This window comes from Lepus europaeus, chromosome 7 (assembly GCF_033115175.1).
Source record: "Lepus europaeus isolate LE1 chromosome 7, mLepTim1.pri, whole genome shotgun sequence".
In the NCBI taxonomy this organism is placed as follows: domain Eukaryota; kingdom Metazoa; phylum Chordata; class Mammalia; order Lagomorpha; family Leporidae; genus Lepus; species Lepus europaeus.
Genome location: NC_084833.1, coordinates 9635833 through 9696780, shown reverse-complemented (window position 1 = coordinate 9696780; position 60948 = coordinate 9635833). Strand labels below are relative to the sequence as shown.

The 60948-nt window shown below is 49.8% G+C and overlaps 2 protein-coding genes across 5 annotated transcripts in view; both read left to right on the top strand.

The window, feature by feature from the left end:
- Nucleotides 1-753: 753 nt before the first annotated feature.
- INCENP (inner centromere protein) lies at nt 754-30788 on the top strand. 4 transcript variants are annotated; one of them, XM_062196010.1, is made up of 19 exons: nt 754-893; nt 4142-4292; nt 4589-4702; nt 5433-6193; nt 12366-12417; nt 13196-13250; nt 13339-13477; nt 14508-14559; nt 14908-15025; nt 15095-15229; nt 15689-15700; nt 20357-20466; nt 20541-20661; nt 21013-21135; nt 21996-22150; nt 23658-23736; nt 23884-23991; nt 26353-26503; nt 27967-30788. In XM_062196010.1, the coding sequence occupies exons 2-19, from the start codon at nt 4153-4155 to the stop codon at nt 28179-28181; spliced, it is 2640 nt and encodes an 879-aa protein (XP_062051994.1). In that variant the 5' UTR covers nt 754-893; nt 4142-4152; the 3' UTR covers nt 28182-30788. The 4 variants fall into 4 exon arrangements, with proteins under 4 accessions (XP_062051994.1, XP_062051996.1, XP_062051995.1 ...); XM_062196012.1 differs by having other exon boundaries at nt 13360-13477; nt 27967-30787; XM_062196011.1 differs by lacking the exon at nt 15689-15700 and having other exon boundaries at nt 27967-30787.
- Nucleotides 30789-60421: 29633 nt separating this feature from the next.
- The window catches only part of LOC133764157 (secretoglobin family 1D member 1-like), a 2869-nt gene continuing 2342 nt past the window's right edge, over nt 60422-60948 (top strand). Inside the window, exon 1 of the mRNA XM_062197835.1 lies at nt 60422-60476. Within this exon, the coding sequence (XP_062053819.1) occupies nt 60422-60476 (55 nt within the window). The remainder of the gene's footprint in view (nt 60477-60948) is intronic.

The window sequence follows — 60948 nt, the reverse complement described above, 5'->3', positions numbered from 1 at the left end:
GCTATGGTGAATAGAGCTGCAAAAAACCAACTGTGCAACTCTCCCCCAGGTTTAACTGCCTTATTTCCCAAGGGCCGGCAACGCTGACGCACAGAGGAAAGGGGTCGTCTAAATCGGGGTTTCCGGACGGCAGACGGTCCCCTGGCGTTTGGGGCCCCACAGCCAGCCCTTCGCTCTGCTCGCAGAGGCCTCCCTGGCCTCCGCCCCTGGTGCACAAGCTGTGTGCGTGCGCGCAAGCCCGCCTTTGGAGGCCAGCCCGGGGGACGCCGGTGACTGTCCCCCAGAGGCGACAGGAGGCGCCATCTAGCCTCAAGCCCCGGGAGGCTTTACAAAGCGAGTGACAGACGTCGCGAGGCTGCCATCACGCACCGGGAACAACTTTGGACGCAAAGCCAGCACAGCGCTGCGCCCAGCCTCCGGATTCCCCCTCCACCCCCCTTCTCCCACGCCGCCCGGCGCCTTCGCAGTGCACGCTGGGGCTTGTAGTTCCGAGCCTGCGAGGCTGCGCCCGTTCGGCGGACCCAGAGCTACCGGCTCAGTCCGACGCCAGCCGGCTCCCGGAAGTGGAGGAGGCTTAAAGCGTCTACGCTTCCTTTCCCCGCCTCTTAGTCCCGGAGATTGCCAACTCAGAGAGCCAATAGAAAGCCCGAGTGGTAATTCTTGCTACCTGATTGGCTTAGATTTTTGCAACCGCCCGGATAAACTTGTCGACGATTGGCTGAGCCTTCAGTTTTGAAAATCGTAGATTTCGCCCGCGCTGCACGGCTCGGTTGCTTCTCTGGTGCGGCGAGCCCCGAAGACCGGGAGCTGGGTGGGTCTGGGCGGGCGGCTTCCCGGCTAGGAAGACCGCCGGACGTGGACAGCAGCAGCCTTCGGAGTCGCGGTGCAGTCGGGTGAGTGCGCGCGGCCGCCGCCGGCGCCGGGGGGGTTGGCATTGGTTCCCAGCCTCTCGGGCGCCTCACTGCCCGCTCCGGGTCAGGGGCGTGACGCCCGATCCCAAGTGGCCTGGGCATGCAGGGGTCATCTCTTCCGAGCGGCGAGGTGGCCTGCGTGGGCCCGGCGGTCCGAGATGCCGCCGCCCGCTTCCACTTCCTCCCGGGGCCCCCGGGGCCCCCTCCCCCACCGGGTGCCCAGGACCTCGTTGCTCGCCTCGGAGGCTCTGTGTGGACTCAGGGCCGCAGGAAGCCCGAAGCCGACCGGCCTGCTGGGCGGGTGCACGCCACACGGCGAGTTATCGCCGTCAGACCCCTCTCCGCGCCCCGCGGGGCAGCATTTTACACTGCCCGTGCGGCCCCTGGCTCGTCCCTTGCCCGGCGCGTTCCGTTCCATCCGGCCCCCGTGGGCTGTCCCCGGGGCGTCCAGAGCCGGCCTGGGCGCCGGCCTTCGGAAGCTGGTATCCGGGGGGTTGGTCTAGCAGGTGGTTAAGAGCGGAGTTTAAATCCGGGCTCTGCTCCTGATTTGCTGGGCGACTGTGACTTCGCTTCTCTTTGCACACGCGTGTGCTGCAGAGTGCGGTGGGCATCGCGAGAGGTGATGCCGGGGCTCAGGGAGCAGCTACCAGGACCACTGCGGTGGAGCCATGTCCACCGTCTGCAGCTCTAAATGGAGCTGGGGAGGAGGGCCCGGGAGGGCCTGTGGGGCGTGCAGGCTGGGTTTGGAGTGCAAGGGAGACTGTGGAGAGGCAGCGGGGCTCCCTTCTTCCTTGGGGGAATGTCGGTGCTGTGTGTCTGCACGGGTTGTTACCGGGGTTGAAGATGAGGTTTTTGCTGCTCTTCCCTGGGGTCTGATTCTTTGTATGCAGGTCCCGCTCACCTTTCTCGGGGACACGCACCGGTGTTCTTACATGTGGGGACCTCCTTTAAACGGCCCAGTATACACTTCCCCGCGGAAGAAGTTCAAATGCTGCTTTGGACTTTGTCAGAGAAGTTCTCACCCAGCTTGCCAATTTGCACAAATACTTAGAAAAGTCAGCCAGTTCTTGCTCTCTGTAGTGCCTCTGCAAACTGTTGTCTCTCCCTTAAGCAGTTTTCTCTCAGCTGGCCTTGAACTGGGGTCTTGCACTTCGCCAGGGCTGTGGTCTGGGTGCGGGTGGGCTCCGGGGAGCGAGGCGGATGGCTGTGGAGAGGCCAGGCCCGTGCCTTGCTGGCTGCAGGGCAGAGGTCTGTGCCCAAGCCTGTGTGATTTCTGCCTGTTTGGCCCTGCCCAGGTTAGTGCTGCTCCTGGCAGCGGCAGGCCTGTCCCAGCCTGTGCAGAGTGAGTTCACTGGGTGTCCCTGTGTGTGGATGGATTAGTTCATGTGACAGGTATTGCCCCTCTGCTGACACCATGCAGGGCTCTGGGCTGTCAGCAGTGAGCACTGCGCATGTGGGCTTGACCTTGGGCAGAGAGCAGTCACCCAACTGTCAGGCTCAGCTGGAGGGCAGAGTTTATTCAGGGAGCAAAGACTGGGGTGCCCCCAAAATCCAGCCTGGGGAAGTTCCCTTACATAAGGGGTCAAAGGGTCAGCCGTGCGACCTCTCCTTCCAGGACCTTCCGTCCTCGACGGGAGACTGAGCTGGTTCTTCTTGGTTCTGGAGGTGTAGGTCAAGGTGATGGATCGCCACCATGGTCAAAGCATGGATCCTGTGTTTATTTGCTGTTTGATTCACCAGCAGTCCTGTGGTTGCTTCTTTGCTTGGGGCTTTTGAAATGATTTTGTTTATTTATTTATTTTATTTTTTGACAGGCAGAGTTAGACAGTGAGAGAGAGAGACAGAGAGAAAGGTCTTCCTTTTTCCGTTGGTTCACCCCCCAAATGGCCGCCATGGCCAGCGCACTGTGCAGATCCAAAGCCAGGAGCCAGGTGCTTCCTCCTGGTCTCCCATGCAGGTGCAGGGTCCAAGGACCTGGGCCATCCTCCACTGCCTTTCCGGGCCACAGCAGAGAGCTGGACTGGAAGAGGAGCAACTGGGACAGAATCCGGCGCCCCAACCGGGACTAGAACCTGGGGTGCTAGGTGGAGGATTAGCCTAGTGAGCCGTGGCGCTGGCCTTGAAATGATTTTATAAACAAATCATTTTTAAAAAGATTTATTTATATATTTGAAAGTCAGAGTTACACACCAAGAGAAGGAGGGAGAGAGAAAGAGAGACAGAGAGAGAAAGAGGTCTTCCGTCTGCAGGTTCACTCCCCAGATGGCCACAGTGGCCGGAGCTGTACCAATCAGGAGCCAGGACCCAGGAGCTTCTTCCAGGTCTCCCATGTGGGTGCAGGGGCCCAAGGACTTGGGCCATCTTCTGCTGCTTTCCTAGGCCATAGCAGAGAGCTGGAAGTGGAGCAGCCGGGACTTGAACTGGCCCCCACATGGGATGCCAGCACTGCAGGTAGTGGCTTTAACCTGCTATGCCACGACGCTGGCCCCAGTATAACCAAATCTTAAGGAGGACAGCACAGCTTCTGGTTATTTTGCAAAAAGTAACAAGCTGCTGTTGTGTTTTCCCTTGCCTGATATTGCAGCGTGTTTTCTTTTTAAAGCAAGGCCTTGCTGATTTTCAGCGCTCATGCTCTTTCATCTGTTTATAGGACATTTTAGCTCCGGGGAGAGAGGCGTGGAAGGGGAGAGCTTGTCTCTGGCCCCACCCTTGTCTGTGCTCGCCTATGGGAGGCAGAACCTCTTCTAGAGGCAGTTGCGTTCATATTCTCCATGTCTGGGGTCACCCAGTATACAGGGCAGAGTGCTTGTGTCTCAGCCCTGGCTTAGTCACCCACAGAAGAGGAGGAGCAGGCCTGTGTGTGGGCAAGGGTGGGAGAGGTGCTGGGGTGGCTGCTGTTTCTCCCTGGTCCAGGAAGGCAGGGGACAGTGTCTTGCATCGTAAGTCCCGAAGGGCCGATTTTAAGGAAGACCATTCAGGTCGGACGGCCATACTGTGTGTGTGGTGCAGGGGACGTGCGAGTAGCAGGGCCCTTCTCTCTGTGGGAATGCAGCCAGTGGATTGGCATTTGGAATTTTACATCCCTGGGGCATGGCTGTGAGCAGGGGGGACCCCTGGGCGGGGTGCTGGGTGTTTTGTGGTGATTTGGATGTGGGAGCTGCAGCCTGGCAGGCTCTCCCTGGAGAAGCCTTGGTCCCCAACCCTGAGCCCTTGTGCCTCTTGTCCACCAGCCAGAGCCACCATGGGGACCACAGCCCCGGGCCCCATTCACCTGCTGGAGCTCTGTGACCAGAAGCTCATGGACTTCGTGTGCAACATGGACAATAAGGACCTGGTGTGGCTCAGGGAGATCGAGGAGGAGGCCGAGCGCATGTTTACCAGGTGATGCCGGGCTGTGTGGCGCAGTGGGGAGCACAGGGCTTCCTGGGCTGCTGCCGTGGCATCGGGGACTTCCTTGCCTGCCATCCCTGTCCGGGCTGCCTCCCAAGTTCCGTTCCCTCTGGCTGCCGGGAGCCTACTTTGCCTGGCTCTGCACAGCTAGGCGGGCTCCAGCCCTTGGTTTGGAAAGCTTGCTTGGTGCTGGTCTCCGTAGCTTGATCTGTTGCTGCCGGCAAATGGGCAGAGGGGGCTGGCGTTTCCCAGGCAGCCCTGAGTGTCACCCTCCCTGTTCCAAATAGAGAGTTCAGCAAAGAGCCGGAGCTGATGCCCAAAACTCCTTCTCAGAAGAACAGACGGAAGAAGAGACGGATTTCCCATGTTCAGGATGAAAACAGAGACCCCATTAGGAAAAGGTAGGAGTGGCCGGGGAGGCCGGGCTGGGCTGGGCTGGTGGGTCCTGGGAGAGTTTGATTCTGAAGGTGTTCACGGGAGCAGCAGCCTGCAGGAGAAGCCGTGGGTGGATGCCGTGGGGAGTTGAAGCCTCAGCCCAGACTGTGGAGGTCAGCGTGGGGTGTGTCTGTGTGTGTTGAGCCTGGGGTGCAGAGTGTGGTCTGAGCTGGCGATGGGGAAGAAAGAGAAGCCGCTGCTTTTCCCGGGAGCGTGACCAAACCTGTTGCCACGCTTGTTGTAATTCCCCATAGGGAGGTCAGGCTGCAGGGTCTTGGGGTCGGGTGGTCCTGGCTGTGAACCCTAGCCTGTCCCTGGGCAGCTGTGTGTTCCTGGGTTAAGTGCGCACGTCTAAAGTGGGAATGCCCACGCCTGCCCGGCAGGGCTATTTTGTGGGTTGAGAGAGAGCCTGTGTGAAGAGCCAGACACCCTGTGCCTTCTCTGCAGACGGTCATGTGAATTTCCTCTTTTCTGCACTTCTGTGAGTTCTGTAGCTTTGTTCCCGGTTTCTCTTAGGGAGACTGAGGCTGGAAGAGGAGCAGTCCAGGGCCTCACGGCTGGAGGGAGCAGAGCCTGGCCTGGACCCTAGGTCTTTTGCCTCCAAGCTCTCTGATTCATACACCGGCCACCTGGCGAAGCTGGGCTGTCCGCTTCCCATGCTGAACAGCTCAGCCTCTGCTTTGCTGCCTCCTGCAGGTTGTCGCGCAGAAGGACACGGAGCAGCCTGCGGAGCTCCCGGCACCTGCGCAGCAAGGACAAGGTGGAGAAGCTGGCCGTGGCGGTCGGGGACAACTGCTCGCCCGTGCTGCGGCGGGTCACCCGCGCCGCCGCAGCCGCAGCTGCCGCCTCCACGGTGCCGTCCGCGGCCCCCTCGCCGCTCGCCGAGTCTCCCACAGAGCCCACCAGGAAGCCTGCTGTGCCCCTGGTGGAGATCAGCGCCAGCGAGCGCCACAGTGCCGAGCAGCACCTGCAGCAGGTCCAGGCCGCCCTGGCGCTGTCTGGGTCTCCGGCCAGGACACCGGCCTCCCAGGGCATCCTGACATCCGATGAGGAAGCCACACCCAAGAAGGCTGAGGCCGGGAGACTGGAGTTGGTCACAGTGAGCTCCCTCGTGGCCACCCCCCAGGACCCCAAGAGTCGAGGGGCCGGGGCAGGGCGGTCGGCCTCCAAGCTGAGGATCGCGCGGGCCTCCCCGGGCTCTCCGGACTCTCGGGACTCTCCGTGGCGGGAGCGGGTGCTGGCTCCCATCCTGCCCGATAACTGCTCCACGCCCACGGGCCCGCGTGCAGAGACTCGGCCGGTGCGGCGCAGCCTCATCGCCTCCACCTCCCCGCATGCCCGCGTTTCCCTGGCCCAAAAGTACTCCCTGGTGGCCAAACAGGAAAGCAACCCCCGCAGGTCAAGCAGGATCACCAAGAAGGCTGCCCAGGAGCCAGCTGCCTCCGCCCGCATCATCTGTGAGTCTGGGGGCGGGGATGAGGGAGGCGGGGGTGGTGGCTGACCCTGGCTGCTGAGCAGAATTTGAGAACCCGCCTCCAGGGGCTGGCACAGGACACGCCTGCAGTCCCTCTCCGGGCTGTCCTACCCCGTGACCACTAGCGACCCTGTCTGGCTGTGGAGCCCTTGGAACGTGGCTGGTCTGACAACTGAATCTTAGGTTTTATTACCTTTTGCTTAAACAGCCGCGTAGAGCCAGTGGCTACCATAGTGAAGGAAGCAGACCTAGTGCGGCCTTGTTGTGAAGCAAGTGAGAAAACTTGAGGCCCAGGGGCTTGGCCCCAGTGTGCCTTTTGGGTAACGGGCACCTGGGGGCTGCGACCTGAGCCCTTCTCCAGGGCCAGCCTGCTCCCTGCTCCCCCGTCGTGCAGGAGCTACGGTGGCATCACCGTGCTGGTACGTGCTGCCTCCTCTGAGCAAACCTGTTTTCCCTGGCATCTCAGCACAGCCGGCTCCTTGTGGGGAGCCCCTGGCTGAGTGTCGTGGCGAAGCCGGTGAGGGTGCAGCCAAGGTTCTTGAGCTGGGTGCCGGCCACCCACCTGCACCCTCGGGCCTTGCGAGTTCTTGCTCGTATCCCTCTGGGGCTGCTACTAGACTCCTTTGCCACGATGCTTGTGTGGTTTTCTGTGATTAGCCCACAGGGGTGTTTAGCACCACGCCTGGCACGTAGAATCGATGGGTAACATTCGCTGCTTTTGTCATCATCCGACCTCAGCCCAACATTGCCCTGGTGGGAGCAGGTGTTGTGAGCCCCGGAGCAGAGACAGGCACCTCAGAGCCAGGGTTGGCTGTGTGAGGAGGCGGAGCCCGAGATAGGAGGGCCTTGAAGGTGGGCTGGGCTTTTGCCAGGGGAAGGAAATTGGGTGTGGGCAGCCCTGGCAGGGGAGGCAGCTGGTGCAGCCTTCAGGTGAACGACAGGTGGGCTCATGCCCAGGAGCATGGACTGGATCCCACTGGAGTGGAAGTGGCCTGGTGACGGCTGTTACAGGATTCTGGCCAAGGGGAAAGGAGGGAGGGAGGGAAGGAGGGAGAGCAGGTGGAGGATGGGCTGGGTTTTAGATCAGTGTGCGTTACACAGCAGCTGGCGTCTTTAAGATTTATGAAAGAAAACATCATCTCATTTGGTCCTTGCCGCAGCACTGTTAGCTTGTGTAAATACTGGGCTACCCCCAAGGTGCGCTTCTGCGGGTGCCGTGTTCCCCTTCGGCCCCTCTCATACATGAAGGCTCATTTCTGACTTTCTCCCCAACAGAGAGAGGGCCAGATGGCAGGGGAGCACCTGTGTATGTGGAGCAGACGTCCTTGTCTGGCCTGCTTCTGATTCCAGACCTGTCTGACTCTAAGCCCAGTGCTCCCCCAGCAGAAGAAAGAGGGAGAGGAGGAGGCAGGGTCCAGCATCCGGAGTCCCGTGGGCTCTCACTGCCCTTTTGCTCATCCCTTCTTTCAACTCTGTTTTTCCATCCGTGAAATGGTAGCAGCACCTCTTACATGGGGTAAAGAGACCCACCTCAGTGCGTGGGTATGGTGCATGCTCAGTGTTTTGTAGGGGCTGTGCCCCTGAAGCTCATTGTAGGTTTGGCCAGGTGGGTCCTGAATGAGGAACTGCAAGGGAGTCTGGATGTGGGGTCCCTAGGGGATCGGCTCTGCTGTGCGGCTGGGAAGGCAAGTCAGAGGGGATGTTGGTTCAGTCCCCCTGCAAGCAGCCCCTGGGTACAACTTGTGAATTTTCGGGCAAAGGAAACACCTGGAGCAGGGGCGTGGGGAAGTCAGGCAGGGAAAGACTGCAGTAAAGGTGGGTGTGGGGACCTTGGGAGCCAGTGTGGGGAACTGGGGCGAGGACTGTTCCATGCATCAGCCAGAGAGGGCCACTGGGCTGCCCTTGACTGGCACCTGGGCTCTGAGGGGGTTGGGCAGAGGCCTGGGGCTGCTGCTGTAGGTTCCTGAAGGGCCAGGCTCCTGTTTGGGCTCCCCAGTGGCCTCTGCACTGGGCAACAGCCCCTCAGGCCTCAGGCTTTCGGCCGGGTGTGGGAACCGTTTTTCTAGCAAGGGCCATTGGATATTTATAACCTTAACCTGCTGTAGATTTATTGAATTTCGAATCCTGCCTGCATGAGGGCTTGGCAGGGCCAGACCACATGATTTCACTGGCCTAAGGGGCGGACATTCCCCACCCCTGCCTTGGGCCATTTCCCTGCCTCCAGACCTGCCCTGGAAGCCTGAGTATCGTGCAAGTGGCACTTAACATTCCAGAGAAGTCCTGGTGCAGGTGCAGAACTGTGCAGGAGCACTTGGGCTGTGTGGGGAGGGCTGGGGAGACCAGACAGCCACGGCTCTGGCCGCGTCCCAGTCTTACAGCTGCTCCCCCTGCTGGCTTCTACTCTGACACTGGAACGAAGGTCCCTGACCGTGGATGCCTCTCAGCCTTACCTTGTGAGACTCTTCTGACTCAGACGTTCTCGGAAAACAGCTGCTTCCTGTCTCGTGTGGCTTTTTTTTTTTTTTTTGTCTTCTTTTTTTGGTAAAGATTTGTTTATTTGAAAGTCAGAGTTCGAGAGAGAGAGAAAACACAATGGTTGGTGCTGCGCTGGGCCAAGGCTAGGAGCTTTTTATAGGTCTCCCATGTGGGTGCAGGGGCCCAAGCCCTTGGGCCATCCTCTGCTGCCTTCCTAGGCTGCCGGCATGGAGCTGGATCAGAAGTGGAGCAGCCTGGATAGGAACTGGTGCCCATGTGGCATGTCGGTGTTGCAGGTGGCAGCTTAACCCGCTGCATCGCAGCGCCAGGCCCATGCCTCATGGCTTTGCCAGATGCTTTTCTTTGTTTCTAGAATAATGGCTCTCATGTTTTGGTCTCAGCACCTGCTTCCTTTTATAAAAATAACCAAGGAGAGGCCGGCGCCGTGGCTTAACAGGCTAATCCTCCGCCTTGCGGCGCCGGCACACCGGGTTCGAGTCCTGGTTGGGGCGCCGGACTCTATCCCGGTTGCCCCTCTTCCAGGCCAGTTCTCTGCTATGGCCCGGGAAGGCAGTGGAGGATGGCCCAAGTGCTTGGGCCCTGCACCCGCATGGGAGACCAGGAGAAGCACCTGGCTCCTGGCTTCGGATCAGCGAGATGCGCCGTCTGCAGCGGCCATTGGAGGTTGAACCAACAGCAAAAAGGAAGACCTTCCTCTCTGTCTCTCTCTCTCACTATCCACTCTGCCTGTCCAAAAAAAAAAAAAAAAAAAAAAAACCAAGGAGATCGAAAAGCTTTTGATAATGAGTTTTTATATATGGATAGTTGCTGTATTAGAAATGAAAACTGAGGAATTAAAAGATTTAAAATACTATTATCTTTAAAGATTTATTTATTTATGTGAAAGTCAGAGTTACACAGAGAGAGGAGAGGCAGAGAGAGAGAGGGAGGTCTTCCATCCACTGGTTCACTCCCCAAATGGCCGCAACGGCTGGAGCTGCACCGATCTGAAGCTAGGAGCCAGGAGCTTCCTCTGGGTCTTCCCATGCGGGTGCAGGGGCCCAAGGGCTTGGGCCATCTTTTACTGGTTTTCCAGGCCATGCAGAAAGCTGGATGGGAAGTGGAACAGCTGGGACACGAACCGGCACCCATATAGGATGCTGGCACTGCAGGTGGTGGCTTTACCCGCTACGCCACAGCACCAGTCCTTTAAACATCATTTAAGACTTACTTGAGTATTAATTCTTTAGTATTAGAGGATTTAAAAACATGTTTACTATTTTAATCTGAAAAAGGAGAACACCTAGGGCCCCGGAGAATTGTGTAGAACATGTAACTGTTATGGACCATTGCTGGCCTTTGAGAAGCCCAGTTGTCTTTATCCCGGCTGGGTCATGTTTGCAGAGGGCAGGGAGGCTCTAGAAAAGACTCCTTGTGATCACCTTCGGCCACTGGCACCCCCATTCTGTGTGCTGATTACTGGGGAGATTGATGACGTCACGGTGGGTGCACAGGCGAGGCAGCTCTGCTGAGCGGGTCTGGGGGCTGAGCTGTGTTTCCTTGTTCAGAGCTCGGGCCCAGCTCTTCCTTTGCGCAGCCAACACTGCCGTGAGGTTCTCTGGTGGCCATCGTGCTGCAGAGGAGCGGTACCACGCCTGCTGCCTGCTAACGTCAGATTTCTCAGAAAAATGACTTTTCCAGAATAAAGATGTAGCGAGGAGCCTCTCGTTACTCTGCACTCCGTAACCCCTCTAGTGTGGCCTGGCGGAAGGCAGACAGGTCTGTGTTGCGACGTTGGGGTTAAAGTGGGGAAAACCTGACCCCTCACACAGGGGTGGCTGGGGAAACAGGAGCATGGTGGTAGCATTTTCAGGTAATTGCGTATTTGCTGTCACTACACCCACCAGCACAGGGATCCTTCTGCGAGGCTCAAGGCAGGGTGCACTCTGCTGGTCCCACACTGGTCCACCTCGCGCTTGCAATGTGTCTTTTAGCCATGTGTCATTTTATAGCCTTCAGTGTGGCCATTTGGAAAATATTATTTTACCAAGTTGTGCAACGTACTTCGTTGTATAATATAAAAAATAAAAAGCACATTTCTGATCTCATCAGAAAAGTCATTTGACATCAGGAGCTGTGAAGCCTCTGCTGGTGGATACACATCTCCCAACAGTCTGCCTTTGACTTTTTTTGGTTCAGTTTTTTTATTGCCAATAATAGCAACAATTTTAAAGCAAATACTTTTTTTTTTTTTTTTAAAGACTTATTTATTTGAAAGGCAGAGTTAATTACAGAGGGAGAGAGAGAGAAGCAAAGAGAGAGATAGATCTTTCATCTGCTGGTTAACTCCCCAAATGGCTTAAACAACCAGGGCTGGACCAGGCTGAAGTGCATCTGGGAACTCCATCTGGGTCTCCCACGTGGGTGGCAAGGGCCCAAGCACTTGGGCCATCTTGCTGCCTTTCCAGGAAAATATAGCAGGAAGCTGGATCAGAAGTGGAGCAGCTGGGACTTGAACTGGCGTCTGTATGGCATGCCAGCCTCTCAGGCAGCTTAACCCTCTGTGGCACAACAGTGGCCCCACAAATACTATTGTTTTAAGTGAGAACATCTCTCCATTCATTGTTAACCAAATGTGTGCTGATACCTAAGATGCCATCGCCAGGGCTTGTGGGTTCTCTCGATTAAGCACGAGGCCCATGAGGAAAAGTGGCTGGTTCAGTTGGCTACTCACACCGTGCCCTTGGCCAAGACTCAGATCTGTGACATAAAGGCATTTTTGCACACTGTCCACTTAATCTCTCAAAATATTAATGAGCCATGCACTTGAGTCTGGATTTGATAAATATTTTACTTCTTCGTCAAGGATATTCTCAGATGAAGCTGGGCAGTGCTTCGCTGTGAGCGTGAGACAGGTCAGCTGCTGTCTGTATCCATGCCTTAACCATGTCTGACACAGTGTTGGGTGCCTCGCCCTTGACTCACACCAGGGCATTTGCTCTTGTTGTCTGCAACGTGAAGGCTGGTGTCTTTGCAGTGAGAAGGAAAATAGCGTTTTAATATTGTGATGAAAGTAGTGTCTGTCTCCTGGATCTTGCAAAGGGTTGGAGAAGGCATTTTGGGAACTGCTGCCTCCTCCCGTCTTGTCTGTGGATTCCTGGACTGCGTGTCCGGTCCTCCGGGCTGACTCCCGCTGTCCTCTGCCCTTTTCTGTCACTGCACGTGTCACAGTGTGGTTTCTGGGACTGGCGCCGGCATAGGGACTGAAAGGCAGCCCTGACATCTTGCTCACCATTAGGTCCCTAGAGGCTGGGCCAGGGCCCAGTGCATGGTAGGCACTTGGTGAGGATTTCCTGAATGAACAGCTTGCTTTGTGTTGGGCCCTGTGCTGGGAGTTGGGGACCTGGAGCTGTAGCAGGCATTGGCCTTCTTCCCAAGAGATTTTCGTTTTTTTTTTTGTTTTGTTTTTGGATACTTTTGGACATTTCTGTCCTGAGAGGACCATGCTCCCAGTGAGGAGGCAGCAAGAGACCTACCTAGAGCCACTGGGGATGGTGCGTGAGTGATGAGGGTGAGCCCCAGGCCAGTGAAGGGAGCCATAGCCTAGCCACCGATTCCCCGTGGCTCTCGACCGTGTCTCTGTTTCTGATGCCTGTTCTGTTTCTTTGTTTTCCTCTTAGGCCATAGTTACTTGGAGAGGCTCCTGAACGTCGAGGTGCCCCAGAAAGTCAGGTGAGTTCCGTTCTAGGCCTTGGGGACCTTCCCAGGGTAGGCAGGGCACAGTGGGGGGCCAGGGAGTCCAGGGGAGCTCAGTGTGGAGGCACTTCCTGGCGCGGAGCCTTTGTCCAGCCTGGCAACCCGGCCTTCTGCCGTCTGCCTTCTGGACTGTCTGACCAGGCAGTGCTGTGGGTTTCAGATCTGCCTGCAGGGCTGGTCAGCTCTGGCTGGGCTTGGTCCTTTGGGCATGGGCGGGGGCGCTGCATGGGTTGTGGATGAGGAAGAGCAGCCGTGAGGAGCCACGTTCAGACGGGAGTGGGGCAGAAAGGGGGCTGCCCAGGGGTAGGGGGTGCTCCCTGCTTCTGGATTGCACCTGGTGCTGCTTAGGCAGGATTAGGACTCCTTTCCCCTGGGGCCATGTCCTGCCAGCACTAAGCTGGCCTCTCCCTCCTGGCTTTGGAGCAGTGGGTCAGCACCTGGCAGGGGAAATGGTGACTGGGCAGCCCTGGCTTTGCTGCGCCATGGGAAATAGAGAGCAGACCTCAAAAGAGACTCATCGGGGCCCAAAGGTTGAGGTAGAGTGGGGATGGTGTTTCCATCCTGAATCAGAGCTCTGATGGGGGTGACAGGGAGCCAGCTGTGGAAGCCCAGGGAGCCCCTGGCTGCAGCTTCCATCCTGCCTCCTGCCTGGGGCTGAGGGTCTGTGGCTCAGGCCGGGGCCTCTCATGTCGCCCCTGTGGAGAGGGCTGGAGCTTTCTAGCCAGTCCCCAGAGTGCCCCCGTTCTGTTTTCAGCCCCACACAGGAGCCCAGCAAGGAGGCCGACCCTCTGGAGGCAGCTGAGCCGGAGGTAAGGTGGGCAGGCCTAGGGTGGGATGACTCTGGGCCCTATTGTGCCCCATGGCCGTCCTGAGCTCAGGTTCTGGGTGGGGACCCAGATACCTTGGATCTTCCCGCAGGTCCCCAGCAATGCAGGGAATACCTCGTGGCCACACAGTGCCACCAAGATCACCGTTAGTACACCAGGCTTGAAGCCTGCAGCTGGTGGCCAGGACACGCCCTCTGAAGGGCAGCGAGGTGAGTCTCCTGACCTGTTGTGTGCAGACCCAGAGCTGCAGCTGGCCTCGGCCTGGCTTTCTCCCTGGGCAGGAGTAGACCCCTTCCCTGGGCTGATGTGAGGCCAAAGGTGCAGGAACTGCTGCTGAGTACCTTGTGGAGTGGCCAGGGCCGGCTGGGGCAGGAAGCAGGGTGGAGGGCCTGCACTGAGATGGTTGTGTGAAGGTGTGGATCAAGGCCTTGAGTGGGAAGAACCATGGGCTGGAGGTGGGGAGGGGGTCTGAACGCCGACCCAGCCTCTTGCTTTGTCTCTGCCTGAGGCTGACTGCTGTCATTGTAGGCCCTTGGGAGATGCAGGAGAGCTGGCCTAGAGCCCTCCCGGCTTCCCAGCCTGGGGGTAGGGGTCTCTGGGTGCTGATTCACGCTTCCCTGGGAAGAGCGCTTCCCCCTCTGGTGGAAAGAATGCTGGAGCCGTGAGAACTTGAACATGGCTTCTTCCTCTTTATAGTGGGGTCAAGGGCGGTGGTCATGCCAGCTCCATGGCCCTCAGGGTTGATGCAAGGGCCCTGTGGAGGAAGGGGTGCTTTCTCCTAATGCTGAAACAGTGCACTGACCCAACATGCCGCACCCGCATGGCGACCCGGCAGCAGGAGTTCTCCCCACCTCCTGTCAGGGCGGCACCAGCACAGAGGACCAGGAGGGGTGGACGGCCTCTGTGTGGGGACATGTTGGGGCTGCAGTGGCGTGAAGCTCTACACGCGGAGCTGGAGCGGGTGGCATGGCCTGGGGCTGGCTCCGGAGGATGGTCCTCTGTCCTCGCTGCAGAAAGCCAGGCTCCGGGGTGAGGGGACTGGGCTGGGGAGAGCGTGCCGGGCTCTGAACACCCCTGGCTCCTCAAGGCCATCAGTGCGGAGACTGACGCGTCTGCTGCTGGCTACCCTGGGGGCGCCCCCACCAACGCTGCCGCCACTGGTGGGCACCTCTCTAATTCCTCCACGGCCACCCCCCCACCGCCATTCCTGCAGCCTCGCTGAAATTGCTCTCTCCACAGAGGCCACGGCTGACCAAGCAGATGAGCCCAGAGAGCCACCTCAGAGCGTCAGGTTTGCATCTGGGAGGGGGCATGCAGGCACGAACCTGGGTCCTGGCTCAGGGAGGGCGGGTGTGCGGTTGAGGCTCTGTGGCCTCTTGCTGGCGTGTAGCCTGGTGCTGATGCTGCAGGTGAGTGCTGGCGTGGGAGTGCAGTGACCAGAGCATCCCTCTGACCTGCTGGCTGTGTGACCTCAGATCGGCCACCTCCCTACCCCTGGGCAGCAGAGGGTGCAGCCCCTTTTAGTAGCAAGCTCTGCGGCCTGGGCCTGGTTTGTCACTGGGGCCAGCTTTTTGGGGAGTGGCTGGGCTGCGGTGGTCAGCCCTGTGACCCCACGCTGCTGCTTCCTGCACCTCGACAGGAGGAAACGCAGCTACAAGCAGGCCATGTGTGAGCTGGATGAGGAGCAGCACCTGGAGGACGAAGAGCTGCAGCCCCCCAGGAGCAAGACCCCCTCCCCGCCCTGCCCCGCCAGCAAGGTGGGTCAGGCTTCTGCCCCACTCAGGGTCCCGCCCCCCCTGCCCAGCCCTGACCCTGCGGGTCTGCAGGTGGTGCGGCCTCTCCGGACCTTCCTGCACACAGTGCAGAGGAACCAGATGCTCATGACCCCGACCTCGGCCTCGCGCAGCAGTGTCATGAAGTCCTTCATCAAGCGCAACACTCCCCTGCGCGTGGACCCCAAGGTGAGCGGGCCCCCGCCCCACAGCTGGCACGAGGCTGTTGTGAATAGCATGGGTTGGGGTAGAGGAGGGCATGGCCTGACCCTGGTCAAGGGCCAGCTTTAGCCATGTGGCCGCGGGCAGCCCTGTATTTTGGGGACACTGTCATAGCCCAGGGGCTGGGCCAGTTGGTGTGAGCTGGGTCTCAGGCCCTGAGCTGGGAAGGTGCAGGATTGGCTAAGCAGACCCCCTGCATTGCCCGCCTATCCCCCCCAGCCTTAGTGGGGAGAGGCACACGTGTTCGCCTTCACTTTAGGGGACAGTTCGGGGGGTGCGTGAGCTGAGATGAGGAAGGAGGTACTGAGTGGGTGTGAGGCCCGGGCAGACCCACTGGCCCAGCTGGCGTGTGGTCTGCCTTGCAGGACGACCCCCAGCCTGGCATTAACTCTTGGCTTTCTCCTTGTCTCCTCTTCTCCTCCACAGAGCAGCTTTGTCGTAAGTAAAGCCTCTTCCTGTCCTGTGACAGCTCCACCGGGTGCTTTCCCCGCCACAGCCCTGTTCTTACATAACTGACGCACCCTAGAAGCACTAACATCGTGCTGGGAGGTGGGGTGGCTGGCTGGAGATACCGCAGTTTGGGGGCTGCGTGACCTCCCTCTGCAGAGCCCGCCTCCTCTGCCTGGAACACTGCTCCCAGAGGGAGGCGAGCAAGGGTGTGGCCTGCGGTGTTTCCTCCCTGCCCCTCTCTAGCACTGGGTCCCTCTGGGGTCTGTGAAGAGAACAGACAACTTTCTGGGATTGCCAGAGCCACTGGGCCTGAGTGCAGCCCGGAGGCGCAGAGGGAGGGGGCAGGGCAGGGCAGGGCAGGTCTGACTGCACTGTGCTTGGAGTCTGGGTCTTGCTGTGTGGGTGGCGGTGGGGCTGTCAGCCGTGGCTTCTGGAAGCCTGGCTGCAGAAGCTGCTCTCTTCTCAGACACCTCAGGGCCTCTGTCTGCTCCTGTCTTTACTTCTCCTTGTCCTTTCCGGGGTCTTCATGAAGATTTTCACTGTTCCATTCTAACTTGTCTGTTGTGATTTGGACCAAATGACATCTAGCACTTCAGAGCCATTTCGTGGTTGTTCTAGGTGTTCCATACTCAGCCCTCCATGGTATCTAGAGTCCGTGCTGTTCAGCTGGAATGCAGACCCCAGCACCACACCTGCCCCTTTACTGTCCCCCACTGTGTGCTGCAATAGTCTAAGACATCACTTCTGCCGATGGTCACTGCCGTGTTACACGTGTTGTAATTTTTCTTTCAGTTATAGAATTGTAGAACAATTAGGGAACGCAGAGGAAAATAAGGGCGCAGGCGTTTGCCTAGTGGTTAAGATGCCTCACTCACAGCAGAGCGCCTGGGCTCAATACCTGGCTCTGCTCTTGACTCCCACTTCCTGCTAATGCACACCCTGGGAGGCGGCAGGTGGGGGCTCCAGTGAGTGTTCTCCTGCCTCTGAATGGGAGACCTGGACTGTGTCCTGGGCTCCCAGTTTTGGCTTCAGTCTGGCTGAATCCTGGCTGTTGTGGGCATTTGGGGAAGTCAACCAGCAGATGGGAACTCTGTCCGCCCCCCCCCCCCCCCAAAAAAAAATTAACGACAAATTGAACAAAAAGGGAAAAGAGTACAAGGGCATTCTGTTATATTTCTTCAAGTCTTCACTTCTGTCGCTCTGCCTTTGTCCTGGTGTTTTGAGCGTTTCCTTCTGGTTTCATTTCTCTTCTCCCTGAGGCACTTCCTGTAGCAATTCTTTTGGAACACGTTGCTGGCAGCAAATTCTCTGGTTTCCCTTCATCTGAAGATTGCTGGTTCCCCTTTTCTTCCCGCAGAATATGCCACTTTTGTTTCTGCACTTGTTTTACTTATTTATTTATTTATTTTTTAAAGATTTATTTATTATTTTATTTGAAAGAGTTACACAGGGAGAGAAGGAGAGGCAGAGAGAGAGAGAGAGAGAGAGAGGTCTTCCATCCATTGGTTTACTCCCTAATTGGCTGCAACGGCTGCAGCTGTGCCGATCTGAAACCAGGAGCCAGGAGCTTCTTCCAGGTCTCCCATGTGGGTACAGGGGCCCAAGGGCTTGGGCCATCCTCTACTGCTTTCCTAGGCCATAGCAGAGAGCTGGATCGGAAGAGGAGCAGCCAGGCCTAGAACCAGTACCCATATGTGATGCTGGCGTGCCAGGTGAAGGATTAACCTACTGTACCACGGTGCCAGCCCCCATGCATTGGGTTTTAAAACTTCAGTTACTATGTTGAAATTTTTTCCTGGTTGTGTTAAGAATGTCTGAAGGACGTTTTTGTAGGAGCTGCTTTAAAGTCTTTATCAGATAATTCCGGCATCTCTGCCCCCGGCCACTCTGTCTGCTCATTGCCTTTTCCCATGCCTGTTGAGGTTTCCCTGGTTCTGTGCATTCTGGATTGTGTCCTTGACTTTTGAGCTGCTGTGCTGTGAGACCGGGGTCTTGTTTAAATCTTGCGGAGAATGTTCATATTTTTATGCACGTTGCAGTTGAATAGCAGTTGACCTGGGTGGATTCCAACCTGGCTTCTATGGGGTGTGGTTCCCACAGCAACACCCTTGCTGTGCATTGGGTCAGTCTCTGGTATGCGTGCCGCTCAGCAGTTGGTCTGGGCCCTGCTCCTGTCAGGGGTCTGCTCCTTTGGTTCTCCATGTTTTTGGTGTGATAGTTAGGCTCAGGTCCTTGGATTTGCAGCTTGGAGCTGAGCTCAGGAGTTCACCGGTAACCTATGGGATCCCTTCCTGGTCTCTCCAGGACTTTGTGGTTTTCTGGGGGCTCCCTTTCGTGTCCTACAGCTGGGGCTGTAGTGACCCTGCTCTGCCGTGTGTTCCCTGCCACGTCCAGGGCCCCTGGCAGGGAGTAGGGAAAAGAGCAGCAAACAGGCTTTGGCCCAGACTTCGGGGGTCACAGCGTCAGCGTCTGGAGCGGAAGCTTCTGCTTCAGAGTCTTGCCTCTGCAGCGTCCTGTGACTGCTGCTGCCCCGTGGCCGTGGGGCTGCCTGTGGGCCAGGCCGCCAGGGAAAGAGGAAAAGAGAAAGATACGGAAACGAGGTTTTGGCCCTCTCTGAGCACAGACGTTCCCTTCCACTCCCTGAGTCAGCACCAGAGGGCTTTCCCCAGCCTTCTCTCTGTCTGTGCCCTGCTGACCCCTTTGGGGTTTCAGGCTGCTCTGAGTTTAGGCTGCAAGAGAAAAAAACCTGGTGAACTCCCTGGTGTCTAAAAGTCAGGTCTTCTCCAGTCTGCCTGCTGCATTTGCTTTTTTTTTTTTTTTGACAGGCAAGTAGACAGTGAGAGAGAGAGAGACAGAGAGAAAGGTCTTCCTTTTGCCGTTGGTTCACCCTCCAATGGCCGCTGCGGCCGGCGCACTGTGGCCAGCGCACCACGCTGATCCGAAGGCAGGAGCCAGGTGCTTCTCCTGGTCTCCCATGGGGTGCAGGGCCCAAGGACTTGGGCCATCCTCCACTGCCCTCCCTGGCCACAACAGAGAGCTGGCCTGGAAGAGGGGCAACCGGGACAGAATCCGGTGCCCCGACCGGTTTCTAGAACCTGGTGTGCCGGCACCGCAAGGCGGAGGATTAGCCTAGTGAGCCGCGGCGCCGGCCTGCATTTGCTTTTCAGAGGCCTCAGATAGCTGTTCCTTGCTTCTGTCCAGGGTGTGTGGACAGGTGCAGTGGAGAGACAGGTGGAGCGTCCGCTCCATCTCTGTAACTGGAGTGTCCTCCCCATCTCCAGGCGGGGACCAGATTTCTGCTCCTGAATCGGGGCCAGGAGCCAGCGGCCAGGGAGAAATCCCCAGTGACCACCATAGGGAGAGCGAGGCTGCTAATGAGGCTGAGCCAGAGGTGAGAGCCGGGTTGGAATGGTGGGCGCAGGCCTCCAGGCCGCCACTGCCCGCACAAGATCACTCAGGCGAAAGCACCAGTGGTGTCCTTGACCAGAACCCCTGCCTGTGCCGGCAGCTGGCTCGCTGCTGTGGCCCTGCCCCTCGGGGCTTTGTGAATTTGCCCAGGAGGGGGTGCCAGCATCAGTCTGCTGTACAGCCAGCTGCTGTTCTAAAGAGCTGGGTTTAGCATTAGTGTAGCAGTAGCCCAGGAAGTTTGGAAAATAAAGTCAGTCTCTCTGTGGCAATCTCGGTTAGCGTTTGGCTTCATTTGATTTGATTTTTTTTCCCAACTCGTAGGAAATAATGCACATATACAAAAGAGTGTGTGTGTATCTAAGCACAACGTGGTACTCAAGTTGGAGCATTTTGGTTTTTCAGGTTTTCACATTAGGGATGTTTGACTGGTAAGGTCCATGCAGTTATCCCCAAAACTGAAACTCTTTTGGGACTTAGCCTTTGGGGTAAGAGACATTCACTCTGTATGTGAAGTGTAATAATTATTACTTATTTTTCTAAAGACTTATTTATTTATATGAAAGAGTTACAGAGAGAGCGGGAGACAGAGGTTTTCCATTTGGTGGCTTACTCCCCAAATGGCCACAATGACTGGGACTAGGCCAGGCAGAAGCCAGGAGCCTGGAACTCCATCTGGGCCACCCACATGAGTGGCAAGATCCCAAGCACTTGGGCCATCTTCTGCCACCTTCCCATGTGCATTGTCAGGGAGCTGTAGCAGAAGTGGAGCAGTCAGGACTCGAACTGGTGCTCCTATGGGCTGCTGGTGTCATGGGCGGCAGCTTATCCTGCTATGCCTCAGCGCTGGCCCCACCCTTGGGTACCCAGAACCTCCTTAAGCAGAGCATTAACCTGGACGGTTGAAGCTGTCCTGCTGTCCCTTCCCAATCTCATTCTTCATTCTCTTCTCAGTGGGACAATGTGTGGAGTTACAATCAGCACATCCTTCTGAGCTGAGTGTCTGTGCTGCCCGTGGCTTGGCAGGGCCCAGCAGAGGGCGCTGGTGACTCAGGCCTTCTGGAGGCACTGGGGGAGGCTGAAGGCGCAGGGCTGGCCCAGGTGGGCACAGAGGGCTCGCAGGAGCGATGCCTGTGAGAAGTGCTCTGCTGCTGCTGCCCGCCTGGCTGAGGGCCATGGGGCACTGCTGGGGTCAGAGCGCTGTCCTCGCTCACGTCCCAACGTCCCCTGCTCCCCAAGGAGAAGGAGCGGCAGCGCCTGGAGAACCTGCGGCGGAAGGAGGAGGCCGAGCAGCTGCGCAGACAGAAGGTGGAGGAGGACAAGCGGCGGCGGCTGGAGGAGGTGAAGCTGTAAGTGGCCCGGCCCCAGTCCCCGGCTCGCCCTGCCGCGGCCGGGCTCCTCATGACCGGTCTGTGCCCCGCAGGAAGCGAGAGGAGCGCCTCCGCAAGGTGCTGCAGGCCCGCGAGCGGGTGGAGCAGATGAAGGAGGAGAAGAAGAAGCAGATCGAGCAGAAGTTTGCTCAGATCGACGAGAAGACCGAGAAGGTGTGAGCCTGGGCTGCTGGCGGCCAGGGCGGCGGGGGCCGTGCCCCTGGGCCGGAGAGACTCAGTGGACCCAGTGGGCTGCTTGGAGTTTGCCACCCTGCACCCCTTTGCTGCCTTCCCTGTGGGCACGCTGAGGGTTGAAGGTCTCTGCCGTGGGTCTCCTGGCTGCTCCTGGCAGGGAGATGGGGTCAGGTGCTCCTGGGCAGGACTGGCTTCCAGTGCCCTCCCCCTGGGCTGTGGCGGGGCGGGGGGTGAGCAGGGTGCCCAGGGAATGGGGTGCCCATCGTGTTGAGTTCCAGGCCCCAGCCTAGAGGGGCTGCCCTGTTGAGCACACGTGGGTGGGCCCTGCAGGCCAAGGAGGAGCGGCTGGCCGAGGAGAAAGCCAAAAGGAAGGCAGCAGCCAAGAAGATGGAGGAGGTGGAGGCGCGCAGGAAGCAGGAGGAGGAGGCCCGTAGGCTCCGGTGGCTGCAACAGGTGCGAATGCAGGTGGCCACAGGTAGGGGTGGAGCAGGAGGGCCACGCCGTCCAGGAAGTGCCAGGAGGCCCTGCCGGGCACACCCTGCTGTGAGGACTGATCCTGGTGGCTCTTGCTGCCTTAAGCCCAGAGGAGATCCAGCAAAGTCTCGGGGGCAGGGATGGTGACAACAGTCTGCCTCTCGTGGTCTGCAGTCAGCAGTTGGAGGGTAAAGTGCATGCTTGGAGCCAGGCTTCTCATTTCTGCTCTGCCATTTGTTAGCTGTGTGACCTTGGGCAGGTCACTCGACCTCTCTGTGCTCTGTTACTTCGTGTAGCAGTGGTATTAACCCGATGGAGTCCTTGTGATGGCTAAATGTGTAAGTGTGCGTAGTGGTTGGGCACTGTCTGGCAAATGCTGTGTTCTCCGCACGGTTGCTGTTATGATCTGTCCCGGGATGCTCCGCCTGTGAGAGTAGGGGAACCGTCCCACTCCAAGTGCTGTGCCACTGATAACTAGGGTGTATTGTTTACCCTGTGCCAAGTGTGTCATGTGTGCAGACCCGGCAGCTCCCCGGGGTGTGGGTGCTGCGTTCCTGGTTTTGCACGAGTTAAGTGGCTCCCCCAGTCTCACCCAGCTCGAGAGTCTGACGCCGGGTCAGTTCACTGCCTGCAGACGTCGGGGCAGATGTCTTTTCAGGCTGGCCCCTGGGGATTCTTGCAGTCTTGCTTGGGGCATCCTGCAGCCCAGCCCCAACCGTCGTCTGCCGTGGCGGCTGCTGGGTGGGAGCCGTCCCTCTGCACCTCCTGCTGCCCGCTTTTCCCTCCCTTTGCGCCCAGGCCTGGCCAGAGCATCCTGACCTTGCCCTGTTCCCACTCAGGAGGAGGAGGAGCGGAGGCACCAAGAGCTGCTGCAGAAGAAAAGGAAGGAGGAGGAGGAGCAGGAGCGGCTGCGCAAGGCGGCCGAGGCCAGGCGGCTGGCGGAGCAGCGCGAGCAGGAGCGCAGGAGGGAGCAGGAGCGGCTGCAGGCCGAGAGGTGAGGGCTGCGCTGAGTGTGAGGGCGGCTGCCGGCCGGGCTCCCCCTGACTGTGAGGGCGGCCGCCGGCCGGGCTGCGCTGAGTGTGAGGGCGGCTGCCGGCCGGGCTCCCCCTGACTGTGAGGGCGGCCGCCGGCCGGGCCCCCCCTGACTGTGTGAGGGTGGGTAGATGCGGCCCTTGCCTAGGTGCAGCCCCCGCCCTCACCTGGGGGTTTGCCGGCTTTTTTCCAAGCTCCAGACCCAGCTGCTGGCGGCCGATGGACTGTCTGAGTGGGTTGCAAACTGGCCATGGGAGAGTCGAGGGATGGTGGGTGGGGTTCCTCAGGATCTTGTCTGGCTCTGCCTCCAGTGGATGTGCTGACTGCCTGGAGCCTTCCTCAGCCAACGCGGGCGGGGTCTGGTAGGAGGAGCTCATTCTCAGTGGGGTCCGCATGGGCGCTTTGGCAGGAGAGAGCTTTGTGAGCTGTGCCGGGGGCTCAGCAACCTTGGCCACTGTCTGACTACGTGTACCTCCCCTGGCCATGATGGCCCCGGTACTTCCTGCCCCCCACACTTCCAGGTGGTCCCTGATTGGCACCTGCAGTTCTCCAGCACAGTGGTCCTTGTGGGGCAGACAGTAGTCCCACTGCTGGTTTTAGAAGTCTTTATCCAGGAGCCACACCCAGTGTTGGCCAGGAGACCCCTGGGGTCCTGTGGCTGTGAGTACAGACACAGCAAAGTGCCCTGGGTGTGCAGACCCGCAGGCCCAGCACTGTCATTGGTGCTGCTCCGTCTCGGGAATCAGGCTTCATGGCGAAAGGACTCGTAGCCAGAGGGCAGGCTGTGTCAGCTCATCTCCTGTGCCTGTTGATACCCAAGTGTCCCTGGTCCTGTGGGCAGTCAGAAATAGGAGTCTGGCCAGGAGGGTAGGGGGGCTGAAAGCAGTGGGTGGTGCCAGGCAGTGCTGGGGGCCTGAGTGGGGGTGGGGGTGAGGGGTCAGCAGAGTGATGGTCGTGATGGACAGCTTTGGTGGGTACTGGCTTACATTCTTAGTACACGTTTCCTTGTTTAATCCTTGCTTGAAGCCCACTGGAGTCGGAGCCATCAGCTGTCCCTGACAGTGGGGAAGCAAGTCAGATGGGTCCATGCCTTGTTCAAGGTCATGAGCTCGGAAGTCCGCAGCCCCTGTCCTGATTCGTGCTTGGAGCCAAGTGTCTGCCCTGTGGGACAGGGTGTTGTAGAGGGCAGCACGAACTGTCCCATTTGATTCTTAGGACTATCTTGGAGTAAAGGTGCTGTAGTCCACATCACATAAAAGAAAAAAGAAGAGAGAGGCTCAGAGACCTAGGTTGTGTGGAAGAGCAGGGTCGCGTGTTGGCCAACTCCAAAGCCGGGGTCCGGCTTGTGCGCCCTGCACGCTGCCTCTGGCCCATGTGCCCATTCTGCTGTCCATGCCGTGTGGGTCCTGGCTTCCCTGGCAGGGATGGGAACAGGACCAGGGCTCTGACATTTCTCTCTGGATCCTCAGGGAGCTGCAGGAGAGGGAGAAGGCCCTGCAGCTGCAGAAGGAGCGGCTGCAGAGGGAACTGGAGGAGAAGAAGAAGAAGGTGAGGAGCGCTGAGGGTTCGGCTCCTGGCGGGTTCCACAGTGAGCTGTGCCCTGGGAAGGGGGGCTGCCTGGCCTGCCTTGCGTGGGTGGCAGTGGGAGAAGGGGAGGCACACCCACCTCTACCACCGGTGCTGGCTGTGTCCCAGGAAGAGCAGCAGCGTCTGGCAGAGCGGAGGCTGCAGGAGGAGCAGGAGAAGAAAGCCAGGGAAGCCGCGGGGGCCAGCAAGGGCCTGAATGTGACCATGGACGTGCAGGTGAGGCCTGGGCCTCAGACGAGAAGGGCTCGGGGTGGGGAGGGCCCCTCTTGGCTTATTAGCTTCCCAGTAGCTGCAGGCGCCAGCTGTATGTGTTAGGGCCTTAAGAAATACGAAAGTTGCTCTTGGCCCAATGGGGGTTTTTACCATTTTTCTATACATACTATATTTTAGTATAATTTCTACTTTTCTGTATTTTATACATATTGTAGTTTTTGTATATACTAGTTTTTAAAAAAGATTTATTTATTATTTTATTTGAAAGTCAGAGTTATACACAGAAAGGAGAGGTAGAGAGAAAGAGAGAGAGGTCTTCCATCCACTGGCTCACTCCACAATTGGCTGCAATGGCCGGAGCTGCGCTGATCTGAAACCAGGAGCCAGGAGTTTCTTCCAGGTCTCCCACATGGGTTCAGGGGTCCAAGGACTTGGGCCATCTTCTGCTGCTTTCCCAGGCCATAGCTGAGAGCTAGATCGGAAGTGGAAGAACTGGGGCTCAAACTGGTGCCCGTGTGGGATGCCAGCACTGAAGGCGGTGGCTTTACCGCTTCGCCACAGCACTGGCCCCTGTACTATGTTTTGTACATATGTTGTGCATGTATATTTTTTCTTATTCTGAAGGTAGAATTTGTTGTTAAAAAAAATTCCAAACTAAATGTTATAAAAAGAGTATAGAAAGTTGGAAAGGTACCCACAGGAGAAACTACCAAGCTCAGTGTCTGTGTTTGTGGAGATGACCATTAAGTGTTTACATGGACTCCGATACCTGCACACGTGGGCACAGACCAAACATACCACTTGCAGCTTGGATTCTCTTTTTCCTTTGCGTATTGTGGACGTCTCTCTGTTTCAGCACGTGTAAACTGCTAATTTTTGGTGGCTATGTTCCAGTTAATTGTACTGGGATGTTATTAGCACCTGTTGATGATCATTTCTGCTATTTTTAGTTCAGTGCCATTACCAAATAAAACATGGAGTGGGCAGGGGCTTTCCTGGCAATGTAGGTAAGATGTTGAGAGGCCGGTGCAGTGGTGCAGTAGGTTAATTCTCTGCCTGTGGTGCCGGCATCCCATATGGGTGCCGGTTCTAGTCCTGGCTGCCCCTCTTCCAATCCAGCTCTCTGCTATGGCCTGGGAAAGCAGTAGAAGATGGCCCAAGTCCTTGGGCCCCTGCACCCGCATGGGAGACTGGGAAGAAGCTCCTGGCTCCTGGCTTTGGATTGGTGCGGCTCCGGCTGTTGCGGCTATTTGGGGAGTGAAACATAGGATGGAAGACCTTTCTCTCTGTCTCTGCCTCTCATTGTCTGTAACTCTAACTCTCAAATAAAATAAATAATATCTTAAAAAAAAAAAAAAGATGTTGAAAACTTGGGAGTTTGCTGAATGCTCATGTCTGATGGACATGAAATTGCGATTCCTGAAGTCTCCTGGAGTTGTACCAAAGGAAGTGAGTCTTGTCTTGCTGACTTGGAAGAAAAAAAACTTTTTTTAAAAGATTTATTTATTTTTTTATTTGAGTGGTACAGTTATAGACAGAGAGGAGGAGGGAGAGATAGAGAGAGATCTTTCATCCTCTGGCTCATTCCCCAAATGGCTACAACGGCTGGAGCTTGGGTGATCTGAAGTCAGGAGCCTGGAGCTTCTGGGTCTCCCATGTGGGTGTAGGGGCATCCTCCACTGCTTTCCCAGGTCATATCAGAGAGCTGGATCAGAAGAGGAGCAGCCAGGACTTAAACTGATGCCCATGTGGGATGTCAGTACCGCAGGCAGTGGCTTTACCTGCTTACGCTACAGCGCCGGCCCCCTGGAAGAAAATTTGCCACCTATTGTAACATGAAAAAGGAAGCTACTGAGTAGTGTGTGTTCTGTGACTTCTTACAATGAAAGAGTGATCCCTGAACTCTAGTTTCTTTCTTTATTACTTTTTTTTTCTTTTTAAGATTTTATTTATTTATTTGAAAGGTAGAGTTAGAGAGGTGAGAGATTGAGAGAGAGAGAGAAAGAGAAAGAGAGAGAGAGACTCTGTCTACTGGTTCACTCCCCAAATGGCCGCAATGGCCAAGGCTGGGCCAGGCTGAAGCCAGGAGCTTCTTCTGGGTCTCCCATGCGGGTGGGCCATCTTCTACTTTCCTAGGCACCTTAGCAGGGAGCTGGATTGGAAGTGGAGAGCCAGGATTTGGACTGGTGCCCATGTGGGATGTTGGTGCTGCAGGTGGTAGCACCTTCTACACCACAGCGCCGGCTCCCAAACCTCCTAATGTCATGTGAAATGAGGGGAGGTCACGGGCTCCAGTGCCCTCAGCCGTGAGAGTTGCAGGAGTGCACAGAGGAGGAGATGACGGCCATGTTGGTTTTTTTTCAGTCTCCTGTTTGTACCTCGTATCAGATGACTCCACAAGGGCACAGGGCTCCCCCCAAGATCAACCCAGATAACTATGGGATGGACCTCAACAGCGATGACTCCACTGATGACGAGGCCCATCCCCGGAAGCCCATCCCCACCTGGGCCCGAGGTAAGCAGGGCCCGAAGCTCCCCAGGAGACTCTAGTCCTTGACCGTCCTCACCTTCCAGGGGCCTGAGGGTGGTGGTTTGGCTACTGCAGGTGGCAGGAGGCTGTTGTGCTGTGGGCTGGTGGCTTGAGGCATCAGCCTCGTGAGCCTGCCTCAGGCCTTGGGGAGGGTGTGGTGTCCTGTGGCCTGAGAGCTCATCTGAGGAGGAGACCTGTGCGGGTGGACTAGGTGAGACCCACTTCTGGGTGTTCTGACATGAACTTGAGGCCCTTCCTTGGAGTCTTGCCCAGCAGGGCTGTTGAAACTTGGACCCAAATAAACACCTGGGGTGGGAGTAGAGCTGGGAGTGGTAACTGGATGTAGGCAGAATGCTGAGAGCTGGATCCTGCTGGGGAAGTAGCAAGGATGAGGAGAGGCCTGGGGCACTTGAGCAGGATTTGATGCAGGAGTTTACAGATCCCAGCGTTAAAACTGGGTGTGGGCGAGTGAGACTGTGCTGTCTCAGACCTGGGTGTGGGGTCTGCTGGATAGAGCAGGGGCATTGGCACACAGTGGGTGCTGCTGGAGGGAGTAGGCATCAGTGCACATAGTAGGTGCTTTGCAGCATTTTTTGAAGTACAGGCTGCAGTGGGAGGCAGATTCCCCAGAAAGAAGGGCCTGGAATTCCCATAGGGATCAACATTCTACAGAGGACGGCTTGCTGGTATGGGTTTCACCTCATTCGAGCCCCTCAGTCACTGGATTCCGGCTTGGTCTCCCTAGTGACTAGTGTTAAGTCGCTTGGGAAGTGGCAGTGAGCAGGTGTCACTGCAGAGTCAGGCCAGCAGCAATAGCACCTAATCATGGCTGACCTTGGGTGGCTTTGCTGAAACAGCACGGGGTGCTGAGACCTAGCCAGGAAGGGTTATTGAAAAAGAACCGAATTAGCAGCGCCTGGTACAGAGCAAGTGCTGAGGGCAGGTTCCCGCTCCCTCACACCCTAGGGCCTTCCCCAGCCTCGTTGGTGGAGCAGTGCCCTCCCACGGCCCTGGCCTGGGGCGTCTGTCAGGCTGCACTGTGATGAGAAGCAGCAAACAGGGAGGTCGAGAGCAGCATCTCGTGCTCGAGTTCTGGAGATGAACTCGCCTTTCTGCCGGGGCTGCGGTTATTAGCCTTGGCCTCTGGGGAGAAGAAAGCCCCTGCGTCCCAGTCATGGTGAGGACAGTGACCTCATGTGGTGGAGAGGTCAGCCGAGAGCCTGGCTCTTGTGAGCTCTTGTGGTCTGTCTGCAAGAGGCTGGCAGTAAGGATGTGAATAAGAGCTTTACCTATGCTTGGTGTGGGTGGGCGGGGGAGGGCTCTGGAAGACGAGCTGATTTTGGGGGTTGGGATAGGCAGGGGTGAAGAGGATGCCAGGGCACTGTGGGTAGCAGGGAAGGGATAGGAGGCTAATGGAGAGTGACCTGGACCTCCACTTGCCCCTGCAGGCACCCAGCTCAGCCAGGCCATCGTCCACCAGTACTACCACCCCCCAAACCTTCTGGAGCTCTTTGGAGCCATTCTCCCACTGGACTTGGAGGACATCTTCAAAAAGAGCAAGCCCCGTTATCACAAGCGCACCAGCTCTGCTGTCTGGAACTCACCTCCTCTGCAGGGCCCCAGGGTCCCTGGCAGCCTGACCTACAGCCTCAAGAAGCACTGAGGCAGGCTGTGGCCTCCTTGGCAGTCTCTGCTCCTGTCGCTGTCCGTCTGTCTCTCTCTGTGTCGGTCTGGTGTCGGCCCGCCTGGTGTGCCAGGCTGAGGGCTTGGTCAGTTTTATGTCAATGTCCTCCACGTGCCAGATGTTTCTGCTGTAGGTGGAAGGTGGCTCCAGACCTGTTTGGAGGATGGGTGTGGTGGGTGCTTGGGGAGGAACCAGGCTGAGCCCCAGCCTGCCCACAGGCAGCACTCTGTAAATAGGTTGTAATTCAGCTGAGTTTTTGTCTCTAGTGTCTTGAGAGCTAGATTAATAAAGTGTATTCCTTCAAGCCTGCCGTGGGTATTGTGAAAACTGGGGGGCCTCAGCACCACGCCCTGCAGCTGTGGGCCACTTGGAGGGGGGCATCAAGGTCGCCTGTTGGGAGATCCTACCCCCAGAGATAGTGATGCAGCGGGAATCCGGGTGCCTGGACAACCCCTGGGAAAAGCACACCTGTTCCTTTCATGATGGAGCAGGTGAAGGTGCTTCCTGTTTTTCTGGGTGCTCCTTGTTTGTAAAGAGGAGCTTGTCCCCTGGGAGCGACCTGGATCTTGACAGCTCTGTCGTTCCTCAAGCTTCACCCTTGCTGCATGGGTGGTCAAGGAACCTGAGGAAGTCTGTGTGTACTGCTGAAACATGGCTGAACTTAGAAAAGGGGGGGTTCCCTCAGAACCATCTTGGGACCAGTGCTTGCAGGCTGAGAGGTTTCCCCAACCAAGCAGACAGCCACTAACTCAATGCTTAGTGCCAGTGAAAGCTGGCCCTGGTCCTGCCCACTAGCTGCCTGCTGTGTTCTTCAGTGCACACCCTCTGCTGCTCTGTCCGTAGAAGAGGGGCTGGCAAGCCAGAGCCCATGGGCCAGGTCAAGCTGCATTCAGCTTTCTGAAGTTTTTTGGAACACACTTAATAGAAACCTTGTCCTTTTTCACCGGTTACCTCCAGATGCTCTGCTTCCAGGGCAGATGGGTCATGCAGCTGAAGCCAGGTGGCCTGCAGACTTGAAAACATTTATGATCTGAACCTTTACGGAAAAAGCATGCTGACCCTTGCTTTAGGACAAAATAAAGGCTAAACACCAGAGCCTTTAATAAGTGAGAAAATAATGAACACAGAACAGTAGACTGGAGTCTGGAAGATTCTACCTGTTTTAGGAAGCCTTTTGTCCAGAGAGGGACTTCTTAGGAAGGTGGAAGGTGTATTTTGGATGACAGCTTTGGAGGTTCATGGTCCAAGGTGGGCAGCCTCACTGGTTTGCGGGTGGTAATGGAGGTGGATGGTGGAGTGAGTGCAGAGGGAGCACCACACGGTGAGCAGAGACCTGGAGCTCACTCATCTGTCCCTGTCCACGTGTCTGTATAAAGATCCTGGCGACTCCACACTAGCAACTAATCCAATCCAGTCACTTCCCAAAGACCTTGCCTTCAGACCACAGTTGGATCACACCTTGACCCTCCGATGCCATTGATATGAGACGGGTTTAAACATCTTCCTGACTTGGGAATCAAATCGTGTTCAGGGCACTATCAATGCAAAGCAAAGCACTTATGGTTGGTTGGAATATGGTACCCAACTTACATTTGTTCCTTATGTTCTGAATGGATAGTTGTGTAAGCTGATGAGTTGTTTTTGTCTAAAAGCCAGTAGCAAAATATTTTTGTGTGCATATTGATGCAGTGTGTTCAAGACAAGGTTGTTACTCAGCAGAAAGGTAATTCCAGGTGCTCTGTGTCTGCAGCACTGGGTTTTGTCAGTGTTTCCTCGTTTAGCCATTCTAGCAGGTGTGTAGTGATCATTCCTCATGGTTTTAATTTGCATTTCCCTATGGCTGGGGAGGGTGAATGTCTTCCCATGTATTTATTTGCCGTTTGTGTATCTTTGGTGAAGAGTGTTCTCAAGTCTTTTGTACCTTTTTAAATTGGGATGATTTCTTTCTCACTGTCGAGTTTATGAATCTTTCTGTACTGTGAATACAAATCTGTTGTTGGGTTTGTGCTTTGTAGCATTTTCTCCCAGTCTGCAGCGTATCTTTTTGTTTAACAGTGTCTTTCACAGAGCAGGACTTTTAATTTGGCGAAGTTCAATTTATCAATTTTGTTTTCCTTTATGGGTTGTGCTTTTTTGGTGTCATGACTAAAAAATCTTGGTCTACCGCCCCAGCTACCAAAGACTCTGTGTTTTATTTTTGTACTTGTTGCATTTTGATTTATGATCTATTTTGAGTTAGCATTTTTAAAAGTGTGAAGTTTATGGTTTTTGTTTGTGTTTGAGTGCATATGCGTGGATGTCTAAGTTGGTCCAGCACCAATTGTTGAAAAGGCTGTCCTTTCTATACTGAATCCCTTTTGCCTCTTTGTCAAAAACCAATTAGCCATATTGTTGGGCCTGTTTTCTGGATGTCTTACTCTCTTCCACTGATCTGTGTCTCTCCTTTTGTCAATGCCATGTGGTCACGTTTACTGTAGCTTTGTAATAAGTCTAAAAATCTAGTAGTGAAATTCCTTCAACTTTATTTTTCCTTTTTAAAATTATTTTGGCTATTCTATCAGGTTTTACTTTTCCATGTGAATTTTAGAATCAGTTTATCTGTACAAAATTTCTTCTGAGATTTTGATTGGAATTGCATTAAATCTAAAGTCAAATTTGGAAAGAATCCACATTTTTGTGACAGGGAGCCTTTACTCCATGAACACAAGGTGTTTATTTACAGCTCAAGTTTCCTCAGCATTTTGCAGTACCAGCACACAGATCCTACACATACATTGTCAGATTTATAACTGCTTTCTAGGAGCTGTTGTAAATGTGTTATTTTTCTGACTTTGGTTTCTACTTGCTTATTGCTGGTATATAGAAAACAAATGATTTTTTTTGTGTTGATGTGCCTTCTGATGCATCTACAACAGGCTCCGTGGGAAATGCATAGCGCTAAATGCCTGTGTTAGAACAAAGGGTCTCAAATCAGTGATTTTTGGCTTCTACTCTAAGAGATTAGAAAAAGAAGAGTAAATTTTTAAAAAATGGAAGACGAGAAATAGCAAAGAGCAGAAATCAGTGACAATGGAAAGAGAAATGGTGTTGTAGAAATGAATAACCCAAAAGCTGGGTCTCTGAGAAGCTTAGGGAAATTTGCAAACCTGTATCTAGACTGATCAGGGGAAAAAGACAAGATAAAAATTACCAGTGCCAGGAATGAGAGAGGTGGCATCAACTACAGAGGTTTTAAGGAGTTAAACTGTTCTGAACAATTTATGTTAATACGTTTGACAGTTTAGGTGAAATGAACTCACAAGTTCCTTGGAAGATACAGATTATCTCAGGTCACTCAAGAAAAAATTAGAAAACCTAAACACCAATATCAATGAAAGAAATAGAATTTTTAGTTAAAAATCTCACAAAGAAAGCTGTAAGCATAGAAGGCTGTACTGATAAATGTTACCACACATTTGGAAAAGAAATGGTACCACGTCTACACAAGTTCTGCCAGCCAACTGAAGTGGAAAGAATAGTTCTCGATTCTGGGAGGCCAGCATTTCCCTGACCCCCACACCAGACACTGCAGAAATACTAACACAAAAGTTCTAGCAGATCCAATCCTTAATAAATTATCCTTATAAAAAAAGACCATCTTGACAAAATGAGGTTTACCTGAGGCATGCAAAGTGTTTAACATTTGAAAGCTTATTAGTATAATTCACTATGTTAACTGTGCAAACAAACAATTTGGTTAACAGAGGCAGGAATCAACACTAACCACAATTCAACACTAACAATTTGCCATAAAAGTCCTAAGTGAATAGGGATCAAAGGAAATTCACTCAGTTTGATAAAGCACTTCTACAAAAATCTCAACATGATACCTCATGTGGATGCATTCCTGTTACTACCAGCTCCAGGGCAAGGATGCCCACTCTTGTGAACATTTTACCAGAGGGTGTAAGACAGTGCAGCAGGGCAAAAAGCAAACAAAAAGCACTGGAAAACAACAGTTAAAACTCAGAGATAATTTTTGGAAAATCTGATAGCTACCAAAAAGCTGTTAGGACAAATAAATCAGTTTAGCTTGATTGCAGTATGTAAGACTTACACACAAAAAACTTGTATTTGCCATATGTTCTCAAATTAAAATACAATTTAGGATGATGTTGACAATTGCAAAAAATTTTAGTGGTAAATTTTACAGTCTGAAAGATGTGTGTGGAGAAAAACCACAAAACATTGATGAGAAAAATTATTGAAGACTTAAATGGGATATATATATACCATGTTCATGGATATAGTTTTTTTTTTTTTTAAGACCTATTTATTTGAAAGCGATAGAGAGATCTTCCATCTGCTGATTCACCCCCAGATGGCCCCAACAGCCAGGGCTATGCCAGGCTGAGGCTAAGAATATGAGAACTTTTTCTGGGTCTTTTTTTTTTTTTTTTTTTACAGGCAGAGTGGACAGAGAGAGAGAGAGAGAAAGGTCTTCCTTTGCCGTTGGTTCACCCTCCAACGGCCGCTGCAGCCTGCGCATCTCGCTGATCCGAAGCCAGGAGCCAGGTGTTTCTCCTGGTCTCCCATGCGGGTGCAGGGCCCAAGCACTTGGGCCATCCTCCACTGCCTTCCCGGCCATAGCAGAGAGCTGGCCTGGAAGAGGGGCAACCGGCATAGAATCCGGTGCCCCAACCGGGACTAGAACCCGGTGTGCCAGTGCCGCAAGGCAGAGGATTAGCCTGTTAAACCACGGCGCCGGCCTCTGGGTCTCTTACATGGGTGGCAGGGGCCCAAGTCCTCAGGCCATCTTCTGCTGCTTTTCCCAGGCCATTAGCAGGGAGCTGGATTGGAAGTGGAGCAGCGTCCAATTGGGACTCAAACTGGCACCCATGTGGCATGCCAGCATCATAGACCGTGTGGCTTTACTTGCTAAGCCACAATGCTAGCCCCAGATACAATATTCTTAAGGTGTTAATCTCCCCCAGAAAGGTTTAACTCTTTTTTAAAGATTTATTGATTTGTTTTTAAAGATTTATTTATTTTATTTGAAAGTCAGAGTTACACAGAGAGAGGAGAGGCAGAGAGGTCTTCCATCCAGTGGTTCACTTCCCAATTGGCCACAATGGCTGGAGCTGTGGCAATCTGAAGCCAGGAGCTAGGAGCTTCTTCCGGTCTCCCTGCAGGTGCAGGGGCCCAAGCACCTGGGCCATCTTCCACTGCCTTCCGGGGCCACAGCAGAGAGCTGGACTGGAAGAGGAGCAACTGGGACTAGAACCTGGCGCCCATATGGGATGCTAGCGCTTTAGGCCAGGGCATTAACCTGCTGTGCCACGTCGCCGGCCCCAAGATTTATTTATTTATTTTTTTAATTTGAAAGCCAGAGTTACTGAGAGAGGGAGAGACAGATAGATCATCCATCTTTTGGTTCATTCCCCAGATGGCCACAATGACCAGGACTAGGCCAAGCTGAAATTAGGAGCCAGAGGTTTCTTCCAAGTCTCCCATGTGAGTGCAGGAACCCAAGCACCTGGGCCATTCTCCACTGCTTTTCCAGGCACATTAGCAGGGAGCTGGATTGTAAGTGGAGCAGCTGGGACCTGAACCTATGCTCTGATATGGGATGCTAGTGTTGCAGGTGGCAGTTTAGCTCACTGTGCCACAATGCCAGCCTCTGAAATTCTTAGGGTCCAGGAATAAACCATCACTTTGGTTTTTGACAAAGGTCAAAAGGCAGTTCAATGTGGAAAGCATGATTTTTTTTCAACACATTGTCCTGGAACAATTAAATATGTATGTCTAAAAATATCTCCAAACTTTCCTCACACTCTATTTCAGATTTAATTCATAAAATATCATAGGATTAAACTTAAAAGCTAAAATTTAAAAAGCAAACAGGACCAAATTTTTAGTGTCTTTGTATTTGGCAGAGATTTCTTAGGATTCAAAAAGTGTGAATTTTAATAGAAAGTCAACCAATTGGATTAGACTTAATCAAATTAAAAACTTGGCTTAAAGTCACTTTCTCGGCTTCTTTCATTTATTCTCCCATGGAAGGGAATAGCCTGCCCTACTGTAATTCTGGGAATAGAACTGGGCCCATCTTCACCATCTGCTCAGAGTGGGGAAGAAACAGGTTCCCCTAGGCCCTGCTGCTTCAGTGGTACTCATTCGTGAATGCCAGCCCCACCCGTCACTGTAACCCACTCCCTTATCCACCTGCACACTTCTTCCTGAGCCACAGCTGGTGACCTGCTCTGTGAGGCTTTTCCTGTGTCTCATCAGGTAGACCATAGCATAGCTCCTTCTGACTCCTCTGGGCATTTAGCAGCACAAAATCCATGTGTTGCAGCGGGGTTGTGGCCATCAGCCATGGGCATTCCCTGTCACTGAGTCTGCTGAGCCACAGTGAATGCTGGGTAAACTCTGCTTGAGCAAGAGCCAGAGCAGCTTGTCTCCCTCTGGGCCTCCTTGATGCAAACATCTCTGTTAAAGGTTTAGGGACGGGAGAGCAGGCTTGGGAAGGGAAGAAGGCACTAATGTGACTTCGAGGGGACTGCAAACTATAGAGATCCAGGTTACTGTCTTACCTGAGATTTCAGAAGCTCAATTTTGAGGCTCTCCTAGACATCTGAAGAATCAAAAAGAGGCCTACCACATGCCTTGCATTTCTTACTGAGCTTGTGTCTCCAGCCAGCAAAGTAGAAAATGAGTTGCATGGCCAACCTCATACACATCCCCTGTCCTGTGCACGTTGGAGGGAGGAAGTGAACTCACTTTATTTTTCTTTGTAATTAAAAAAAATTATTTATTAGAGAGAGGTCTAACATCTGCTGATTGACTCCCCAAATGGTTGCAATGGCCAGAGCTGGGCCAGTCTGAAGCTAGGAGCCAGGAGCTTCTTCTGGGTCTCCCACTCGGGTGCAGGTGCCCAAGCACTTGGTCCATCTTCTGCTGCTTTTCCAGGGAACTGGATCAGAAGTGGAGCAGCTGAGACTTGAACCAGTTCCCATTTGGGATGCAGGTGGCTGCTTTACTCACTGTATCACAATACTGGCCCCAAACTCTCTTAGAAGGTGGAAATTTCAAGGTGTTTTAAAATTGTACCTACTTAGTAGGGGTACTTTTATTGCAATTTAGCAAACCTGAAAGAATAGACACGAAGGCTGATATGATTCAGATGTAGTTGTCTAAATCCATGAAACTTTAGTCTTTTTTGCACAAAGAAAAATCCACACACACTGCTACTTTTGTCACTTTTTTTTTAAAAATAATCTCTATCTCTCTGCTTTTAAGAAATAGGAAACTTGATAATATCAGATTGATTCCAGGTTAACCATTTAGTGGTTACCTACAAAGGAACAAGAGGCAATAACATTGAGTGTTTTGATATTTTTTAAGTTCTCTGTTTATTTTCCCTGCAGCTTTGTCTCTGTCCTGAGAGGATTTATTGGTAGGGTGTTGCAGTTGATTTCTCAACATTGTTGCAGTGGGTTCGTTTCTGAGAGGAGCAGTGTGGTGGGGGCAAGAGGCGCGGAGTCAACACACAGACTCCGGGAGTCGGGTGAAAGCAGGCTTGAGGTGAGAAGACTCCTTTCTTTGAGTTAGTACAACAGCTTATATAGCCAAGACCAGCCAATCCGATCAAGGGGCTGTCTATGCCCCAACCAATCACAGCCTGTTGCCAGGCAGTTTCCAAAGCCATCCAATCACAGCCTGTTGCCAGTCAGGCTCTTGTTGCCAGGCAGTTTCTGAAACCATCCAATCACGGCCTGCCGTCAGTCAGGCTCTGTTGTCATGTGGTTTCCTCTGTTGTCATGTGGTTTCCGAAGCCATCCAATCACGGCCTGTTGCCAGGCAGTTTCTGTTGTCAGCAGCCATCTTAGCATGATCTTTTCACCTCAGTGGCCATCTTGATATGACCTTTTCACCTCATTCCACCACAGTTGGGGACTATATATATGAAGAAATACTCAGTATCACTAGCTGTGAAGGAAATGCAAATGAAAACCACAATGAGATACCACCTCACCTCAGTTCAAATGACTGTTATTAGAAAGATAAAAAGTAGAGAGATCCAAGATAGCTAAATAGGGTGTTGCCACACTAACTTATGCTGCTCTGGGATATGAAAAGAACAAAGGAAGAGGCTCTGTTTCCAGGATCTGACCAATGGGAATTTTCAGTGAAGAAGTAATAAAAAGAAGTGATAAGGCCGGCACCGTGGCTCAATAGGCTAATCCTCCGCCTTGCAGCGCCGGCACACCAGGTTCTAGTCCCGGTCGGGGCGCCGGATTCTGTCCCGGTTGCCCCTCTTCCAGGCCAGCTCTCTGCTGTGGATCGGGAGTGCAGTGGAGGATGGCCCAAGTGCGTGGGCCCTGTACCCCATGGGAGACCAGGAGAAGCACCTGGCTCCTGCCTTCAGAGCAGTGTGGTGCGCTGGCTGCAGCGGCCATTGGAGGGTGAACCAACGGCAAAGGAAGACGTTTCTCGCTGTCTCTCTCTCTCACTGTCCACTCTGCCTGTAAAAAAAAAAAAAAAAAAAAAAAAAAAAAAAGAGAGAGAGAGAGAGAGAGAGAAGTGATAAAATCAACGAAGTCTCCCTGTAACAAGAGGAGAGAAGCCAGACAGCGCTGCAGCCAGCTGCTGGCTGTGAGCCACACTCTTACCACACCGTGTGGCCTGCTGCTCACAGCTTTAGCTGAGAGGGAGTTCCACAGTCACCCACTGATTTTTACTTGTCTGGAGAGCTGACTGGGGTCGGAGCTGGGCTTGGAACAGGGAAGCTTCCTGGCTTCCTTCCTCTTCCTGACTCCCGCAGAGTGCCCTGCTCAGCAGGGAAAAGTTGTGCAGCATGCTTCTGTCCTACCAGCATCTCGGAGTTAGACAGTGTGAGGGGGCAAAGGACAGATCTGCATTATGCAACTGTGGCAGTTTTGGGGCATTAGCTACAGAGCTATGCTCATGAACTCTGTGTGTGCAAGAGATTCACCTTAGCTTCTGGGGACTAATACCAGAAGCAGCCTGTAAAAAACTCGGCTCCACCCTGGAAGATCTGGGTGATGAATCCACTATACCCTGCAACACCAGGACTGTAACAATTCATTCTACATTTCTTGGTGTCACTGGAATCTACCCAGTGGACATAGGAAAGAACTTACCTGCATTCCACCTCTCTGAACTCATATCCTCTATAGAGTAAAATCTCCTGTGTACCTTATGGCCCCCCGATGTAGGACTGGAACAGGGTCAAGTTCACATCTGCTAGTCCTGGGACTGGGGATGTTGGTGTTTTAAACCACAGCACCTGAGCAGGACCTGAGGAAGGGGCCATCCATATCACACAGTCCTAGTGTGACAGCACTTGGTGCCACAGGCCATACTTTCACCCATGCTTGTCAGTAGGACAAGGGGGCAGCCACCTCTATCTCCCTCAGCAAGAAGAACAAGGCCATTAAACACGAAATCAAGAAGAGGAAACCACTCAGAGACTACACTCTTGGACTTATCTAGAACCAAAGTCAACGAAACAAGCCCAGTATTACCCTACATACCAGCTAAACCATGAACTTTTTTTTTTTAATTAAAAAAAAAATTTTGTTTATTTGACAGAGTTAGACAGTGGGAGAGAGACAGAGAGAAAGGTCTTTCTTCCATTGGTTCACCCCCCAAATGGCCATTATGGCTGGAGCTATGCCGATCCAAAACCAGGGGCCAGGTGCTTCCTCCTGGTCTCCCATGTGGGTGCAGGGGCCCAAGCACTTGGGCCATCCTCCACTGCCCTCCCAGGCCACAGCAGAGAGCTGGACTGGAAGAGGAACAACCGGGACTATAACCCGGCACCCATATGGGATGCCGGCACCACAGGTGGAGGATTAACCTAGTGAGCCATGGTGCCGGCCCCTAAACTTTTTTTTTTTTTTAAGATTTATTTATTTATTTGAAAGGTGGAGTTATAGTGAGGCAGAGGAAGAGGGAGAGGGAGAGGGAGAGAGAGAGGGAGAGAGAGAGAAAGAGAGGGAGAGAGATTCAAAGTCAGGAGGCAGGAGGTTCTTCCTGGTCTCCCATGTGGGTGCAGGGACCCAAGGATATGGGCCATCTTCCACTACTTTCCCAGGTGCATTAGTAGGGAGCTGGATCAGAAGTGGCACAGCCGGAACTTGAACCGGCACCCATATGGGTGGCTGGCACTGTAGGGGCAGCTTTACCTGCTGTGCAATGTTGCTGGCCCCATAAATTTTTTTATTTATTTTTATTATTTATTTATTTATTTATTTGACAGGCAGAGTGGACAGTAAGAGAGAGAGACAGAGAGAAAGGTCTTCCTTTTTGCCGTTGGTTCACCCTCCAATGGCCGCTGCGGTAGGCGCGCTGCAGCCGGCGCACTGTGTTGATCCGATGGCAGGAGCCAGGTGCTTCTCCTGGTCTCCCATGGGGTGCAGGGCCCAAGCACTTGGGCCATCCTCCACTGCACTCCCTGGCCACAGCAGAGAGCTGGCCTGGAAGAGGGGCAACCGGGACAGGATCGGTGCCCCAACCGGGACTAGAGCCCAGTGTGCCGGCGCCGCGAGGCGGAGGATTAGCCTATTGAGCCGTGGCGCCGGCCGAAGCCCCATAAATTTTTTAAAAAAGATTTACTTATTTATTTGAGGCAGAGTTTTAGAGAGAGAGAGGGAGAGACAGAAAAAAGTCTTCCATCTGCTGGCTCACTCCACAAATGGTTGCAATGGCCAGAGCTGGGCAGATTAGAAGCCAGGAGCCAGGAGCTTCCTCTAGGTCTTTCACATGGTTGCAGGGATCCAAGCACTTGGGTTATCTTCCACTGCTTTCCCAGGCCACCAGCAGAGAGCCGGATTGGAAGTGGAGCACCTGGGTCTTGAACTGGTGCCCATATGTGATGCCAGCACTGCAGGCTGTGGCTTTACATGATAAACCACAGCACTGGCCCCTAACCATAAACTCTTTTACAATAAAACCTATTGCATAAAGAAGAAGGGACAAATAGATGGGAAGACATCAACATAGGGACACAGGAGACATGAAGAATGATGCTTCCAAAACAAACATAATACTACTCCAAAAAATTAGATCCTGAACTGAAGGAATTGAACCTGCTGAATGAAAAAATAGTTGAAAATGTTCTAGGTCTTGGAAGACATGGACATCCAGATACAAGAAGCTTAAAGAACCACAAAGAGACTCAACCAATAAAGGTCTTCTTTAAGGCATATTGTCAAATTGTCAAAAGTTAAAGACAAGGAGATAATCCTAAAGACAGTAAGAGAAAAGCATCAAGTTATATATAAAGGAAAACCAATTAGATTAACATCAGACTTCTCAGTGGAAACCCTACAGGTCAGAAGAAAGTAGATGACATATCCAAGGTCTTAAAAGACAAAAACTTCCAACCAAGAATATTATATCCAGTGAAACTATTCCTTCAAAGTGAAGGCAAAATAAAATATTTTCTAGATAAGCAAAAACTGAGAGAATTCACCTCCACCAGATCAACCTTACAGGAAATTCTGAAGCACATCCTGCATTAGTGGTAGACATGTGAAAACATGTGACCAAATGCACTAACAGAACAGGTAGAATCATCATCCAGTCAACAAAATGACAGGTCTTAGTTCATATCTATAAATACTAACCTTGAATGTAAATGGATTAAATTCATGAACCAAAAGACTTAGGCTGGCTGACTGGATAAAAAACCATGATCCCACTATGTGCTGCCTACAAGAAACTCACTTCACAAAGTTACACACACACTGAAAGTGAAGGATTGGAAAAAATATTGAGCAGGCTTAGCTATCCTGATAGCAAATAAAACATAGTTTAAATAAAAAAACTGTAACAAGAGACTAAAAAGGACCATATGTTTTGAGAAAAGGTTCATTTCAGCAAGAAGACATAATAATCATAAATATATATATACCCAACATAAGATCACTCAGATATATACAGAAACTACTATTGAACCTAAAGGGAGAGATAGACTCCAATACAATAATAGTGGGTAACTTCAAAACCCCACTCTCATCAATGGATAGATCATCCAGACAAAACATCAATAAAGATACATTGGAGGCCGGCGCCGTGGCTTAACAGGCTAATCCTCTGCCTTGCGGCGCCGGCACACCGGGTTCTAGTCCCGGTCAGGGCGCCAGATTCTATCCTGGTTGCCCCTCTTCCAGGCCAGCTCTCTGCTATGGCCTAGGAAGGCAGTGGAGGATGGCCCAAGTCCTTGGGCCCTGCACCCACATGGGAGACCAGGAGAAGCACCTGGCTTCTGGCTTTGGATCAGTGAGATGCACTGGCCACAGCGGCCATTGGAGGGTGAACCAACGGCAAAAAGGAAGACCTTTCTTTCTCTCTGTCTCTCTCTCACTATCCACTCTGTCAAAAAAAAAAAAAAAAGATACATTGGAGTTGAAACATACTCTGGAGCAAATGGACCTAACAGACATTTTCAGAACATTTCACGAGCAGCTACAGACCACTCATTCTACTCATTAGCACATGGAACATTTTCTAGGATAGACCACATATTAGCCATAAATCAAGTCTCAGCAAATTTTAAAAGATTGAAATCATATCATGTATCTTCTCAGACCATAGAGGAATAAAACTAGAAATCAACAAGATCAATAAAACACTCACAAATACTTGGAAATTAAACAACATGTTACTGAATGATTAATGGGTAATTGAAGAAATTAAATAAATGAAAATGAAAGCAACATATCAAAACGTGGGATACAGCAAAGGCAATATTAAGAGGGAAGTGTGTAGCATTAGGTGCTTACATTAAAAAAAGAGAAATGTCTCAAGTTAGAGATCTGATGATGCATCTTGAAGACTTGGAAAAACAATAATAAACCAAATCAGTAGGGCATGAGAAATAATAAGGATCAGAACAGAAATAAGTGAAATTGAAACTAAAAACAATACAAAAGATCAACAAAACAAAACATTTATTGTTTTGAGGAGGTAAACAAAATAGATAAACCTCTCGGCAGACAAAGAAAAATAGAAAAATTAGAGATGAAAAAGTAGACATTACAACTGACACCACTGAAATACAGAAGATCAGAAGAACCTACTGTGGAGAACTATATTCTAATAAACTGGAAAACCTTGAAGAAATGGATAAATTCCTGGATTCGTATAGCCTACCAAGATTAAATCAAGGAGGTATAGACAACCTAAACAGACCCATAACAAGCAATGAGATTGAAGCAATAATCAAGTCTTCCATCAAGGAAGTCTGTGACTTGATGGCTTTACTACTGAATTTTACAAAACATTCAAAGAGGAAGTAACTCCAATACTCTTCAAACTACTCCAAAATATTGAACAGAGTGGAATTCTGCCAAAGTCTTTTTATGAGGCCAGCATTACTTTGATACCAAAACCAAAGATACAACACAGAAAGAAAACTATAGGCCTGTATCCTTAACGAACATAGATGCAAAGATTCTCAACAAAATACTAACAAATCAAACCCAAAACCGCATAAAAAATCATACATCACAATCAAGTATGATTTATACAAGAAGTGCAACAGTGGTTCAAGATTCGCAAATCAATAAATGTCATAAAGCACATCAATAGAATGAAGAACAAAAACTATATAGTCATCTCAATAGATGCAGAGAAAGCATTTGGTAAGATTCAACATCCTTTCATGAGAAAAACTTTCCATAAATTAAGCATCGGAGGAGCATTCCTCAAAATTATAAAGGCTATATACCACACACCAACAGCCAATATCATACTGATTGTGGAAAAACTGAAATCATTTCCCTCAGATCTGGAACAGGACAAGAATGCCCACTTTCACCACTCTTATTCAAGATCGTATTGGAAGTATTAGCAAGAGCAATTAGGGAAGGGAAAGAAATAAAGGGCATCACAATTGGAAAAGAGAAAGCCAAAATATCAATGATAGCAAATGACACGATGTACATGGGAAGACCTTAAACAATCCATTGAAAAGCTGATTGAGAGGCCCGTGCTGTGGCGAGGTGGGTTAAGCCACCATCTGCAATGCTGGCATCCCACACAGACACAAAACTCAGATCCCAGTTGTTCTCCTCTGATCCACTTCCCTGCTAATGCACCTAGGAAACAGCAGAAGATGGCTCAAGTGCTTGGGCCCCTGCACCAATGTGAGAGACCTGGAAGAGCTCCTGGATTCTGGCTTTGGCCTGGTCCAACCCTGGCTATTGCGGCCATCTGGGGAGTGAATCAGCAGATGGAATATCTCTCTTTGTCTCTCCTCTTCTCTCTCTGTACTCTGAATTTCAAATAAAATAAATAGAATCTTAAAGCTGCTTGAACTGATAAACCAATTCAGTAAAGTTGCAGGTTATAAAATAAGCATACAGGAAAGCTTTTTTGTATGCTATTGATGAAATCACATGAAAGAGTAATCAAGAAAGAAATCTCATTCACAATAGCCACACCCCCCCCATATTTAGGAATAAATGTAACCAAAGAAGTGAAAGATCTCTATAAGGAAAATTATATATCAAACATTAATACAAGAATTCATTAAAGACACAAAAAACGGAAAGCTATTCCTTACTCATGGATTGAAGAATCAATATTATTAAAATATCTATACTACCTACCTCTCAAAACACCAATGGCATTCTTTTTTTTTTTTTAAAGATGTATTTATTTATTTGAAAGGCAGAGTTGCAGAGTGGTAGAGGCAGAGGCAGGGGCAGAAAGAGAGAGAGAGAGAGAGAGAGAGAGACAGAGACAGAGAGAGAGAGAAAGAGGTCTTCCATTTGCTGGTTCACTCCCTAGATGGCCACAACAATGGAACTGGGCCAATCCAAAGCCAGGAGCCAGGAGCTTCTTCCTGGTCTCCCATGTGGGTACAGGGCCCCAAGAACTTGAGCCATCTTTCGCTGTTTTCCCAGGCTTGATTGGAAGTACAGCAGCCAGGACTTGAACTCTGGCCATATAGGATGTTGGCACTGCAGGTGGCAGCTTTATCCACTATGCTACAGCGCCAGCCCCACCAATGGCATCCTATACAGAGTTAGAAAAAGCACTTCTAAAATTCATATGGAAACATAGAAGACCCAGTGATCCTGAGCAAGAAAAACCAAGCTAGAGGCATTACAACACCTGATTTCAAAGCATACTACAAAGCTATCATAATTAAGACAGCTTGGTACTGGTATAAAAAACAATACATAGATCAATGGAACAGAATAGAGAGCCCAGGAATTAATCCATGGACATATAACCAACTGATTTTTGACAAAAACGCCCAGAGCATACATTGGAGTAAGTATAATCTCTTTAACAAATTATGCTGGCAAAATTGGATGTGTGTGAATGAAATTAGATCCATACCTGTCACCATACACAAAAGTCAACTAAAAAGAAAAAAACAACTCAAGGTGGATCAAAGACCCAAGACCATGAAGTTGCTGGAAGAAAATGTAGGGGGACACTTCACAACGTTGGTGTAGGGAATGACTTCTTGGACATGACCTCCAAGGCACAGGCAACAAAAGCAGAACAAAGCAAATTGGAACTGTATCAAATTCAGAAGCTTTTGCATAGCAAAAGAAACAATCAGTAGAGTGAAGAGACATCCAACAGAATGGAAAAAATATTTGTGAGCTATATATCTCACAAAGGATTAATATCCCAAATATATCAACAACAGAGCCTAGTGCACTGTGATTGTGGGAATTCTGTCATGGCATGGTATGGCGTAGGGTGCTGCTGGGTCTCTGGGCAATCACTGTGTCTGGTGTCAGAGGCTCAGAGCTCCCTGATGGCTTGGAGTGTGTCATTGCAGATGGTTCTTTGCTCACACTGAAGACCTTTGTGATGTTCATGTGCCAGCATGGATGGGAGTTGTACCCACTCTAGGCTAATGCTGGTCACTGATCACCTTGGAAGAGAGGTGGTGAGGCTGTGATTATGCCAGCAGGCATGATGATATCCTCTCCCTTGCTGACAACAGAGATCTACTATGACAAACATGAGTGTTACCCTAGATTCTCATCTCACCCTTGAGCACTGACCAGAATTCCCTGGCCCCACCCTGCACATGCCTCTGGACATTCACTAAAAGAGCAGACACTCCATTAAACCACAAGGCATAGTTCAAATATAAAACCCATCAGAGGAGAAAACCAAGTATTTCCACAAATGCCCCAAAATAAATGCAGAAATACAAGAAACAAGAGCAAAGAAGACAACATGACTCCCTCAAAGGGACACAATGGCACTTCAATATTAGAATGTGAAGATGAAGAGATTGATGGAATACCTAAAAGGAATTCAAATAAATGATTATAGGATTATTCAGAGGCAATGAGAAACAAATTCATGAGTTAGAGAAATCCATACATGACATGGATGAAAAATTTTCCCATGAGATTGAGATTTTTAAGGGAAACCAAGCTGAAATATTAGAAATGAGGAATTAATATGTCAAATAAAAAATACAGTGGAAAGCCTTAACAACAGATTTGGTGAGTGGTGAGGCAGAAGAAAGAATATCTGAGCTAGAACACAAACCTTTAGAAATATCTGTCAGACCAAAAAAAAAAAAAAAAAAAAAGAGACTTCAGAAAAATTAAGAACAGTTTGAGATTTAAGAGATACTATCAAAAAATTCAACAACAAAAAACACAAAATAACCAATCCAGTTGAGAAATGGGTAGAGGACTTTAATCGACAATTCTCAAAGAAGAAATACAAAAGGCAAGCAAAAATATGAAAAAATACTCACCATCACTAGCCATCAGGGAAATGCAAATCAAAACCACAATGAGACACCACCTCACCCCTATCAGGATGGCTAAAATCCAAAACACAGAGAAACAAATGGACAAAGGGAACACTTATACACTGTTGGTAGGAATGTAAATTAGTGTAGCTACTGTGGAAAATAATATGGAGATTTCTTAAAAAACTAAAAATAGACTTGTCATATGATCCAACAATCCCACTACTGGGTATATACCCAAAGGACTTGAATGCAATGTATCAAAGAGATACCTGCACCACCATGTTTATAGCAGCACTGTTCACAATAACCAAAGTTTGGAACCAACCAAAGTATCCATCATCAGATGAAAAGATAAAGAAAATGTGGTATATATTCAGTTACAAAAAAGAATGAAATTCTACCATTTACAGCAAAATGGACACCACTGGAGGATGTCATGTTGCATGAAATAAGCTGGTCCCAGAATGACAATGTTCTCTCTTTTATGTGGAAACTAAAATTTAAAAAACAAACCCAAAAGAAAGAAAAAAAGAAAGAGATATCTGTGTGTATCAGTGTTGCTGCAAATATAGTTTTGTAAAACTTTGTTTAATAACTGTCAAATCAGTGGTTAAGAATGTTATACTACTATAGTTGTAATGATCTGTGGTTACTTTAAAATTTACTGTACATGGGTGAAATGATCATTTTTCCATTCAATTATTGTTTATAGTTTTGTCTCTATTCCCACTAAACTAGCGTTTTTTGCTTTTTTTTTTTTTTGCCAGGCAGAGTTAGACAGTGACAGAGAGAGACAGAGAGAGTTATAGACAGTGAGATAGAGACAGAGAGAAAGGTCTTTCTTCAGTTGGTTCACTCCCCAAATGGCTGCTACGGCTGGCGCGCTGCGCCGATCCGAAGCCAGGAGCCAGGTGCAGGGCCCAAGCACTTGGGCCATCCTCCACTGCCCTCCTGGGCCACAGCAGAGAGCTGGACTGGAAGAGGAGCATCCAGGACAGAATCCGGCACCCTGACCGCGAATAGAACCCGGGGTACTGGCCCCACAGGCGGAGGATTAGCCTAGTGATCCACGGCTTTTTCTTTTACTTATTAATATTATTTGGTGAAATATGAAGCCTTTTTACTGTAATGTAATTTTAAAATATGTTTTTTCAAAAACAAAAAAAAAAAAAAAAAAAAGGGAGAAGGAAAGAGCCGTGGAGGGAAGAGGCAGGGAGAAAGGGAATATCATTATGTTTTTATTTTTTTCAACTTTTATTTAAGAAATATAAATTTCGAAAGTACAACTTTTGGATTATGCGGGGGGCTCCAATCGAAAAGGAAACAAAGTTGCTAAGCCTTCGCTCGACAAGGCCACTGCGCCTTTGCTCGAGTTTGCCGCATGTCTGCATCCCAGTGACTCAGCGTTTCCAACAATCCAAGATGGCCCCCCGGGGGAGGTACCTAGCCTGACAGGAGACTTCCGTATTCGTGAACGATATGTGTCCTCAGCTGTGATAGGCCCTTGAGGGCATGCCCGGCTCGTGTCCTGCCTTACCTTTCTGCTGGTTGGCTCAGTTCCCTTGTGCCCTGGACAGCCCCTTTTCTGTGTCCATAAAAGCTCTTCCCCTCCCAATAAAGTCGAGAACCCGGCTGTGCCCTGGGCATTGACTGATCTCCCGGCTCTGGTGTGGTTCCTTTGTTGTCAACACTCATCATCCCGCTTGGCCCCTGAGCTCCCCAGGCTGGCCCTGAGGAGCTCTATCGGACCTGCTGCCCCGTGAGGAGCAGCAGGATTATAGTGGCTTTTCCCCCCATAACCTCCCTCCCACTCGCAACCACCCCATTTCCCCCTCCCTCTCCCAACCCATTCCTCATCAAGATTCATTTTCAATTATCTATATACAGAAGATCAACTTAGTATATACTAAGTAAAAATTTCAACAGCTTGCACCCACACAGACACACAAAGTAGAGAATACTGTTTGAGTAGTAGTTTCACTATTAATTCACATAGTACAACACATTAGGGACAGAGATCCTACATGGAGAGTCAGTGCACAGTGACTCCTGTTGTTGATTTAACAATTGACACTCTTATTTATGACGTCAGTAATCACCCGAAGCACTTGTCATGGGCTGCCGTGGCTATGGAAGCCTCTTGAGTTCACAAACTCCAATCTTAATTTAGACAAGGCCATAGTCAAGTTTTAGAGTTGTATCTACAAATCACATTGAATCTGTTAAAAACTAATTGAAAATTGAAATAAAACGTTTTAAAAATGCTGGCGAGGATGGAGACAAACAGGAACTCATATAGTGGTGATGGGAATGTAAATTGGTACAGTTACTATGGAAAAGGTTGTGGAGCTTCCTTAAAAGCCTGTACATAGCATTGCCATATGATCCAGCAGTCTCACTACTGGTTACATATCCAACAGACATGGCATTTTGTCAAAGAGCTAGCTGCACTACCATGCTTATAGCAGCAGTGCTCACAATAGACACGATATGGAGTCAACAAAGGTGTCCATCAACGGGTGAATGGATACAGAAAATGTATCGTGTACACAATGGAATATTATTCATCCATTGAAAGAATGAAATAATATCATCTGTAGTAAAGTGGGTGGAACCTGAGTACATTATATTAAGAGAAATAATCCAGACACAGAAAGACAAATGCTGCATGCTCTCCTTCATACGTGCAAGCTTAAAAAAGCTTCAATGTGAATATGGTCTAGTAGTTACCAGAGTCTAGGGGCAGAGAGGAAGGTTGGATGGTGGGTACCAAACCAGATTATGTAAAAAGAATAAGTTCCTGGTGTTACACAGCACAGTGGGGGTGACTATAGCTCATCATAACCTATCATTTACTTTATAAGCAAAAGAAAAGAGGAGCTACACAGCTCTAATCCCAAGGCAGTATCAAGGAGGAGGAAACACTTATCCTGATTTTATCATAATGTTTTTTTTCTTAAAAAAGATTTATTTTATTTATTTGAAAGGCTGAGTTACAGAGAGAGAGAGAAAGAGAGAGAGACAGAGACAGAAAGAGAGAGAGAGAGAGAGAGACAGATCTTCCATCCACTGGTTCACTCCCCAAATGGCCACAGTGGCCAAGGCTAGGCAAGGCTGAAGGCAGGAGTTAGGAATTTTAGCTGTGTCTCCCACAAGGGTGTAGGGGCCCAAGCATGTGGGCCATCCTCCACTGCTTTCCCAGGCTCATTATCAGGGAGCTGGATCTGAAGTGGAGTAGATGGCACTGGAACTGGCACTTGTATGGGATGCTGGCACTGTAAGCGGTGGCTTAACCTGGTACGCCACAGCACAGACCCCTGATTACATTTTATTGACGAATCCCATAGTATGTACAGTATTGTTAATAAAAATATTAAATTCATATGTAGTTTTTTCATAATACACATTTTCATGAACTTTTTGAAGACCCTTTGTGTATTTATATGTCTGCTTCCCCCATAAGAATGGATATTTTTATGCTTTTAATCGCCAAAGCCTAGCACAGGAATTGGCATAAAGTAGGAAATGTGCGCATTTTTTCATAAATCAAACACAAGTATGTAAGATTTGAACCACAAGGTGGCATTGCTTCAGGGAGAAGCTGAGCATTTCCAATCCACCATTGAACACTAGGGGGAGCCCTTAGGTTCCAGTTCTGGAGACTATGCTAAAAGTGACCAAAATGAAATGTCAACTTGCATCAGTTAGAAGTAACTGAACACTTTTTCTTGACAGAAGAGAGTTCTGTATTATGATGTCAGGTGTATATAATGGTTCTTGGGTTTCACGAAGCAGAGATAAGCAATCAAAAGCAGCAGGGGTTGATGAAATTGTGAGACAGAAGCTGATAGAGACCATGGTAAGGATTGGCCCTTGTTGGCAAAGGGGACATGGAGGGAAAATGCCTGGTGTTGTGTGGAAGGTAGAGGAAGTAGGAATTAAAAGATGAAACAAGGAAGAGAATGAGGATAACTCAGAAGTGCCTTATTTTTAAATTTTTTTTCTTTTCTTTTTTAAAAAATTTTTGACAGGCAGAGTGGACAGTGGAGAGAGAGAGACAGAGAGAAAGGTCTTCCTTTTGCCGTTGGTTCACCCTCCAATGGCTGCTGTGGCCGGCACACTGCGGCCAGCGCACTGCACTGATCCGAAGCCAGGAGCCAGGTGCTTCTCCTGGTCTCCCATGGGGTGCAGGGCCCAAGGACTTGGGCCATCCTCCACTGCACTCCTGGGCCATAGCAGAGAGCTGGACTGGAAGAGGGGCAACCGGGACAGAATCTGGCACCCCTACCGGGACTAGAACCTGGTGTGCTGGCGCCGCTAGGCGGAGGATTAGCCTGTTGAGCCACGGCGCCGGCCTATTTTTTAAATTTATTTATTTGAAAGTCAGAGTTACACACAGAGAAAAGGAGAGGCAGAGAGAGAGAGAGAGAGCGAGAGCGAGAGCGAGAGCGAGAGCGAGAGAGAGAGAGAGAAAGAGGTCTTCCATCTATTGGTTCAATCCCCAGTTGGCCGCAATGGCCGGAGCTGCACTGATCTGAAGCCAGGAGTCAGGAGCTTCCTCCAGGTCTCCCACACGAGTGCAGGAGCCCAAACTCTTGGGCCATCTTCTGCTGCTTTTCCAGAACATAACAGAGAGCTGGATTGGAAGTGGAGCAGTGGGACTCAAGCCGGTGCCCATGTGGGATGCTGGCAACGCAGGGTGGCGGCTTTACCTGCTACGCCACAGCACCGCCCCCAGAAGTGCCTTATTTGGAAAGCGATAAGACTGCTTGCACAGTTCATGTTAAAGGGATGCTGACTGACACAGGGACTCAATCTCTGGAGATTTCCTGTAAAGAGAGCATAGTCTTCATTTACTGAGGCTTAGAAATATCTGGCTCTTCAAGCTCACATACTCCACATAACCCAGTGAGGAAAAGTTACATCCAGATTCCAGACCCTTGGTTGTACTGATGGCCTCCCTGCCTTTCCCCTGCTAACCTTGGCAAGGCATCAGGACACCCAACTAGTGGTGCTTTCGGATAGACAAATTCTGCATCGGATGATGGAAATCTGAGCTTATTTTCTTTAGTAAACTGTATTGGAACACCTTTCCCTGAAGTTGCTGCAATGGTTTCCCCTGGAGTTGTCTTCCTCTTTGTCAAAACCACAGATCAAGGAAGCTCAGGGTTTCAGTGTACTGAGGAAAACGTTAAAAGGAGATTTACAGGGCGTAATTTGTGCCTTTGCCACCGTAAGTCTAGGATCATCAGTCAAAGTACCTGTCAGTCCAAGCACATGTCCACAATGAAAATCAACAGGTAAAGTGCCTCACCTGAAAGTGGATCAGGCCCTCAGAGTGAGCCTGAGTTTGATCTCCATCCCAAACCCCTTTGAAATCTCAAACACTTTCAAAAAGAAGTCGAAAGTACAACAAACATAGAAAACAGTATGCTCTAGAGAGTAGTGGAAAGAAAGTGCCACAATTCGATCAGAATTGTTCAAAGTTCCTCATGACGATGGAGTGCAGATGGCGTGAAGCCTGCAGAGAAATGAGTGGAGGAACCTGGAATACAGGTGTGGCAGAGCAAGAGCTGTTTGTGGAAGAGAGAAAATGTGATTTAGGTTCGGACTTGAATAATTATTGAAACTGCAAATGGGGAAGAATGAGAGTAAAAACACACGAACAGTTGTCTTTGATGGAATTCCAATTCCTGATGTTTTTGTCATTATGTGATTTTTCACACAGGGCTTTTATGGTCCTGTTCAGTGCAAAGGAGCACTGGGGAGAGAGGTCTAGAATTCTGGTCAATGATAGCAAACTGTGAGCTTAATCAAAGCAGACAGCACCAAGGATTCAAAGTGAGTGTCAGCTCAGAAGTTTCTTTGTTGCTACCTCAAGCTCTGAGGTTATTTGGCCTGCTTCTCTGAGCGGTTTTTCCCAGAATTCTTCCTTTACTTAATTAAAAAGTTTATTTGAGAGGCAGAGAGACAGACAGAAATAGCAAACTCCCATCCACTGGTTTGCTCCCCAAATGCTCACAGCTGAGCTGGGAGTCAGGAACTCAAAGTTCCCCCTGTGTGTGGGGCAGGAACCCGATTACTTGAGCCACCACTGCGGCCTCCTGGGATCTGCACTAACAGGAAACTGCAGTTAGGAGCCAGAGCCAGGCACTGGACCCAGGCACTGTCACGTGGGACACGGTGTCTTAATGGAACTGGACCATTTCCTTTTCATATTCTGATGAACAAAGGCAAACTTCTGAATCTGTGACGGCTAGAGTGTCTGTTCAAACAGATAAATAATGCTTGCTTGTGAATTCCAGACACTGGTCTTGAGAAAGTCAGCTATGGTTACAGGTAATCTGCCCCCCCTGGTGAGCACGGCCTGATGTTTGAAATGTTGTGACAAAACGCAGAGGTATGGATAACTAAGGACATGATAATCATGGGCTCTAGACTGAGTGGACTTCATCCTGGTTAACAAAACACTGCAATCTGTTCTATTTAATTTTTCAAAAATATTTATTTTGTTTATTTGAAAGTTAGCTACAGAGAGAGAGAGAGAGAGAGAGTTTGGGGGGAGAAACAGAGAGAGGTCTTCCATCTGCTGGTTCATTTCCCAGATGGCCGCAATGATTTGGACTGTGCTAGGCTGAAGCCAGGAGCCAGGAGCTTCTTCCAGGTCTCCCACATGGGTAGCAAGGGCCCAGGCACTTGGGCCATCTTATGCTGCTTTTCCCGGGCCATCAGGAGGGAATTAGATTGGAAGTGGAGCCGCGGGAACACGAACCAGCACCCATATTGGATGCTGACATCACAGTTGGTGGCTTTACCCACTGTGCCACAATGCTGGCCTTTTTAAAAAAGTTGTTTTTTTTATTAATATAAAGATAACAGATTTCATGTATTTCATAGATACAATTCTAAGAAGCTAACTGAATTTTTTTTGACAGGCAGAGTGGACAGTGAGAGAGAGAGAGAGACAGAGAGAAAGGTCTTCCTTTTCCATTGATTCACCCCGCAATGGCCACTGCGGCTGGCGCACCGCGCTGATCCGAAGCCAGGAGCCAGGTGCTTCTCCTGGTCTCCCATGGGGTGCAGGGCCCAAGGACTTGGGCCATCCTCCACTGCACTCCCGGGCCATAGCAGAGAGCTGGCCTGGAAGAGGAGCAACCGGGACAGAATCCAGCACCCTGACCGGGACTAGAACCCCGTGTGCCGGCGCCGAGGCAGAGGTTTAGCCTATTGAGCCATGGCGCCGGCCAAGCTAACTGAATTTCTTTCCTTCTCTCTTTCTCCCTCCCTAAATCCCCTCTTCCCTCCTTTCTTTTGTTTTTTAATTTTTGCAAAAACATAATTTCAATCCACTCTACAATGGTAGGCTTAATGCACCACTACCCATAATGTTGAATAAGTAAAAAGTAGACAAACCACAGTTCCACAGGAGTCACTGGAAGCTGTTAATACAATACTTTGCTTCTTTCAGACCTCAACCAAATAATGATTTGTAGCTGCTTAGTTGTATATCATATCCTGCCATTCCTGCCCCATGATAGAGTCAAGCCATCAGATAGTTTTCCCAAGAAACTGCACTAATGCCTGAGGTACATGTTATCAGACCTGCACCAGGCTTCAGCACCTGGCTCAGCATCCTGAAATGCTTTGCAGCCTCCTTAAAAGCTCCAGACTATCCTCACTAAGGGGAACAGTAGTTCTTGAGATGGAAGTCTGCTATTGTCCTTATTATCAATATATTAAATGTTCTCTTTCCTTTACCCCCAAACCTTGTCCCCTTGTTGTTATTATTATTTAAAGATTTTTAAAAATATTATCTGAGAGGGAAAGACAGATAGAAAGGTCTTCCATCCACTGGTTCACTCCCCAAAAGGCTGGAGCTGCGCCGATCCGAAGCCAGGAGCCAGGAGCTTCCTCCTGGTCTCCCACGTGGGTGCAGGGGCCCAAGAGCTTGGGCCATCTTCTACTGCTTTCCTAGGCCACAGCAGAGAGCTGGATTGGAAGAGGAGCAGCTGGGACTAGAACCAGCGTCCATATGGGATGCCAGTGCCACAGGCAGAGGATTAACCTACAGTGCTGGTCCCATTCTTCTTATTTTTTTAAAGATTTATTTCACTTATGTGAAAGGAAGAGTTACAGAGAAAGAGAGATGGAGAGACAGAGAGGTATTCCATCCACTGGTTCACTCCGCAAATGGCTGCAATGGCCCAGGCTAGACCAGGCCAAAGTCATGAGCTTCATCTGGGTCTCCCATGTGGGTGCAGGGACCCAAGGACCTGAGCCACCTGCTTTCCTAGGTGCATTAGCAGGGAACTGGATTGGAACAGATCATGGAAATGCAGTTTGCCCTCTGGAATTATGCAATTTGGCCTCCCAGGTAGAATGTGTGCTGAAACAGAGGCTCAGCTCAATCTGACAGTCTTGACTCCTGTGGGGAAAAATTTAGTATGGAAGGAGTGTCCTTGACATGCACATATCTTCTGTGTGGTTAAGGAAGATCACATGGATGCTATTTGGATCTCTCATGATCTGGTGACAGTTTCACATGATCAGAACCCCACAGCTCATCTGGATTCAGTCTGCAGGTCCATCATAACATTGGGAAGGCTTCAGGGAGGCATGTTCATTGCAGTCCATTTCATCTTTGGCCACGGGATTGGTGCATGACTTTGCAAGAGCTCTAGGGATGGTGTGGAATGTTCTATGGTTGTAACTTGATGTTGACGGCTTTGTGTACCTGTTGGGAAATCTGTCTTGTGAATTGAGAACCTTGCCCCAGGTCTTTGTCGAGTAGAATTTTCCCCAAGGAAACTGTATTGCTGAAGTAAAAGGAACAACACATTAGCAATAAATGAATTTGAGTGAAGGTGTAACAGGTATTAAATGATGCATATTCTTGCAATGTTCCTATGAAGTTATTTCCAAATACAAAGTCAAGATTTGTATGATTGAGGCAAAATGTATCCTGATGAGAAAGCTCCTGTTTTGCTGAGACTACATAGGCCATCCAGACATACAAGTTACAGCTGGGTCTTGAGGGTACCTGAATGATAGCAGATGACGCATGAAGCCAATTATCAGGTGGATAGAATGTTCCCAGATCCTAGGTGTGACTCAAATGGGAGTAGGACTGTCTTCCAGAGTTATGAACAGCATACGGAGGGCAGTGCACTTATTCTGGAAATTAAGGGAAAACCCAGACATTTCTGTTTTGCCGCCTCGTTCTTGCTGCTTGGGCATGACAGACTTCAGAGACCACGTGGACATAGCAAGAGTTGGCAAATAGGTGAAGGAAATAATCTCAGTTGTCTGACCCTTCCAATGGCATGGGCATTACTCTGCAGCCCTTAGCTTACAGCAAAAGGCCTCAGAGGGCATTAGATCTGCTAGAGTTGCTGGCAGCTGCATCAACTCACACATTTCTCCAGTGAACCTCGTGGCATGACTTTTGTAGAATCAGGGTGACAGTGGTAAAAGGGAAAAGTAATGAAGTGACTTCCTGAAGTTTGCAATGTAAGGTGCATTGGTGATTTGGGTCCAACCAGAGATTCTCGCAGCTTTGACTATGACTACTTTGACTTGACATATATATTTTCATATTTGACAAGCATTAAATAAGTAAAATGTTAGTACATCTAATAATGAGCTCAATAGAGCATTTTGAATTATGCATTCATGAATAATGCTATTTATTGCGAAATAAATTTATTTAATGTTATTTATTGTGAAATTCATGCTTTCTCCTTTATACATAAACTTTGAGGATAATTATCATATGAATGGGCAGGTGAGAAAATAATGAATTTTGTGGTCATGATATCCTCTACTCTGAATTCCTCTGAGCTATAGGATAAAAATGACTGGGATATGTCCCTCAAAATTATTGTCTGCAATTCAACCCACAATAGCTAAGGTATTGAATTAACCCAGATACCTGTCAACTGAAGATTGAATAAAGAAATTATGGGATATGTACACCATGAAATACTACATAGTGGTAAAAAAAAGAAATCCTGTCATTTGCAACAAAATGGATGCAACTGGAAAACATTATACTTAGTCAGTACCAAAAGGACAAATTCCATATGTTCTCCCTGATCTGTGGTAACTAATAGAGTACCTCAAAGGTAATCTATAGAAGTGAAATTGTTACTTTAAGATGCGATGACTTTGAACAGACCTTGTCTTGACTGTTGAGGAGCAATTTTTTTTTCCATACTGTTTGTTGAACTCTGAACTTAGTGTAGGGTTAATCTTGTGTGTATAAAGTTAACTGAAAAGAAATCTTAGTAAAAATAAGAATGGGAATAGGAGAGAGAGGAGGAAGAGGGGTGGGAGTATGAGTGGGAGGGAGGGTATGGTGGGAAGGATTACTATGTTCCTAAATTTGTGTTGATGAAATGCATGACATTTGAATACCTTCAATAAAAGGTTTCTGGGAAAAATTATTCTCAATGATTTCTCAGTCATTGGAAGTCAAACTTCCTCTGATTTTGTTGTAAGCAAGGAAACAGAAACCACTTGATATAGAAAATTTTTGTGTATCACAAAATATTACTTTAAGTTGTCTCTGAAGTCTAGAGATTTCTCCATGCAGAGCCAGTGCTGTGTGTCAAGATTCAAATGCAGAATGTATGTACCTCTATCTTTGGTAAATTGGAACACGAATGAATGTGAAAGTGGATCTGGCAACAAGAACCCATGTGAGCTCATGATTCATGTGTAGTAAAGATCTCTGTGGACGTTAGGCCCTGCACCCGCCAAACATGTCTATCCCTTGGAAGACCAATATTTAGAGAACCCTTGGGACTGTGCTCTCAGCCAAAGAGAACACGACTGTGCACATCCTGCTGAGAACATGAGTTCAGAGACGTTGTGTTCCTTGGGAAGAAACAGTATCTGCCCTTCCCCATCTCCCACTTGCATCCTGAGTTTTAATATTCATTATGATGTCTATTTCAAAATATTTAATCCTTTATTTTTTATTTTTTTAAAAATTATTTATTTATTTATTTATTTATTTTTTGATAGGCAGAGTGGATAGTGAGAGAGAGAGAGAGAAAGGTCTTCCTTTTTGCCGTTGGTTCACCCTCCAATGGCCGCTGCGGCCAGTGTATCGAGCTGATCTGAAGCCAGGAGCCAGGTGCTTCTCCTGGTCTCCCATGCGGGTGCAGGGCCCAAGCACTTGGGCCATCCTCCACTGCCTTTGGGCCATAGCAGAGAGCTGGCCTGGAAGAGGGGCAACCAGGATAGAATCCGGTGCCCTGACTGGGACTAGAACCCGCTGTGCCAGCGCCGCAAGGCGGAGGATTAGCCTGTTAAGCCACGGCGCCGGCCAATATTTAATCCTTTATTAAAGTGTTTGGCAGACGCATACAAACTGTACATATTTATGTAACACATTGCATAATGTTAAGTCAGGGTAAATATATCGACTCAAACATTCATTTCTTTATGGTGAAAACATTCAAAATCATACCTTCTAGGTTTTAATAGAGAATGGTACAATACATTGACGTTGTCTATAGTCACCCTGTTGAGAAATAGAACCCCAGAATGTCTCACCCCTATTTAACTGTAATATGGTACCCAGTAATCAAACTTTTCCATTTCCTGCCCTGCTTCTGGTAACCACCACTATACTTTTATCTTCTATGAGACCACCTTTTTTTTTTTCTTATTTATTTATTTATTTATTTTTTATTTTTGACAGGCAGAGTGGACAGTGAGAGAGAGACAGAGAGAAAGGTCTTCCTTTTGCCGTTGCTTCACCCTCCAATGGCCGCCGCGGTAGGCGCGCTGCGGCCGGCGCACCACGCTGATCCGATGGCAGGAGCCAGGTGCTTATCCTGGTCTCCCATGGGGTGCAGGGCCCAAGGACTTGGGCCATCCTCCACTGCACTCCCTGGCCACAGCAGAGAGCTGGCCTGGAAGAGGGGCAACCGGGACATGATCGGTGCCCCGACCGGGACTAGAACCCGGTGTGCTGGCGCCGCGAGGTGGAGGATTAGCCTAGTGAGCCGTGGCGCCGGCCCTATGAGACCACCTTTTAACAATAATCCTTACATTTGACTTTAAGCAATAAATCAAGTTATCAAAAAGTTATCATCTCATCTTCAGTGTGCAGGATGTCAGTGGTACCAGAGCCAGAGTCTGAAGCATATTTTGTTAACATTTAGTATAAATAAATGTTCTGTATAAAGAAGCATTCCTTGTTGATTGAGTCAGTGAAATCCAGTGTCACATTTTACTGTGGGATTTAGGTGATTTATTTTGTTTGACTTTCTCCTGCATTTTGTTGCAAAATTGTAGTAACTGACCTCTACTGACAGATACTGCACTGAATACTTTTTCTGTTAATGCATTTATTTCTTTCACAATTGCTATGAAACAGGAACAATTATTATCACCTCTTTTTCCACAGGTGAGGAAACACTACAAGGTTGGGCAACTTTAATTTCCACAGGTGGAAAATGAACTGGTTTTATTTTATTTATGTAATCCTTCAACTCTTATGTATTTATATTCTTTTTTTTTTTTTTTGGACAGGCAGAGTGGACAGTGAGAGAGAGAGACAGAGAGAAAGGTCTTCCTTTTTCTGTGGGTTCACCCTCCAATGGCTGTATTTATATTCTAACCACAGATTTGTATGTTATATAGATACAGATTAAGCCATTGAAAGTCACTTTATTTTTAACATTTGAATAATATGTCACTAAAATGATTTAAAAGATGTGAATAAAAATCATAAGCAATTAATAGATAGTGAAAGAGAATAAAATTTATGTAGAAATTTATACATAGTCATATATAGTTCTTGGACTTACATTAAAATATTATAATTGAAAAGAAATCGTTAAACCTAAGCTCCATACTTTTGAAAATAGGATAATCATGTACTAAGAAACTTGACAAGAGGTAGCATAAGAGAGAAAGAATACCGTCTTCTTATTGTATTGTAAAATGTAATATGTATGAGACTTTCAAAAATTTTTGCATTCTAGAGTCACTGTATATATTTTTAAAAGATTTTATTTAATGAATGTATTTTTCATAGGTACAACTTTAGGAATATAGTGGTTCTTTCTCCTGTACTCACCCTCTCACCCCGACTCCCATCCCACCTCCTACTCCCTCTCCCATCCCATTCTTCATTATGGTTCATTTTTAGTTTAACTTTATATACACAGAGGATCAACTCTATGCTAAGTACAGATTTCAACAGTTTGCCGCCCCCCCCCCCAAAAAAAAGACATATAAAGTTCAGTTTGAGAACAAGTTTTGCAGTTAATTCTCACAGTACAACTCATTAAGGACAGAGATTCTACATGGGGAGTAAGTGCACAGTGACTTCTATTGTTCATTTAACAAATAACACTCTTATTTATGATGTCAATGATTACCCGAGGCTCTTGTCATGAGCTGCCAAGACTATGGGAAGCCTTTTGTGACCACAAGCTCCATCAGTATTTGGACATGGTCATAAGCAAAGTGGACGTTCTCTCTTCCCTTCAGAGAAAAGTACATCCTTCTTTGATGGCCCCTTCTTTCCAGTGGGGTCTTACAGAGATTCTTTGTGTAGGATATTTTTTAGGCAACTTCTTGAAGATTCTACTAGTGGAAAATACTAGAGGTGAACTTGAATCCAGGCGCTCTTCCTCCCAAATTGGGCACCTTCCCTCTCCTCAGTCAGTGAATGCATTCTAATTTTAAAAGATCCAAACAGCACTTAAAAATTCAAAACAAGCATACAACCATTCAATTAAGATTCTGTTTGGAGCTGTTTAAATGTGTAGGCTAATTTGAGAATAAATATCTTTACATTTGCATACAATTTTTTCAGAACAGGTGTTCTGAATTTATTTAGATTGTCTTTTATATTTGTGTAAACTTTATGTAAAACTTCATAATTTTATTTTTAAAGTTTGCATACTCATATTTATAAATATGTTCACAAAATTTTTAATAAGCAAGTAATTTTTATTATTGAATTCTTGTGTCACATCACGTAACAATCAAATGTATACTTTGAATTATGAGGCTATCTTTGTTAGTAGAGAGCTTTACCAGTGGTGCTCAGTTCTCCTGCCCAACACAATTTTCACTAGAGGAGATTTAAATAGCACAGGTTTCTGGCCCTGGACTCTGGACCTGTTGGATGAATCTCCAGAGAGGGAGACTAGGGAATCTGTATTTTCTAAATACTCCCAAATGATTTGATTGTAAGGCCAAGATTGGAAGATTCTGTCCAGGGCTGTGACTTCTCCCTAATATATTTTCATGATAGACAGTTCTTCCTTCTCACAGAAAACATGATAGCTCAATAGTGGAATGGCAAGTGGGGAGTATGGTGCTCTGGCAGGGGAAACTTTGTCATCCAAAGAATGAGACTGACCCAGGCAGCAAGGCTAGGTTTGAAGTGGAAGACTAAGGGGTAGTGAGCACCCACACTGCTCATCTATCCTTTCACTCCCCTTGTTCCTTGCATGGAAGCCACAGATGAACGCTCAACAGCTCCAGTGCTCACCTGGCTCCTGAAATACCAGGCACTTCTTGGGAAGGAGCGTGGGTCATTCAGTTGTCACATCAGCCCCGTGAAATGTGGGTGGTTATTGCCAGGGGAAGATTGCTCTTAGTGCACAGAAAATTTGCAACAGGCCTATAATGAGAACTCTACCCATAGACTGACTCAGGTCATAGAGAGAGGCCAGGTAGAGAACAGGTGGCAGTTATTTTTATCCCAAAGACAGTCTCCAAAGCTAGATGTATTCAGCAATGTTTCAAGGTGGTGTTGGTAGGGGTTGAGGGAGACAGTGGTGATGGAAGAGGCTTAGGCTTTGTTTGACCTTGATCAATGCACAGGTAAAACTAAGTCATCTATCAGTACTATAATACAGGCAGATAGTAGACCTTTTATAGATGAAAAAACTAGGTTTATTTAATCATGATCAAACATGATTGACAGGCAAGCAGGCAGGCAGAGGGGGTCAGAGTGGGCAGTTAGGCACCTGCCTTCCCATAACCAAAGTGCAGACCCCCGGTTTCATCTGCCCACAGAGTCTGTCCTCCTGATGTCCAACCCCATTGTGCCACTGCATTGACACAAACAACAAAAATCATTAAAGCACCAACACAAAGTGAAGCTCCAGGACTCATTTCTAGGGGCCACTGGCTGTTCTCCTTGAGGGCAAAGCAGAGTTCTCTCTGGGTTTCTCTCCTGTTCTCTGCCCCAGCCTTATTGGCAGGAGAAGTGGGTATGTGATACTGATGGATAGCATCAGCCTTCATTGAGGCAGGACTGGAAGCCAGGCCTTGTGACCTGCCAAGTGTCTCTGTGGGCAGGACCAGTGAGGCTCACTACATACAAATAGCCCTGGGTTCCTATGGCTCCACATTTCCTACAGTAGAGGACAAATCCCTCACTGTCTTCTAAAGCTGAGAGCTCATAGCAATATAAACCACCATGAGGCTGTCGGTGTCTCTCCTGCTGATCACTCTGGCCCTTTGCTGCTATGAGGGTGAGTATCATTTCTACCGAGTTTACCATCAGCCCCTGGTTAATTACTCTTTGCTAAACACTAGGTAAACCTGCTTGGATTGGGGCCCAAGATCTGGAAAAGACCCACATTCTAAACTTTTCCTGGAATTTGTTGAAGTAGTTCCCCAAAGGCCAAGGATTCATTTTTATCAGTTTTACAACATCTAGGAACTTTTTTTAAAAAAAGATTTATATGTTTATTTGAAAGTCAGAGTTACAGAAAGGCATAGGCAGAGGCAGAGAGGGAGAGAAAGGGGTCTTCCATCTGCTGATTCACTCCCCAGATGGCCACAACAGCTGGGGCTGCACTGGTCTGAAGTGAGGAGCCAGGAGCTTCTTCTAGGTCTTCCCACGCAGGTTCAGGGGCTTGGGCCATCTTCTACTGCTTTCCCAGGCCATAGCAGAGAGCTGGATCAGAAGTGGAGCAGCTGGGACTCAAACCAGCGCCCATA

What these genes read in the sequence shown, in the direction of transcription:
- INCENP (XM_062196010.1), top strand. Translation starts at nt 4,153, where the DNA reads ATGGGGACCACAGCCCCGGGCCCCATTCACCTGCTGGAGCTCTGTGAC. An exon ending in GAGCGGCTGCAGGCCGAGAG is followed by an intron (nt 22,151 to 23,657) that starts GTGAGGGCTGCG and finishes CTGGATCCTCAG; the next exon opens with GGAGCTGCAGGAGAGGGAGA. An exon ending in TGGAGGAGAAGAAGAAGAAG is followed by an intron (nt 23,737 to 23,883) that starts GTGAGGAGCGCT and finishes GCTGTGTCCCAG; the next exon opens with GAAGAGCAGCAGCGTCTGGC.